Genomic DNA, 72,089 nt, shown 5'->3' on the forward strand with positions numbered 1-72,089 from the left:
CTGACTATGTCAAAGAACCACATAATCCATTGCAACATTCTGATTCTGAGCTAAATTTGGGAAATATTTCTTGAATGGTTCCTATTGACATTTTAGTTAAGCCCGGAATTATTGAAAACATTCATATAGGTGCTTCTTGTACGGATGATGAAATCCAAATTTATAAAGCCCTATTTCAAGAATTCTGTGACGTGTTTGCCTAGTCATATGAAGAAATGCCAGGAATCGATCCATCAATTGTTGTCCATGAAATTAAAACATACCCAGATGCTAAACCTGTCTGACAATGTTTATGTCAGATACATCCAAGAAAAGTTGCTGCTATTAAAGCTGAAGTTGAGAAATTACTTCATGCAGGTTTCATTTATCCAATTCCTTTAACAGATTGGGTATCAAATATTGTTCATGTTAACAAAAAACAAGGAACAATAAGAATATGTATCGACTATAGGGATATTAATCGAGCTTGTCCTAAAGACAATTATCCAACCCCCTATATCGATCAAATTATTGATGATTGTGCTGGTAGTGAAATGTTCTCCTTTATGGATGGTTTTTCCGGTTACAATCAAATCAACATACTCCCTACTGATCAACCTAAAACAGCTTTCATTTGTCCATGGGGGACATTTGCTTATTGCAAATTACCCTTTGGATTGAAGATCATTGGAGCAACTTTTCAAAGGGCTATATCCTATGCATTTCATGACATCAAGCACATTGTGCAGCCTTATCTCGATGATTTACCTACCCATTCATTACGTAGAGCTAATCATCTCACTCATTTACGAGCTATCTTTATGAGATGTAGGCATTATCGAATTAGGCTGAATCCACACAAATGTGTATTCTGTGTAGAAATGGGTCACTTACTAGGATTTGTCATTTCAAAAGCTAGCATTCGTGTCGATCCCTCGAAGGTTGAAGCTATTGTCAATCTACCTCCTCCTTCGACTCTTCACCAACTCCAAAGTTTGCAAGGGAAAGCAAACTTTTTACATCATTTCATTCCTAACTATGCCGAGATAACGAAAGGTTTTACCAAGTTGTTGAAACAAAATACTCCATTCTTTTGGGATGAGATTGCTGATAAATCTTTTGATACACTTAAACACGTGTTAACCCATGCACCGTTACTGCATCCTCCCAATTACAACCAAGATTACTTTTTGTACCTTGCCGCTTCTCATTCCACCATTGGGATGGTTTTAGTTCAGGAAGATGAATTCAACAATGAACGTGTGATTCACTATCTTATTCGCACTCTGCCTCTAACTAAGCTTAAATATTTGCATGTGGAGAAATTGGCCTTGGCAGTTGTTCTAGCTGTCCAAAGATTTCGTCACTACATCTTATTATGCAAAACCATGGTAATTTTTTACTGTAACCCTATGATGTATATCTTGACCAAACAATTGCTATGGGGTAAGTATTCCAAATGGATAGTTATCCTGTAGGAATTTGACTTAGAATTTGAAAAATCCAAGGCAAAGAAATCTTTGGTTTTTGCCGAATTGATGTGTGATTTCCCACATACTAATAATGAAACTGTGGCGGAAGAACCCATTGTTGATGAATCCTTGTTTCTTATCAGTACTCTTGATCCTTGGTATGGATATATTATTGTTTATCTCCAAACCCAATATTTTTGGCCTAAAATCTCACTATCTCAGCGACAGAAAATACGTTTCCAATCCCAACAATACAATATTATTGGTGATACACTTTATTGTCGTGGGGCAGATTTTATTTTCCGACATTGTCTAACTCATGAAGAAGCTAAAAAGGTTCTGAATGACTGTCACTCTAGAGCATGTTGCGGTCATATGTTTGGGAATGCCACAGCCCAAAAGATATTGCGCACTAGTTATTTCTGGCCATCCTTATTCAAAGATTGTATCTATGCAGTCCGGAAATGCCACAATTGTCAAATTTTTTATCGTAAGATGTGTGCTCCACCTACTCCTCTCCACCCTATAATTGTTGTCAGTCCTTTCGCAAAGTGGGGTATTGACTTTATTACATGTAACCCTCACTCGGCTGGGGGGCATGCATATATTATCCTAGCAATAGATTATTTTACTAAGTGGGCCGAGGCAATGCCTACATTTTCGGTAGATGGCAAAACTGCTGCAACTTTCATATTCAATCATATAATTGCTAGATTCGGTGTTCCTCAAGCTATTATTACTGATCATGGAAATCATTTTTGAAACATCATGATGACTGAACAGATCAACTTGGCCTACGCCACGATAGTTCTACTCTGTATTACCCACAAGCTAATGGTCTGGTTGAAGCTATCAATAAAGTTTTAGTCACTATGATCCAACGAATCATTGGTATTCATAAGTCGAATTGGCATACCATGCTAATTTCAACACTTTGGGCATATCAGACCTTAGTAAAAACATCAATGGGTTTCACTCCTTTTCAACTGATCTATGGTTTTGAATGTGAAATTCCATCATTACAATTAGCCATAGAATTACTCCCAGATACTTTTGAAGAGGAGAAACATTTTTTGTACTACCATGCTATTTTCAGCACTTTAGGCATATCGGACCTCATTAAAAACATCAACGGGTTTCACTCCTTTTCAACTGGTCTACGGTTTGGAAGGAGTGCTACCTATTGAATGTGAAATTCCGTCATTACAATTAGCCATAGAATTACTCCCAGCTATTTCTGAAGAGGAGAAACGTTTTTTGTACTTAGCTCAGCTAGATGAGAATCGACGCACTACTACAATAGCAAACAAGACTCATGTGAAACAAGTGAAAGCTCAGTACGATAGAATTGTTACACCTCGTAATTTTTCAGAAGGAGACCTAGTTTTACTATATGATCAAGCGAATGATAAGCTAGGGGCTAGAAAATTTGTACCTATGTGGCATGGTCCTTACATTGTTAAGCGAAAGCTAGAAAAAGGGGCTTATGAATTGATATATTTTGATGGTGTCGCTTTGGGTAAAACCAGAAATGGACTTTATCTGAAGAGATATTATGCTTAAATTCTGGGTGGAGATTTTTGGTTAGATTAGTTTCTTTATAGCTGGTGTGTTTTAGATTAGAAAAGTGTGCCTAGTTTAGAGAGTTCTCTTATCATTATTCTTGCTTATCTTGATTTTACTCTTGATATTGCAGATGTCGACGTCTCTTCAAACATACATTGGTTTTGCTAATGGCGCTTGTCATAGTACACGGAACATTTCTTCCGTAGCTTTGGTTATTTATTCACCCTCTAATGAGTTAGTATCTATGCATGGGTAAGCCTCAATCAAACAACGAATAACATTGCAGAGTACAGTGCAGTGATTGAGTTATTATATGAATCCATCTCATTTGGGATTCGGAGTTTGATTGTTAGGTTGGATTTTGAACTCGTTGTATTACAACTTAACAGGGTTTATGCCATTAGAAATCTAGTGTTATTAAGGTTATTTTTTAGAGTTCATCTCTTGGAACGTGAATTTGATTACATTGAATATCAGCATATTCCAAGACATTTAAATACATTATTAGATGTAGTTGCTTCTTGTATGATAAATAGACATTTGCAATAATCAACACAGTAAATTTAAGAACATTCAATAACATGTTACACGAGATAGCTGGTAATAATGATATATCATAGCATAGAAGTAGTGTTTCGAAATATACATCATCTTCGATCATAGGTTGAAAAACACCTTATGATTGGCAAAAATGATAATACAAAAGGACAAAAATGTCGTGTGAGTCTACAAAATTGATCATCCTATCCCTGGTGATGATCACGATAAGAAACTACTACTCGGGCCACCCTACATAGGAACCTCCTAAAAGGTCTTGGGACCCCAATCACATATCTCTGTAGCCTAAGTGGAATATCATCTATGCTAGTCTCTGGAATGTCTACTTTCAAGTGCTCTAGATGACGCTCCAAGTTGGTCAGGATATCTGTTGATTAGTCCTGTGGGGCTGGTACTACTACAACTGGGTGTCTCCTCTCATAAGGCTGGAGAGCGGCTGGTCATCGTGGACCCACATCTGCATTTAAAACTTTTGATTTTCAATTTTGGACGATTTAAAATAAAAGAAAATCATTAATTAAAACTTAGAAAGTGTTGAAATGTTTTTTACCTGAATCATCCCATTGCTCTCCTGGTGGAAGAGTCATGTCTAGGTCACCACGATAATCCATCTCGGCATATGCAAAATCCTGAATCACAAAAAGTTGGTTGTTCAACCAACGAAAATACTTAGGTGGAAATCGAACAACCTTGGTACCCTCCTCAGGGTGATGGGCCATCAAAGCAATCTAGCAAAGTATCCCAGGCTCTCGAGGAAGACCAGCATCAACAGGAATATGTTGCATGGCTAACATGGGGATCCTCTCTAGAGCAAAGCTGACCATGATAAATCCATATCCAAAGTTTTTCAGCTGTCCATTCTTTGCTTTAGTTAGTTGGCCTTTCACATTTGCCAACACAACCTTGCACTAGTTGAATATGGTGCCTCGAAAACAGTCTACAACCATCTGCATCTAGGATCCAGTAGCCATATGCAATGTTGCACTCCCGCATAGCCTAGTAACAGTGAATGCAATAACCTTAAGCTCAGGACGGTTGATAGTTTTAATATCAATCCATTTTTCCTTTGTTTGATCATCGCAAAACTCTAATTGGAGACTAGCGACAGACTGGCCACTTGGCCTAGTCCCGAAAAGAGATAATTGTTCACCCCTCTTGGACAAACCAGTCAAAAAGTATATATCCTCTAGCTCGATTTCGAGCCGGTGGCCACCAATCACGAAGCACTAGTCCTGCGTATTCCATTTGCCTACCAGCCATTGCAAGAGATCTACTTGGGCCCTCATGCCCAGTATGGCCCAGAACTTAAAATCTGCATGCTCTCAATGCCTGCAATGTGGGCATATGATTTATTGCAGCAAGATCTACATCCTTATGCTCGCGTTCTCACCAAATAAGCATTTTGAGTGTCCTACAATGGAAAAAAGACATATTAGAACAAGCTAGTTCAAAAAAATTTAGGCGAAAATGGAGAAATTTGATTTTTTAAAGTACATTGCATGGGGTCCGCACCCGCTGCTTACACACAGTGCGTTGGTCTACACAACTTGTGAGAAATAGTTGCAGACCCACAACTTTTTTCTTTATAGAAAAAATTCGGGGTCTGTAGGGACCGCATGTTGCACTTGCGAACCCCCACGAGTGACTTTCTAAACATATTTTTCCTTCAAAAACCAAATTTAAAGCCTAAAATCGAAATTTAAATGGATGAAATGCAAGTTAAGGAGGATGTCGATTACCTGGAGCTGATAGTTTTCGATTCCGACGGACGGATTTTCCAGAATCTTCACAGGAACTTTCTTACCCAAAAGCTCTCACTTCTCACTCTGAACTCAAATGGTAAAAATGAAGTTAGAAAAGCCCTTTTTATAAGTTTTTTCGAATAAATGAATTTTTAATTTATTTATTTTTCACTTTAAAAAGGTAAATTTTTAAATACATTTTTATTTATCTTAAACAGGTATGAGTAATGTTTTGAGTTTTTGTGCAGAATATTGGATTTTTCGGGAAAATTGATCATTTTTCAACAAAGAGCATACTTTTATCACTTTTTCAGACTCTTTCAAAAATTTACGAAAAAGTGAAACATTGGAGTCCTCTTTAAACTCTTTTCTAACTCGTAAAATATGAAAAGATTGCCGAGTTTTTTCCGTTTTTAACTTGTTAAACGGAATTGAAAGGGCAGTCCACTTACAACTCTTTTCTGACTGTATAAACGTGAAAAGATCGTCGGACTTTTGTCGTTTCAAGTTCGATACTGGTTATGAAATGACATGTCTTCGATCACTTTTTTACTTTTTTGGATTGGGGCCACTAATTATGAAAAGTACTCCTTGATCGTAATGGTCAAGCAGTTCTCTCGAGTATTATTTTATACTTTTTTGGGCTCGAGGGACACAAATTTATGAAAAAGGACCCCCATGGAGTTTTCTTAAGTTTTTCTTCTGACTCCCTAAAATTGAAAAACACCGAGTTTTTCCTATACTGGACTCGTTAAAATTTAACAGTAAAGGACCTGTTCAATTTTAAACAGGAACGAACCACTCCTTCTTAGGGTTCAAATTTTAAACTAAGTTGGACTCATCCGAAGGATGAGCTTATAAACAAGCAAATGTTATCCTCGTCAAGCTTGTCAAAAACAAAGAGGTACTTGCCATAAATGGTGGGGGAAAAGAGAGAAAAATGAACCTGTTTGTTACACTTTGTTTTTAGAAAAGTCGTTAACCACTCTTGAACACGACACTTTTCGTTCACTTAGGTTGGGAAATCCTTTGCCTAACAGTTAATCAAATCACATTGAAAGCCTTCAGCCGGTTTCTAGGTATTAGCTTTGGGTCAATTGTCACCAAACCATCTATAGTGTCATTATGTGTTCAAGAGATCAGTTCAAACAAACCATTCATCTGCAAAATATCTATCATCCATATTGACCATCCCTGAGTCAGTCCTTGCCGATATATTTATTCAAAACTTGATCTATGATTTCGTGTTGTGGGCTTGCCTACGACAGATCGCTTTCTATCGACATCAGCTCATTATCTAAGAATTTTATCTAGAAATCGTCAGTACCTTGAAATCTGCATGCCCTAATGGCAGGTTTCTCACCTTCAACGATAGGTTGCATCATTGACCTTTGATCAAAGGATTCTATGACATGTTCGACTTTGGCTCATTTATTCACATTTCGTGGATTGTACTGAGTACTTTGAGAGCCATTGAAATTACTAGTGGTTTCTCTCACACTTGTTAATAGTTCACATCATTGACTGGTAATCAAGTGGTTTCTACCATGTTTGACTTCGACACATTCATTCTCATGGATAGAATCATACTAGTTCGGGAAGCGGAAATCAAGACCCTAGATCTAGTTTCTACCATCCAGGATATGAGGAATTTTGTTATTCATTATACAGTGGACTATTCAAAAACAGATGGCTACGCCCATATTTTGTCTACACATGTTTATACTCTTGATGTATTACAAAATCATTCATGTATCAGAACAACTTAGTCAGTTTTGATCTGATTATGGGAATGCCTACCTCAGTGATGATATGTATGCATATATATATTTTTCATTGAATGTTTTTATAGATTCCAACTGGGGTATCCATAGGATGATCCTTGAAATGATAAAGTACTTCACTCTTCATAAATGACAAACTCTATCTTCATCTATTACAGACTTCGCACTTTAGGGGCAATCTGTTGCACTAAAAATTGTCACCTTGACATTCTACAATTTGTGTGAGTCCATTACCACTCATACTTTCCTCCTTTGCAAAGTCTTAAGCCTCAGTTCCTCATATCAAGCCTTGAAAATAAGAGAAAGCCCTCAAAAGTCTCTAAAACTCTAGTTCCGCACTTTCTCTTTACATTACCTACGGTCCTGCACCTAATGGTCATGTCTCCTACACACCTGACCGCTTTGTCTTTTTGTTATGGGTGCGGACCCCTGTAAAAGTTAAAAAGGTGCGAGTACATTCTAAAAACTCACTTTCAGTCATTTCTAGAAGCTTTTGGAAGGAATCTTGAGGTGGCAAGTTCGCTCTCTTAAGGTTCATGCATCCCATACCTTAAGGATCTTACCGCTTGATGTGAGGAGCTTATCCTTTTGAAGGAGGATTGTAATCCTTCATAGGTGGACCTGTAACCTCCTCCCCTGCACTATAAAAAGAAGCATTGGGCTGGTTACTGGGGAGGTTGGAAGCTGAATATTTTTTAGGTGAAATGCTGTTGGAACTTAGTCTTCTTAATTTAGTTTTTATGAGGAGAGATTACATACCTCTATGATCTCATTTGGAAGAGTGCAAGGCTTGTCAAAGTAAAGGAAATTCCTGTTTCAGACTCCAGGAAGAGCTTGTTCAAAATCAAGGTTGAAAAGGTTGTAAGGTTCTTCTACTTCAAAGTTAATACAAATAAATTTGTTCTTCTCAATAAGCTATTGATTCATGGTTTATTTTATGGATTCCTTGATCACCATAATAGACATGATTTATGATATTTGCTATGCAGGTATTATTTAATGTTTGCTTGTTTGTGATTGCAGGTCCTCAAAGGTAACTCTTTCGAATGATTGAAGGGTGGCTACTACGAACAAGCATTGGATCTAATGTAGGGTCTTAACACCTTTATAGTATTTATTTATAAATCGCATATGTCTAGAGAAAGATAGATTTGTTTGTCTGTTTGTTACTAGACTATCTTCTGATACTAGGGAGATTGGTCTTGTCAGCAAGATCGATTTATCCAGCCAACACCAAAGGACTTGGATGCTGTAAAAAATACGCTCCAGACCCCGCTTCTTTCGGATGAGATAAGGTTCAATGGTTTACCGTTGGGCTGAGTCCTAAGCATCAAGTTCGAAGATTTGGACCTTGCGGATAGCGACAAGTTCCCCGAATTGACCGAAGACAAACTACTACCGTAGAAGTGGTTACTAGGTGTGGAGAAGGCGAGATTACTCAATCTACGGTGGATATCCCACTATCACCATGCGGCCATCACCATTTTTGTTATCCGGAAGTTACTATGTGTGGTACATGATGGGTAGCTCTTGTTGGAGGATCTGATTCCTATCATAGCTAATTTAGTACACCGGATTACCCACTTGCCTGTCAAAGGGAATGACCCTACAAACATAGCCGGAATGAGTAGCAATGTGGGTCTTGCAAAAACAATGAATGCTAAATATAAGTTGGAGAATCGGAAGCGAGGGTATGTCATAGCAAGCATCAAAGACCAGGGGGTGCGAATCACCACCCAGCTACTAGCCAGTAAACTAATGAGGAAATGTTGCGCAGATGAGGTGCCAACTCCTGTCATTGCGCTTGTGGAGCAGTGCACAAAAGGGGTTCAGTTCAACTGGGCACCGTTTTTATGCGACAAATTTTTGAAAAATTATCAGGAAGCACAGGACAAAGGTAAGACATTTCATTATGTATGGTTGCTACTACCAATCCTTCTGGTTGCAGGAGAACTGCCGCAGGGTAGCCAGTTTCCCAGCATTGAGGACAACCAACTTGAAGCAGTACAGTATACTTCACTCTGGGCTACAAAGGATGCAACGAGGGTTTCTGAAATCAATATTTTTTGGACCTTCATGGAATGGAGTATCCAGACACGGATCACTCGCAGACCAGGAATGTCTCCAACGATCTACAACAATTTATAAAGCACAACTGAGTTCAAAGCGGTCATGCATAACTTATATATCTAGGTGCGGAAGGATCCAAAGCGAGCATAGGTCACACTTCCGTTCATTGCAACAGACAATGCCATTTACGGGGTATTGGCAGCATGGATTCCAGAGTGGCGCACCCCAGACAAGGACATCCTAGAAAAAATGGCAGCATAGCAGCGACTCACTCAATTGGCAGAAAAGACACGACAGGAGAAAAAGGCAACTTCATAGCAGGAGGCAACCAAGGAACCAATAGCTGAAGAGATCATGGCAGATCAGGAAATGGCCTTGGAACAGGACACGCAAAGGGAAAAGGAGACACAGGAACACATGAACCATCTTACAGAATCGACCCAAGTCAAGCGGCCGCACAGCAAGGAATCGCCGCACACACGCAAAAAGTCAAAAACAGCGAAGGCTTTGGAGAAAGAGTTTATTGACAACAGCAAGCTAGCGAGCAATGTCCCTACTGGTGCATTGGCAGAGCTGATCACAGAGCAGACAACTATGTTGGGGGAGATCTGAGCACAGTTGTAGGCATTACAGGTGTAACCCCTGGGCGGGGTCATCCTAAATCTAGCAGAGGACACAGCCACAGCCAAGCAGATGGTGCACACTCACACAATGAACACCTTAGCATTGCCAGCAGGCGCTATCCTAGCAGAAGTCGCAGGCGAAGAGCGTAGTTGGGGTTTGAATCTGGCCACCCTTCCAAGAGAAACACTATACCAACTACAAGATGGGGTAACTAATGAGCTTCATGCCAGGGATGGTCGTGCCTTTCAAACCTTAATGGAGCACAAGGCCAATCTGGACCAGTTCAGTCTCCAGCACGATGACTTGGTCGCACACAACCAGGATGTCGAACAGGCAGTGATGGAATATTATAGCAGGATACTGGAGCTAGCTATCCCAACCGAACTTCCAACAACGGACAAGATTCATCACATGGCTGCAGGATTCCGTACAGACCAAGAGGCAGCCGAGAAGGCTCAATGCGAATTGAATTTACAAATAGCAGAGCTAAGACTGAAGGCGCAGCCACCAACACCTCTGAAAGTTCGAGAGTGGCGCCACGACGAAATTCAAGTAGCACTGGGAATGATAAAGCGCGTTGTCCAAGATTACTCAAGCCTTTTATATCAGTCCCTCCTTACGCTCACCTCCCTCTAAGAAGACCAAACCATCCAATAAGTAGAAAGAGAAGCACTGGAGTTGCAGCAAGCTTACGACATGGCCCGGGGGATTGCACAGATGGTTGCTATCATGCAGTGGTTGGCTAAAATGAAGGAGGCCCAGGATCTCAAGGCACAAGTTGATGCCGCGTAGCAAAAGGAGGCAGTGCTTAAAGAACGCATCCAAGCATGGCTTGATGAAGCATTCATGGTCTCCAAAACCATCAAGGGAATGTTAGTGCACATGCAGGCAGTATATGATCCCAAACAAGCAACTGCAAGTGATATTGATGCATCCACGGCTCGCGTGGAACAGGTACAGAGGATAGCAGAAGAGTTTGTTGCAAGTACAAGTGATGTGCAGAAATTGTTTACCAACCTTCGTGTGAAGATAACCGCAGCAGCTGAGTGACTTGGGACGAGTCATGATGATTGTGTTGGGGTCCTGTTGGTTAGAAAAGGCCCCGCGTAAGCATTTTGGGGCTCAAAGCCTGCAATATTGGGTAAAGGTATGGTAAAAACTCTGTGAGATGTGTGGAGCGTGAAGTGGGATAAGTCAAGTCAAAGGGTTGTCCACCCAAAAATAATGTAAAATGTGTCAGCTTGCCCATGGTCAGTGGACCATGGAAATGTATAAATAGAGCAAGGCTCTATGATTAGAAGTTAGTTTTTGATATGCATTATTGATCTGAAATGTAATGGGTTTATGAGGCAAGAAGTTTTGGAGCGTATGTAAGTTTGAGTCAAGGGTGTTGGTGGGTAGATAGAGGCTCTGTAGCTGTGTGCGTAGAGGCCTAGTAGAGTCCATAGCTGTGTGCACGGACCCCTACAGCTGAGTGTGTAGGGCAGATCTGGTTGTATTGGCAAAAGAATTAAATAAAAGATAAGTGGGTTCTGAAATACTGTGTTGGTTCTGAATTATCGTGGATCTGGTTAATTTCCAGTCTATTTATCTGTTTGATCTATGTGTTTATGCTTATATTTTAAGTTTATGCAAATCTATAACATTTTTGAGTGTGTGCATTGGTTATCACTATTAAATGGTTGCTTAAAGACCGTAAGAAGTAGATCTGGTCTGTAACAAACTTAGTAATAATAAGTATTAAGGATTTTCTTGGTTTTGGATCTATGTGAAGCAGAGTGGTGTGAGGCCACAGAAGGTGCACCCAAACCTTCCAGACCACATCAAGACATCCCAAGGGTGCAGAAACCCGGTTCCAGCACCCTCCCCTGCTACCTTGAGTGAGACCTCAGTCTGCGCTTCGTGGGCTGGTAGCTGCGAGGTTTGTTTGGCTAAATAACTCTTCCAAACCTAGGTCAGGCCCCAATAGGCCAACACTATGCAGAAGATCTCTTCCAGAAGTAGGCCAGCTTACCAAAAATCACACCCTCCATCTGATCCATGCCCTACAGGTCTCCCAAATATCACTTCAATTCTGCCCTAGTTTCCTACATTTTTCATAGAACTTCTTCCTCTCTCCTTGAGCAAATCCAATCATCTTTCTCTCTCTTGGTGGTTCATGGTAGACCTTAGGCACCCTAACACCTCACCCCAACCTTCTTCCACCTTTTCCACCAACTCTCACACCCTCAAAATAGCGGAAATTGCTCTTTGCCTCCTCTTGTAGTTTCCCTATTTTCCTCTTGTAGTTTCCCTGTTTTCCTCCTATAGTTTCCCTGTGTCCTCCTGTAGTTTTTCATGTAGGATTTCTTTTGAAGGTTGAGTGTGGGTAAAGCCTCCAAAAGGCCACCTAATACCTCCTAGGACCCATCCACACCATCTTACATCCTCTCAAGCTCCAAAACCTCCCTCTAATGCCTTCTGTTCACTCCCACATTCACACACAATAAATTAGATGCATGATTAAATTCACATAAAAACACATAAAAATCCACAAAAATGTTTTTTGCTTATTTACTTCCAAAAATATCATGGTTAGATTTTGTTTACTTTCTTGAGTAGGTAATGGCATTCCTTTCATGGTTTTCATAGTGTTTTTGGCAAATGTAGAATTAGCTTGCTAATTAGGGTTTACTAGGTTTTGCTTTACATTCCAGTATTTTTCCTTTGTGCAATTGGAATAGCTTCTATAGAGTAATCTTTCTTTCATTTCATCACACATAGAGCTTCTTCTGAAATCTATAGAAGTTGGCTTGAGCTCCTAGTGATTTCACGCCGGCTAACCAAGTGACAACCTGTAGTGAGAACTAGTACTTGTGCATACAGCACCGATGCTTCCAAGTTTGTTACAAACTACCGGGTTGATGAAAGTAAAGTTGGCAGCCCAGGATTTGTAGCATTCTTGCTGCAATATTGGCCCTCAACACTTTTTTTGGTGTCATTGTCGAAGAAGTGTTAGAGTATTCTGTGATTATTGCTTTCTTCTATTTCTTCTTGCAACATTCTGCTAATAGTTTATTTCAGCAAAAGTAGACTAGTCATTTCTTTTCTTTCAAGTTCTGCATTTCCTTGCTTTCCTTTTCAATTCTGCAAATTTCATTTCGGCAAAAGTAGACTAGTCATTTCTTTTCTTTCAGTTCTGCATTTCCTTGCTTTCCTTTTCAATTTTGCAAATTTCCATTCAGCAAGTTCATTTCAGCTAGTTGCAATTTGTTCTATTCAATCACAATTTTAGTTTTTGCAGGTACTATCAGTGTGGGGAAAAAGAAACAAAAAAAAAACCAACCAAAAATATTTCCTTTCATGCCTCATAGGAATAGAGATAACTCAGGAAAATTTTTGCCCAACACCCCCACTGCTTCACACAACCAACCTTCTCTCTTCTTCGGTGGTTGCAATCAAGAAGAACCCTTAGGTGAACAACCAGACATATTTGAAGAACCTATAGGGGAAGAAGAAGAAGAAACCATTCCTCTAGAGCCAATGGCTGAAAACATAAATGCTAGGGGAAATGGAGAAAGAATTGAGGGTACCTTTCCCATTTAAGAGATCAATGGGGACACCAAAATGAAGAATATAAGTCCTTTAGCCCTACCTCACTTCCATGGTCTAACTACAGAAGATCCTGACACCTTCTTGTTTGAGTTTGCTGTCATCTGTCGAACTTATGACTATGAAAAAGACGAGCAAAAGTTGAAATTGTTCCCTTCTACTCTCAAGGATGCAGCATTGCACTGGTTCATGGGATTACCTAGCATTAGCATCACAACTTGGGCTCAAATGCAGAAAGACTTTAACAACAAGTATCAAGACTATTGTAGGTCAAAAGATATTAAAGAAGAAATCTTCTGAATGACCATGGGAAGTGATGAGTCCCTGGAAGACTACGAAGCGAGGTTCCAGCTCAATTACAAAAGGGTCGGGTGTACACTTGCCCCTGAGTCTCTGAAGCTGGTCTTGCTCAGGGGAATCCTGGAAGACCTTTTAGACACCCTCCATCTACTAGCCGGGGGAGACATCTACCAACTATCCTATGAGGACATAAAGATTGTTTTTAGAAACCATTCTAGAGCAACCAGAAAGAAAGGTAAGGGGAGTCAACCCGTAGCCAGTACCTATTCTTCCAATTCATCCATAAAAGGGGAAATTGGAAGCATGCTGGAAGATTTCAAGAGTGAGATGTTGTAGACTCTTGCCATGCAAATGGATACCTTACATATCAAAAGGAAACAAGAAGAAGCAGAGAGGGATTTGGCCATTTTCTTCCCTAGATGCACCAGGAGGCATCCTAGGAATGAGTGCCCATTGAACGCTATAGAGGTCTATTAAGTCTGTGAAGAAAATCATTCCACAGATAAGTGCCCTTCCTTGCCCAGACTTAAAGCTGTATACCAACGGGCTGAGGGAGGCACTGAGCATATCTATTACATAAACCAAATAAGGTTGCCTGGACCTAGACCATACTAGTAGGGGATGCAAGGGACATCTCAAGCACACTACAACCCCAACCAAGTCACCTCCATACTTTCTTGGGGTCCCCCTGCTCATCCTTCTTGGTCCACGCCTCCTCCTTGGTCCTTCACATCTCAATATCATGGCCAACCAGCCACTCATTCATTTCAACCCTATGCTTAGTCGCAACCTCAATGGAATGCATCTCATCAGGGGTGGAGGCCCCAATACAACTCTCTTCCTGCTCTTCTGCCTCCACCACTTGTCCAACCACAACTGTTACCTTCTGCTCCACCAAGGCAACCCCAAATGCCTGCCCAGCCAAATCAGAACCCAAACAACAGACAGGTTCAACAAGTGTATAGTGGGGAACCATAATGCCCAACTTATGCTATGGAGATTCAAGAAATCAACTTGTGATCTGGGAAAGTTCTCCCAGATAGCCATCCTCCACCCAAGGAGGTTGAGGAAGATAAAGAGGAAAGCGAACCTAAAGCAAATTCACTCTTTCCTGAGAGACTATCCATGACAATCCAGCCTACCCCAGAAGAGACTGAAATTCTAGGAGAATTGAAACATTTATGTGTGAAGATACCACTTCTTCAAACCATAAAATATGTGCCTATCTACAATAGGTTTATCAAAGAGAAGTGCTTTAGGCATCCAGGAAGGCGCAAGAGAGAAACCCCAACCATCAATGTCATATGACAACTATCCAACCTAATGTTGGGGTAGATAATCTGTCCAAAATATCTAGACCCTGGAAGCCCAGTAGTTGATGTTCACATCAATGGCAAAATGGTCCCACATACCTTGATTGATCTAGGAGCTGCCATTAATGTGATGACAAAGGTCACAATGCTCAAAGTTAACCTCTAGGGCTCCTTGAGGAAGACCACGACAATGCTGCAGCTAGTAGACGGTTCCACTGTGACCCTTGAGGGGATTGTGGAAGATGTGATGGTCTCCGTTGATTCTTGGGAGTAACCTGTTGATTTCTTAGTTCTCTAGCGAAAGGCAAAGCTCACTGGGTATCCTCTCATTCTGGGAAGACCCTGGTTGGCTACAGTCGATGCCTATATCAGTTGCCGAGCTAGGAGCATGACCATAAAGAATGAGAAAATGTCCAAGCAGTTAACCCTACATCCTCCTGCCCAACCCTTGCTAGAACATGATCTACCTCTTTGGTTGGAGGAGGAGGATGAGGATAAATTTTATTCTACGCCACTTTGTGCATTGGAAATCGCCATGGGAGGAAAACCACAATATGAGGATGATATGATTGAAAATTTTATTTAGAATCCATCTCCCAGTGCATCACCATTAGAAGACATAGTAAGAGAAACCCAAAATAGCCCCTCAACGGATCTTTGTGTGGCTGACCCCATTCCTCTCCATGTTAAAAATGTAGAGTTCGGCCCAAGAAAAACCTTGAAAATCAATCCATCCCTATCTACTTCCCAGGAGAGGGATCTACGCAGCATACTGAGAAAAAATCTAGATGCCTTTGCCTATAATTATAAGGAGATGAAGGGAGTGCACCCTTTAGTATGTACTCATCATATATACATCAAGGAAGATTGCAAACCAGTCAAGCAGCCTCAAAGGAGGATGAATCCAACACTTAAAGATATTTTTAAGGAAGAGCTGTAGAAATTGCTTGATGCAAGATTCATATATCCCATTTCTGACAGTGAATGGGTCTCTCCTTTGGTGCTAGTGCCAAAGAAAAATGGTAAGTGGAGAATCTATGTCAACTATCAAGAATTAAACAAAGCCACTAAAAAGGACCATTTTCCTTTACCTTTCATAGATCAAGTGTGAGACGATCTAGCAAGGAAAAAGTTTTTCTCTTTCCTAGATGGGTTTAGCGGGTACAATTAGATTCAAATCATCCCGGAAGACCAAGATAAGACCACTTTCACTTGTCCTTGGGGCACCTTGCATACCAGGTCCTTCCTTTTGATTTGTACAATGCTCTAGCCACTTTCCAAAGAGCGGTATTGAGTATATTTTCTCAACTGGTTCATGATGTAGTAGAAATATACATAGATGATTTTACTCCATATGGCTCTGACTTTCAAGAAGCTTTATCTAACCTAGGAAAAGTTCTAGATAAGTGTATTGAGATGAACCTGTCCCTCAATCTAGAACAATGTGAATTTTTGATGACTGAAGGGACCATGCTAGGTCATGCAATATCTCAACAAGGATTGCAGGTGGACCCCAACAAAATTGCCATCATCCAAAGGGTCCCAACTCCTCAAAAGGTGAGAGATGTCAAAAGTTTCCTAGGCTTAGCTGGATATTACAGGAGATTCATTAAAGACTTTAGCAAGATGGCCTCTCCTTTTTTTAGCCTCCTAGGCTAAGATGTTCAGTTCATATTGTCGGAAAACTGTCAAGAAGCCATAGATACCTTGAAGAGCAAGTTAGTGACTGCCCCAATTCTCAGAGGCCCAAACTGGGCCCTACCCTTTCACATTCATACAGATGCCTCGCACCAAGCAATAGGAGTAGCCTTAGGCAAAATTTATGGAAATTTACCTTATGCCATATACTTTATAAGAAAGAACTTGTTGAAGGTAGAGTTAAACTATACAGTGACCAAGAAGGAACTCCTAGATGTCGTGCATTCCTTAAACAAATTCAGACATTATATCACAGGTTATCAAACATTTATACGCATTGATCATGCTGCAATTAGATATTTAAAGAACAAACTAGATGTAAATGCTCGCATTATTAGATGGTTGCTTTTACTACAACAGTTTGATCTGACCATTATTGATAAGCCTGGTAAAGAGAATGTTGTTGTTGACTTTTTGTCTAGAGTAAATTTTCCTGCAGGTGAAGAAGGAATGGTGGATGACCAAATTCCATATGAACACCTATTTTCTATATCATTACTCTCTCCATGGTTTGTTGATATAGCAAACTACTTGGTTTCAGCACAGTTCCCACCACACCTATCCTCAAAAGAGAAGAGCAAGATAGTAAGGAAAAGCGCCCCTTTCACCTGGATTGGAGGCAATCTCTTCAAACTTGGCCCAGATTAGATCTTGAGAAGATGTGTTAGGGAGGAGGAAGTATTTGACATCCTCCTGACCTGTCATGATGGGCCTTGTGGAGGTCATTTTGCAGCAAAAAGAACCGCCTTCAAGATATTGCAAGTAGGCTACTACTGGCCCACTCTTCATCAGGATGTGAGGAGATACACGAGCCAGTGTGATCGGTGTTAGAGGATGGGGAAACCCACTCCAAAGGATGAAATTCCCATGCAACCTCAGGTGACCTTTGAGCCATTTTAGAAGTGGGGCATGGACTTTGTGGGGCCTATCAACCCCCCTTCAAAGCAGAAGCAGTACATCATTGTGTGCACCGACTACCTGACAAAATGGGCCGAGACAAAAGCAATCAAAGTAGCAGCAAAATAAAAAGTAACTGAGTTTTTGAGAGAAAGCATATTCTACAAGTTCAGGTATCTGAGAGAGTTGGTCATAGACCAAGGCATTCAGTTTACTTCCAGCCTGATTGAAGACCTTCTCACACATCATAAGATCAAGCACAGAACTTCCACCCCTTACCATCCACAAGCCAATGGGAAAGTGGAGGTCACTAACAGAGCATTGGAAGGGATCCTAACCAAGGTAGTGAGAAGCAGTAGAAAAGACTGGGTAGATAGATTAGTTGAGGCCACTTGGGCCTACAACACAACATGGAAGACCACCACTAGGTTCACACCCTATGAACTTGTCTATGGGAAGAAGGTTTTGTTGTTAATAGAGTTTGAATTCAATACCCTAAGGATAGTAGCCCATCTGGACCTAGACCTTAGCCATGCATAGAAGGAGAGATTACTTCAGCTCAATGGATTGGATGAATACAGATTGCAAGCCCTTCTCCATATAGATGTAGTTCAGCTTCAAAGAAAGATATGGCACGAAAGAAATATCAGGGAGAAGCAATTCCAAGAGGGAGATTGGGCACTAATCTATGATTCAAGATACAAAGATTTCCAAGGCAAGCTAAGGAGAAGATGATTGGGACCCTACACTGTGGAGAAATGCAATGACAATGGTTTAGTTCTGATTAGAACCATTGATGATGAAGCCATCCCCATGCTTGTTAATGGACATCGGTTGAAAGTGTACAATAAACCCCTCTCCAAACAAGAGTTTATTAAAGATTTGAATAAAACAGTGATGGTAGTGGAGCATGTCTTAGCTTCCACTTAACCCACTCACTGAAGAAAAAAAAGAAAAAATAAGGACTCAAGTGAAAATATCCATGAGGCGCTTGAGTCCCATCATTGGGTTGAAAACCTCTTCTGAGGCGGCCCAGTGATGTAAAAAAAAAAAAGGAAAAAGAATAAGATCCCTCAGTGAAAACCTCCCTTGGAGGCACCCAGGGCAGGCAATTAAGGTGAAAACCTCTCTGAGGTGCCCTAGTTGTTTTGAAAAAAAAAAGAGAGAGAAAAAAAGATGAATTTTTGTTGCATTGCAGGTTTTCAGGACTACAGGGAGTAGAAGAAGGTGACAAGGGAACCTTGACATTCACACCAACATCCATCTCACCTTCTCCACACCTTCCTCCATCATATTTGGCATCTCTTTCACCCCATTGTACTTTTTCTTCCAAAACTATGTTTTCTACAGGAGGCTCTTGTAGGAATTGTAGAGAGCCAAAAGCGTCTAAAGAAGGCAGTTTGAGGGACAAAAAGGCTTCATGAGGAACCTATAATCCCTCTTACCATCTCCAAACCTCCTTTCCATCATTTCCAAGCCTGCATCACACTCCAAGCATCATTATTTTTTTCCTTTCCAAGAAAAAAACACAGAAAAACAGTTTCTCAGTGTTGAAAAAAAACAAAAAAATAAGAGGAGAAAAAGGCACCATCAACTTCACCTGAAGCTTACCTACTATCCCTCCATCTTTATCTACACCTCTGGCATCATTCTCAAGCTCCAAGCACATGGAAAAGCTGAATTTTCTAGGGGAGAAGTAGCTACAAGAGCTCTTGTAGGAATTTCTGTAGCAGCTGATCCCATAGAAGTCTAGTACCAGCAGCAAAAGAGTGCACACATATAGGTTGAAAAGGCACATGTAGCTCAGCTCCAGCAAAAGAAGAACCTACACAAGCACACAACCACACATCAGCAAGCAGAGACAACATGCATAAAGGAAAATGAAAGGCATGTAGCAGAGAAAGCCACAGCACCTCACAGCAAATCCACTCCGATCACAAGTAAGTAACTAAGTCACTCCTCTATTTGAATTTGTGTAATTAGTAGTCATATGAAGGCAGTGAGATGTTTGATATTGAATGGGGGAAAGGTGTCCAGTTAACTTGGCCACCTTCATTTAGTTGACTCCACTCAACCGAGATGACACCCACACGTGCGCACAGTCAAGTCAAGCATAAGATGCCAAGGACAGGTAGTGGGAGGAAGAGTTAACTCTGACGCAGTTATGAGAGGATGATTATGAGGAGGACCATGATGACCAAGTAGGTGGGGACCAATGGTCCTAATCGGGCTAGCTACACCTTGCCAGCTCAGAACTCATAACCAAAAATAGGCATAAAAAGCAATGAGCACTCCTCCCCACGCATTATCACCACCGTTTCTTCATTTTCTCCTTGTAACTCAGCCACAACACTGTTCTTGTGCCCCCATAGCCTCATAACCACCATCCTCCATCGATTTCCTCCCTATCTTTGCTCTTGGTGTTTTCTACAAGAGCACATATAGGAAATCTACAGGAGCACAAATAGGAAATCTATAGGATGGATAGCGGGCTTCTACAGGAGGGGCAGTGAGTCATTTTTAAGGGAGAAACCACGATTTTTGGCACGAATTTCAGTCTAAAGAGGTAGGGTTCATGCATTCCCCCTATTGAACATCAATATATGAAAGAAGTGGTCTCAATTTGAGGATGAAATAAATCTTTAGGAGGGCCGAAAATACATAAAAATTTTCTGTTTATTTAAAAAAACACAATCTCCTCTATTTTTTATTTTTCCTCAAAACTCTTTGTCTCCACCTCCATATTTGGGTTTCAAAAAGGTACAGGCAGTATGATAGGAGGGTTTATGAGAAAGGACCCACTAACTCCATTAGGCCTCATGCACATCCTCAAGTGGTGGACATATTCAAAAGGGAAAACTGGATGAATTTCTTTGAGAAATTTAGAGGGTTAGATGATGAGATTGCCTAAGAATTTTCTCTCTCTCTTGTCCCTCACACAAGAACTCATGCTACTATAACCATTAGAGGCCTCCCCACTGAAATAACCCTTGAATTCATCAGTAGGGTCACTACCCTTTTTCTTGGGTTGCCTTGGAGTAAAGATGAGAAACCAATTGGTCAGGCTACCAAGAAGAAAATTTTCCAAAATAATGAAACCCCTGTTGAAGATAAAAATGGAATTAGAAGGGCTAGTATACCATATCCTTGGGATGAGGTTAGCTACCAAGTAATCAAATACATTTCCTGTGAGGGGAGGCACAACATTGTCTATGGATACCATTTCATAATCCTCCATGACTTGAGATATGGCATGGATACCCCAGCACCTCAAAAGCTCAGTATCCCTTACTTTCTCCTTCAGTCCCTCGTTGACTCTAGCACCAAGGTACAAGAAGGAAATTCACAACAGTTAGCTCACCATGGCTTAATCAAAATCCTAGTAGAGGAAGCCCTCCATATCTTTACACTCCCTATAGAATGGGAAGTTTCCTGAAATATGACAGCTGAGGATGACATAAAGGCATTAACCTATGATGTCAGTCCTACTATCAGTGAGGAGGAAGAACAACAAGGAGGAGAAGATGAAGCCAGTGGTGACACAATAGAGCAAGAAAGGAAGGAGGAAGGAATAGAAACGGAGGAGGGAAAAGTTGAAGAGACAGAAAAAGAGACAGAAGAGGAGAAAAGGAGACAGAAAAGGCAGAGCAAGGAGAAGAGTCCCCTTAGACTTTGAAAAGAGAAGCAACAGCTGCACTCACTACCCTTAGTACACTGGTCAAGCCAAAGAAAAAGAGGAAAATAAAGACCTCCATGTATTTCACGGCAAGAAAGAGCATAAGAATTAAAGAAGGAAAACCTCAACCCTCTTCAAAAGTTCCCATTACCATTGAAGATTCACCATCTGCCAAGATGAAAGAATCTCATTCCAAGACACCTATAACCTATGAAAGGGGGACTCCAAGAGCTTCTACATGGAAGGGAAAGGTAGTACTAAAGGACCCAAAACCAGACCTACAAGAGGCTTAGACAATCCTACAGGAGACACTGTCTAAACTATAGGAGACACAAATTCTTGAGAAAAAGATAGGAGGACAGCCAGAGGTCCCCCAGCCTAGTCTTGCCTCCTATTACAATCTACTTGAGGGAGGCAGGATAATCCCACATAAATTTTCAATTCCACTGTTTTTTGAATTGGAGAAAGAAAGAGTGAGAACACATAGGTTGATGCAGATAGTCAAATCCAAAGGAGTTGAGGATGTTGGCCATATGGAAAACAAACTCAAGGAAATGGGTAGAGAATTTAGTTCTCTCAAAGACAGAGAGGCCATTACAAGAAGCCACCTTGAAAATGAGAATGAAATAATAAGGAGGCGGCTGCAAGAGAAAGAGACTCAGCTGTCATACATGGCCAGCTTATAAATGGAAGCATTACAATGCAAAACACCAGCCAAATATTATGGCCTCTATCTGAAGGACCAATGGATTCAATTCCAAATAAAGACTTTGGTACAAAGAGGCACAATGCCTTTCCAAGACGACAAGCAGTTCATGGATTTGTGTGACCAAAGCACCTCAAAGGATAAGGCAAAGATGGAAAAGTTATACCTACACAACATGGCCCTCACAGACATGAATGTGTAGGACCCCAATGCCAAGCTAGGGGATCTGCAATTGATGGCCATGGCATCATGGATGAACCATGAAGAATTGAGGGAAGCAGAAATGAAAAGATTGCTAATAAAAGAGTAGAGTGAACCATTCATGATAAGAGCTGAGCCATTAGATCCTATGGCACTCATCATCACACACAACCTTCTTGCCAATGACCCTCAGATTTCCCCAACATATCTAGCCAATCAGGCACAAGCCATTGCACACTTTGAAGATATGCTTAGGTTACTTTGGGATGATTGTGTGCATGCATGCATGAGAAGATGGAACACCTTACCACACAGTTTGCAGATCAGGGAATACCATTCCCCCATGAGACTGAAGGAGGCATTAAAAGGAGTGAAAATGTACAAGCACTCCATGCAAAGGCTTAAGGTCAACTGGATTGGCCTCAAACTAAGTCCTCCACTCATATTAGGCATGCTGGAAGGCAGAAGAGAAGAAGAAGAGGAGGAGCAATGGAAGGACATCGACAGAAATGTAGGATTTTACAGATAACATAAGTAGACCATAGTAGAGGCCTGGGATGCTAGGGAGGCCACTAGGGCCATAAAAAATGAAGATATTGACTAGGTTGCTCAGAGGATGAGTAACACCTTCAATAGGGGGGTGATGCTGAGCCTCATAAATGGGTAATTATATGGGCTCATTTTACATCCTAACCTAGTCAAATCAACCATTCTCTTAGCTTATTGTATGATTTTATGATTATATTTATGCTTATAGGGTGAGTTGAGTTAGTTATTATGCCATGTGGTCTAACATGTATTTAATGCAGATTATTGATGGATTTCGAAGTCAAAGTCAAGGATCCAGTGGTCAAATTGCGGTAATAACTTGAAGTGGACAAAGGAGAGGACTTATAAGAGGGAATCCCCCTCATTTATTGCTCCTCACTTCGAATTACCCTTCATTCAGCTCAAAGTACAAGCAACCGAATCATGCACTAGAAGGCAACCGAGCAAGTGGAAGATGATTGAGAGTTATCTCAAGTTTTGGGAGCCAAGCCTCCCTGATTTTAAGGAAGTTGTTGGTAGCTTCAGATGTATAAGTAGAGAGGCCTAGGGCCTCACTAGGGTCAGATTTTTTTGCTTATGTAAACTCTGCTCAAATTTCGAGCTTATTATTTTGTGACAGTTTTATGTAATCTTGCTATTGTTTTGATAATGAAGATGGAATCCTTTTTGAGCTAGCACTGAGTTACCTCAGAGGGCTGAAGCTCTTGGGTTAGGGCCCAATCCAAGTAGCCAAGCTTCTCTTTACCTGTATTTGTACGCTTTACTTCAGTTTGTATATTAATTTGTTGTTAGATATATTTTCCTTACGGTTAAGAATAGGGTGCTTTTGATAAGTTAGTAGCTTGCTTCCATTTACGCTTTCTGTATTAGGTTCAACAGTAATCAGAAAAGATTCAAACGGCTAGTGATAGTGCCTTAGCCTCTCTTCCTCCCTCTAGGACCATGATTTGAGGCAAAGACTCTCTTGCTGCCCCAAAAACACAAATTTTCCTAATTCATAGGACTTCTAGTGTTTGCAGCTCTTTGGTAGGTTAATAGTCCAGTTTTGCTTTGCTTCAGATCTCCTTTATCATGTTCACTTCCTAAATTGCAATAGTCCTCTTTCATGCTTTCCTTTCTTCCAACATTTCTCAACATTTCCTCTCATACATTATAGTTTAGGCCATTTTAATGCAAAACTCTATTTTTTCAAGATGCACTCATTTCATTGTTTGCTTGATCTTCTTGGTTGACTGTCAGTTTCCCTGTTTTCCTCCCGTAGTTTCCATGTTTTCCTCCTATAGTTTCCCTATGTCCTCTTGTAGTTTTTCCTGTAGGCTTTCTTTTGAAGGCCGAGTGTGGGAAAAGCCTCCAGAAGGCCACCTAAGACCTCCTAGGACCCATCCACACCATCTTACATCCTCCCAAGTTCCAAAACGGCCCTCTAATGCCACCTGTTCGCTACCACACTCACACACAATAAATTAGATGCATGATTAAATTCACATAAAAACACATAAAAATCCACAAATATGTTTTTTGCTTATTTACTTCTAGAAATAGCATGGTTAGATGTTGTTTACTTTCTTGAGTAGGTAATGGCATTTATTTCATGGTTTTCATAGTGTTTTTGGCAAAAGTAGAATTAACTTGCTAATTAGGGTTTACTAGGTTTTACTTTACATTCCAGTCTTTTTCCTTTGTGCAATTGGAATAACTTCTGTAGAGTAATATTTATTTCCTTTCATCACACATATATCTTCTTCTGAAATCTATAGAACCTGGATTGAGCTCCTAGTGATCTCAAGCCCGCTGACTAAGTGACAACCTGCAGTGAGAACTAGTACTTGTGCATACAACATCGACGCTTCCAAGTTTGTTACAAACTACTGGGTTGATGAAAGTAAAGTTGGCATCCTAGGAGTTGCAGCATTCTTGCTGCAATACTGGCACTCACCAGTTTGGGGACATAGTTGGTCTTCAATATAACTTATCATCCAAAGATAGATGGACAAATAGACAAGGTTGATAGGGTTCTTGAGGACGTGTTCAAGGTGTACGTCATACATCAACTAAGGAAGTGGGAAGAGTATATTTCACTGGTAAAGTTTACATATAATAATGGGCATCAGGAGTCCTTGAATATGAGTTCGTTTGAGGCACTTTATGGGCAGAGTTCTAATACTCCTATTATTCGGTGTGATCCAGCGAATAGGGTAGGGTATTGATTGGACCAGACATGTTGGTGAATATGTAACAGGAAATGCATGTTAATAAGAGGATTTGAGGGTAGCACAGGACAAGAAAAAGCACTATGCAGATCAACATAGGGCATCTAAGGAATTTTAGGTTGGGGAGCATGTGTATTTGTGCATCAAGCCCAAGTGGTGCTCCTTAAGGATTGGATTGTGTGCTAAGTTGGCACATTAGTATTGTGGGTCTTTCGAGATCCTTGAGAGGATTGGACCAGTGGCCTATAGACTTGCACTACCTCCAACAATGAAAATTCATGATGTTTTCCACATTTCATTTTTTAAGAAGTATGTCTAGGATGTTGATCATATGACTGATTGGTCTGCATTGCAGGTGGATCCATAGGGAGAATCATATCCAAAGCCTCAGTGCATATTGCAGCGAAAACAACTCATGCTCTGAAACCAAGCAATCGAGCAAGTTAAAGTGCAGTGGAAGCACTTTAGACCTGATGAAGCTACATGGGAGATGGTTGATCAAATGTGGGATTTATATCCTTCATTAGTTTTTGGGTCAAGAAAATGAGCTTTGGTATATGTATGTCTATATATGTATTTGGTTGTAGATACCACATTGAGATGTATTATAAAGCTCCAATAAGTTGTATGATTGTCATGTTTGTCATGGTTTGCAGTAGTTGTTCATTGTAAATATTGCATCGAGCTCTGTTATAAAGCTCCATGGGAATATTGTTTTGTTTTTAGTGGTTTGCTAGTTATTGGTGTCATATAACACCAAGGATGGTGTTCCCCTAAAGGGGAGGGGTTTGTAACATGCCAAGGTTAAAATTTCAATAAATAAAAGGTTATTAAAGGAAAAATAAGACCAAGGTCACGGGACACGTATTCCAAACTGAACGTTGAGAAAAGCACATAGTGGGTATCATTTTTGGTTTATTACTGGCTAAGGAAATTGACAAAGGCAAAGAGACAATATTTGGAATTTAATTATGAGAAATAAAGGAAAAATAAGAGAAAAATAAGGTGAAGAGACATATATTTGTATGAGAGGGAAATTAATGGAAAAATGAAGGAAAATGAAGAAAATAGAGGCCTCAATGATAAAAAGGCTTCTCAGGATCAGTTCACAACTTATTTTGGTTTTAGATTTTGTTGGTTTAACTTTTTGTCAGTTTTAGCTTGGATCAAGGGAGAAAGAAGGATATGAGCACCAAGAGGAGAAAGAAAGAAAACAAGAAAAGGGAGGAAAAGGGAAAGCAAAAAGTAAAGGAAGGAGAAGGAAAGCAAGGAGAAGGTTGGATCAATAGCTTCAACAAGAGGATTTTGCAGGTAATAGGTTACATGTATGATTTCCTAGCTGGGGTGTGAATGCATGGTACATGCATTTTTTCATTTGGTTCGTTTGTTGTCATTGGCATGGGTTTTTTCTGGTTTAGTAGTGGTTTTAGCCTTGCCTTACCATTTCCTGGATAGTTAGGGTAAATATAAGACAAATAGTTACTATGATCTGACCCAACCTCATAGCTCCAAATAAGGAATTGGGGCCTACAACCGACCACTGAATGACAACTCACAATATTCCCTTAGGGCTATAGGACACTCAAGGGCCAAGGAACCACCCCAGGCAACCAAACTCTGAGTTAGGTCTCCTTTTCACACAGCTTAAATCCAAACCACATACACAATCCTGCAAGGGTATGGTTGAAGTCCTCCAACTACACACACAAGACTGCCTGAGTTTGGTTGTGACCCAAAATGTCTAGTTCAAAGGGTGTGGTCCCAAGATCTCAAGCATGATTCCAATTCAACCTCCAAACCACTTCCCAAAAATTTATGAGACTTCTCAGAATCATAAATAACACAATGAAAATGGTAAGCATACAAATTTGAAGGAAGAACTTGACCTAGACTGCCTAGAACATAACATACATTTCATCAAACACATGGAAAACATGTAAGCTACAGGTCATGAATGCATATCTAATCATAAAAGTATGAGATTCATCTAAGAATCACTAAGAAGGCCCTATTCATTCTTCACAAAGCCTCAACAATAGTTATTAGTCAATACATTCATCAACCGATAAATAAGTAAATTGTTCAAGACAAGAGTCATCGATGCTACACATCATATAACCAACATTTAACTAGAAAATAACCATCATAGAAACTGTGGAAACTCAGCCATAATATCTCCAACATAATAAATACCAATATACACGAATCACAATAGAAAAATAACTCTTATTAACATATGAAAATACCAACCAAGTCAGGGACTTCCACGTACCACCCGACCATAGATTGGGCATAAACAAATATCTCTTTCATCTGATCACCCTCACACCATATTCCAAGCATGAATGTGGGATCTTATGGAATAAACCAAAATAAAATTATATAGGGCTTCCAGAGGCCAAACCACCTCAACCCTCAACCAGTGATTCCACCACATGGTCAAACATCACTAACACCAACCAGATCGGTCTCTACCCAAGCTATCCAGGGTTCCAGGAACTAGTATCTCAACCCACATCCTTCCATTGCTCTAGAGCGTTTATCCAACTTGATTATAGGGACTAGTAACTCAAACCACCAACGGCTCTAGGGTGTTTGTCCCAACCTAGGCTCCAAGACTAGTAACTCAACCCAAATTGTTCCACAGCTTCCAGAGCGTTTGTTCCAACCCATAACCATAAGGAATTATGAGCACCAATCAGAAACAATCAAGTTGAAAATCCCATAACACCCATTAGGGGAATTTTGAGGTCTAAAATGGGCCTCCTAAGAAAAATGTACAACCAAAATAAACTTCATAAGAACCAATAGGATTCAAGATGATGATATCAACCATGGGGGATGATTCACCATTTTTTGAGTAAAAAAGTAAAAAGATTAAAAATAATAAAATAATAAAACTATTTTTTCAACTCTTATTTTAAACTTATATCCTTAAGGTTTTACTTAAATTTTGGGTAGGAGCACTTGTTAGATGCAAAACTTAATTCCTCATCCAAGGAGTACCCATGTTGCATACTTTTGATGGACCCTGCTACATGAAAAATGAGAAATACATGAAAAAACATGATTGCAATCACATTTTTCATGTATTTCTCATTTTTAATATTGCAAGATCCATTGAAAGTATGGATGAAGAATCAAATTTTGCATCCAACAAGCATTGTCACTCGAAATTTGAGTAAACCCATAGCGAGATAAGCTGAAAATACAAGTTCAAAATACAAGTTGAAAAAATAGTTTTTCCTTTTTTCCCTCTATAATTTGATGATTTAATCTAATCTTATTTTATCATTTCCACTATTATTTTATAATTTCCTTAGGAGGCCCATTTTAGACCTAAAAACTCCCCTAATGATGACTAACCCAGAAATGGCAAGGTAAGGCTAAAACCATTGCCAGCCCAGGAAAATCTCCATGCGAATGACAATTCATAACCAAATAATCACATTCATATATCATGCATCCAGAAATCAAGAAGGAAATCACACGTGCAACATGTTACCTATAAATAAATACAATTGTAGTCATTGATCCACTTGTTCCCTTGCACTTTCCTACTTTTCCTTTGCCTTCTTTCTCCAAATACAATGTATGCCAAAGTGCTCCAAGAATACTCTAAGTGTGCGAGAGTGTGAGAGAATGAAAGAATAGAAGAGAGCTCCACCCAAAAATTGACAAAATATTGTCAACTAATCCTCATAATCCTTATTATCATTGATGCCTCAATTTTCTTCATTTTCCTTCAATTTCCCTCTCATGCAAATATGTGACCCTTCATCTCCATTTTCTCAAATTTTCCTTTTTTTCATAAATAAAATGCCAATTAATGCGTCTATTCCTTTTCCAATGCCTTTGCTAATTTCCATATCCATTTATTAATCACCAGTGATACCCCATTACTATGTTTTTCCCAACATTTAGCTTCCAATAGTATCCCATGACCTTGGTCTTATTTTATTTACATAGAAAATCAATCAGGAGTTGTTAGACCCAACACATATTATACATTTATTTGGAAAAATAATTCATTATGGTATAAAGATAGCTTATATCTATGTGAATAATCCCAACTCAAACAAAATATTCTTTTGGAATTGCACACCTCTCCTTTAGAAGGGCATCAAGATTTTTAAAAACTTATCACAGGGTCAAGAGGGAATTTTTTTGGGATGGCCTTAAATACGATATTCAAAAGTTTGTCACAGAATGTTTAGTATGCCGACAAAAATAAATTCAGACAATTAAGACCCTAGGTTTGTTACAAACTTTAGCCATTCCAAGTTAGCGTTGGGAGGAGGTATCTATGGATTTTATCACAAGTTTCCCCAAGTTCGAAGGAAAGAGTGTCATCATGGTGGTATTTGTTAGACTTACCAAGTATGCACACTTTTGTGCACTATATCATCCTTTCAAAGCTAGTATAATTGCTATTGCATTTATGGAAATAGTTCAAAATATACATGGAAACCAAAAGATTATTGCAAGTGATAAAGATCCCATTTTCACTGGAATTGTTTGGAAAAAAATATTTTCTTGTCATGGTACTCATAGTAGCTCATAGCTCATCTTATCATCCTCAATATGACAGGAAAACTAAGATAGTGAACAAATGTTTGTATGATTATTTTTTTTGCTTTGTATCTGATAAACAAAAAAAATGGGTCAAGTGGTTACCTATGGAAGAATGGTCGTATAACACTTCCTTCCATACTGAAACAAAAATAACCCCATTTATGGGACTTTATGGATATCATCCACCATCCATCACATCATCTTTAAGAGAAAATTATAAGTTTCAAGCACTAGCAGATCACATCAAGCATCAACAACAAGTTCTCCAACTCTTAAAGGATAACCTGATTCTAGTGCATATGTTAACGAAACAACATACATATCAACATTGTAGTGAAATAAATTTTGATGTAGGCGATTGGGTAATTTTATGGCTACAAACAAACAAAGAAATGTCCCTCAAGCAAATTAAGAAGGATAAAAAATTATAACCCAAGTATTATAGTCCTTACAAGGTGTTGCAAAAGATTGGTAATATGGAAAACAAATTGGAGCTTCCTTCATCTTCTTGAGTACACCCAGTTTTCCATGCTTCATGCTTAAAGAAGGTTATAGGTGACAAGGTCCTAGTTCTAACAATATTGCTAGAACTTGACGAGGAAGGAAAAAACATACTAGAGCCTCAAGAAGTCACTAAAACAAGAACCCAAAAACTGTGAAAACAATCAATTTCAAAGTATCTCATTAAGTGGAAGAACTGTTGGAAATTGGATAAACCAACTCTCCAAATGTGTTTTGTGACATGTGCTTAACCGCCTCTCATGGATTAGTTAACTCTGGCGATGCTTTTGTTTACTAACACTTGTGGGTTTTGGCTTAATGACAATTGTGAATCCAACAAGTGGTATTAGAGCAGGTTCCTTTGGCATAAGCCTAACATCTTGAAGGTAGATTTGGTTGATTCATAGACTATCAAAATGTATCTATGCTTAGTATATCAAACTTTCATGAATGGAGGTATAAGGTGAAACTGAACTGATAGCTTATGGACCTAGCGTATGGTGGCTTGTATGTGATGATTACTGTAAATACTCTCCCTTTGTGTACGAAAAATAGTAGAATGCTAAGGAAAAATGTGTTATGTATAACAATATTCATAATAAGGATCTTGACATAGGAATATGTTTAACTTTTTCAAAATAAATTTGGGATAGATTACAGCTAATGCATGAAGGAAATACTAGTGTCAACAGTATTGAAAAATAGAAGGGTAAAAGGATGAAGAAAAAGCCTCATCAAAAGGAAAGTATTAAGTCAAATGAGACCTATATATGTTTGAATGAACCTGGAAAAGTGTTAGTTGAAGAACAAGTCAATCTTGATTTAGACCTAACTGAAATAGAAATACTAAGGAATGAAAAAAATATTTGAATAAATTGCTGCAAATATGTGATGAAAGAGAGCAGGAAGACAAAGAGGAAATCATTAGCCTAAGGACACAACTTGAAGAAGAAAGAAGAATAGAGGAGGTAATGAGCAGATGATTGAAGGATAAAGAAGAACAATGTGAAAGTTTAGAGGTTGAGACTAATTCAGCCATAAGTGAGTTAGAAGAAAAAAACAGATTGTGTAAACAACTAAAAGAGGAGAATGTCGTCATGAAAATCTCATAAAAATTATCCATTGATGATGATGATGATGATGATAGTGGTTAACATCCACTGAGACCAAATTGGTCTATCGGACCTATAATTTTCTTAGTTTTTATTTGTCTAGCTCCTCGTCTTTCTTGGCAAGATTGGCGTTGTAGGTCTTCCAACTTCCTTTATCTTGCATCTCCTTCAGCTCTTCTAGTTCTTGGGACATTAGTGTCTTAGCTTCGCAATCTGTTATGTTCGTCCTTTTGAAGATAGTTGGAGAAGAAGTTTGGTCTAAGAGATCTGCTTCACTATTAAATGAAGATTTATTTTGTGCGATATTCGAATCCTTATATCTGTTGATGCTTGAGGGGCTGTCGAGTTCACTTTTTTGTTGTTGGGCGGGGCTTTGTCCCTGCTTGTCTTGAGAGTTGTTTCTTTCTTGCCCGATTTCTTGTGATTCAGAGTCTTCTCTAGAGTATTCTTCTTTGATGACAGTGTAGTGTTCTTTTTGTGTTCCTTCCCACCATGTAGATCTATGGTGGTTTTTTCTAGCAGAATTTTTCTGGGAGGCTTTTGGGCAATTTTTGACTAGATGGCCTATCTCAAAGCAGGATCGACATTGGAAGAGGACACTTTCATAATCGAGTTTCTGGTTCCACACATAGTCTTTACTTTTTAGGTTTATTTTAGTTGGGAATCTAGCGTTGAAGTCCATTTCCACACAGATGCGTGCATAGGTGGTTCTAGAATATTCCTCTGTTTCTGGGCACCTGCAATAAAATTTCCCAATTGCATTTCCAATGGCTTTTAGCGAGGAGAGGTTCCAGAGATGTAAGGGTAGGCTTGGCAATCTCACCCAAACTGGTGTTGAGATTATGACTGCTGTTGAGGGATTGAATGATGGGTTCCATGGCTTCATGAATAGGCCTGAGTTTTCCCAAAACCAAGGGCCGGAATCTAGAATACATTGTCTGCTTTCAAGATTTTGAAATCTACTATAAAGAAACCCCTAACACAAGGGTATATATTAATTTCATCAGAAATGACAGGCTTCCATACCTCTGAGATCCAGTTGTGGATAGTTGTCAACTGCGGCAAAAAACCATTGAACTCGCAGATTAGGGCACTTTAAGAAAACTTCAAAGCCTCATCGAGTGAGGCCTGAACCACCTGAACAGTGGGAGCTGGGGCTTCACAGATGATATGGGCAGGATCTTGCCCTCCAGAAGTTGAAGGAACTAAGCCAGCAACTATTTTCGTGAAGCTGGGAGCCATATTTTACTTGCCCATAGAACCCCGCCACAGAGAAATAAGGCAGAAGATTAGATCTAGATCTAGCTACAAAAGATTGAACAGAATATTAGATCTAGAACCCAGCCATAGAGACAACAACCTTGAAAAGACTTATAGGAGAAGGGAAAATTAACATGATTAACAAGGAAACAAATAAAGGAAAGAAGCATAATCAAAATGAAAATAATGAGTCGAAGAAAATGTTCTTCAAAAAAAGGCCATTTGCTCCTAGAGATGAATTGAGAAAACTCGGAAGATCTCAAAGGAGATTCTTTTCTCCTATGAAAAATATCACATCTTTTTCTTGTCATGAACCTGGACATGTTGTAGCAGAACGTAAGACAAAGCAATTCAAAACTAATCAACAACAGATGCAACAAATAAGAAGACTCGCTCAAGCAAGAAAACATAAAAGGAAATTATCAACTAGGTACAAAAATAATTTCTATGGTTACTATTATCTTTGTAATGAGTTTGGTCATAAGATTGTTGAATGCAAAATGTATGTAAAGAAGAGAAAAAGTGACTCAAGAAAATTCAAATCAATTTCACCATTTCTTGGTCATATAAAGTGCTAATTGTGTGATAACTTTGGCCACAAAGCCAAAAATTGCAAGCTACCATATACTCTAAAGGAATTTAAACAGAAGACGAAAAAAACCCCAAGTAGAACAAACAGTGAGCCAAAACGAAATGTATACAATAGAAGGCATCCAACTAAAGTGTGGAAGAGAAAGAAAAATCACGAGCCTTTAATGACAAGTTAAAGCCATCTTGGCCTCAGGGGGAGTCTGTCAATGAAATGAGGGTAGTTATTGAGTTAGTGATAAAAGGGAAACAACTTCAAAGAGGGAGAGCAGTCCAATAATGTTTTGATAGTACAATACAGATGTTGAGGTGATTTTAAAAAATAAAAAATAAATAGAATAGAATAAAATTTTGGAATAGTAAAAGTTTCTTCATACATCAGTTGTCCTATATCTATCACATAGAAAGAAGTTTATGCAAATAGAAAACACTTCTTCAATATTCAATAATCAGACACTCTTGTGCATTGATATGGTTCCAAATGCAATGGATACTGTTCTTGGTAAGTTTCATAAGGCATATATCTTTACTATTTCACAATATGTTCCATATTCCAAGATCGTTTTGGGATGGTACCAATGGATGCATACTATAAGAAAGTTGGATAGTGAAAAGACAATGGAAAGGTCGAAAGTAAAGATAATTATCTAGCCTGAATGAAGGCATATGTGACTCTATGTACAACAATCATTCAGATACACATAACTAACATTCACAATCTTCATGGTGAAAAATATGGATAAAATTTGATAGCTCGACTTTTAAATAAACAGGTTTATTAACATTTTAGCTTTTTAGAAAAAAATTCTAAAGGCTGATGTTTAGCTCTAGCTATCTCGGTGGTGTGGTATTTTGTTGAATCTACTAAGTCTCAAACCTTGTCATTACTTGAGCAAGAAACAATGTAGGTCATCGACCATTTAGGGCAAAAGATGGAACGTTTGTTGGAACAACAACTTATAAAAAGAGGAAGACAACAAGAAGTTCAAAGGTTGTGCAAATAGAAGAAAATTGTACGATGGATTATATGGACACCAATGTGATTATGTACTAGATATTGAAAGTTCAGGAGCTGAAAAGCACGCAGACGCTGACATTTCTGTTAAATTCACATTTACCATCTCCAATTATTCAAATCTCACAATGAAATTCCAAATAAATTGAAGGGAATATAAGATAAGATGACAGGAGTCATGGAAAGGATAACGTGAGGATAATTTTTGAACAAGTGCACCCAAAGATGATAGGAATGAGGAGGAGAATGTGGCTCCAACTTATGCATTATAAAAGGATGGAAACATTTCCATACGCTAATCAAATCAATTACAAATCATAAGTGGTATTAGAGCCAAATGTCTCGAGTTCGAATCACACATGGCTCGTGTTGGGGGGAGATTATTGGACATTGAATAAAGCAACACTTCCCGTGTTTTTTGTGACATATTATTAACCACATATCGTGGATTCATTAACTCTGGTGATGCATCTATTTACTAACACCTGTAGGTTTTGGTGTAAGAACAATCATGTTTCGAACAAGAACTTACTCGCTGAAGATTCCACATGAGAGGACGCGAATTTTATACAGGCACATCCAAAACTACTCAAGCATTGAGGATAATTTTTTTTGAAGGAAAGGGGCATGTTAGATCCCTATAATACCATGTAGCCCCCATATTGTTATTGTTGTACTCCATATAAGCCCAATATTGCTATAGGTGAGCCCCTACATTATTATTGTTATGCATGGCCTAATTATATTGTGACCCTTAAGACTCCTATATATACCAAGGAGGTCTTGTCATTTGTATCATCCAATAATTGTTCATTTATATAATGTAAAGGAGGTTGCCCCCTCGAACATGCCTATTTTCAAGTTTTGGATCTATTTTTGTTTTGTTTTGTGATCTAGTTACATAACAAATATAGACCCTACATATCTGAAGATTAATCAATCATATGACTAGATGACAATGTCCATATGATCAATAGAGAGTGACTTTGTTGAAAGCCAAGGATTTTAGCATTTAACCTAATGTGACTATGTCCTTAGGGGTCCATGGTCATCTTCATGATGTTATTGCGCCATGTGGTAGCTTGTGATGGGTGCCACAAGTCAGCCTTTTTCAACCCTTTCACTAATCAAAGTGCACCAAATATGCCTTCGAAGTGGAAACCTCTAGATTTTCCATTTCATCATGCTAACAATATCATATTACGTGTCACAACATGTTTTACACATAACCACATCATGTCCTCTAACTTTCTTCCAAGTGTTCAATCTTCCATATGATTATGTCGAGCCAATCAGCACGCCCCAAATGTCAATCTACCATGTCATTGCATCAAGTCAATCGAAACTCTATTAGGTCCCTATAATACTAGTGTATTCCCCTTATCATTATTGCTAGTGTAACCCCCTACTATTATTGTTGTTCCCATATATCCCACATGTTGTTATTTTTGTGCCCCACAGAAGTCCACTATTGTTATTTTTGTGCCTTTACATTATTTTTGTTGTTGGGCCTCAGTTTTGTCTCATTTTTCACTCAAACCCTCTCAGGCTACTGTTTCATTAAATGATTATTGTTGCAAGTATTTGTTACTTCTTTTGTTTTAACGGGATTAAAATACCATTAATGGAAGTTTAATAAAGGTTTGTATGTTGCAGGTTAAAGCCGATTTGATCATATTTTGAACCTAAAATTACTTTCCTACACTGTGCAACAGATTCCTACACCAATTTAGTTCTTACAGCGTGCTTGCACCAGTGCAGTTAGCGTGCCTGCACCAGTGCAAGTTTTACAGCGTGCCTCCACCAATTTGGGGCTTGATACATTGACACATTTATGGGAGACTCTGAAAGAGGTTTATGATCAAAATGTCATTTGAACATTTCCACATAAGCCAAGACACACCCAGGTCATACAGATTTATATTTAGACAATAATTAATGCTACAGCCCCAAATTCGCAGCAGTTTCCAAACTGCCAACTTCTACCTTGTTTTTCGTGCACATGAAGGCGAATGAAAAAATTATAGAACATGGGTTTTGGTCCCAATACAACAAATTGATAAAGCCTCAAATCGATTTCTAAAATTCGTAATGTTATAAAAGTTACATAGCAGTCTTTGAGGCAGTTTTCTAAAAATAAACTGTTTTTCCGGAATTTTAGCATCTCAAATTTCAAACAGTCATTTTCAAGCACGATTTTTGAGGCAATGGATCTGAACCAAAAAATCTAAGAGAGGTTATTGTTGAAAATATAACAAGCTAGATTGCCTCGAAATTTTTTTCCAACATTCGTAATGGTTAAGGAGATACGAAGGGGGCTTTGAAGGAAGTTTGTTAAAAATACCAACTATTCCATAATTCTAGACAATGCCCAGATTTGAGAAATTCGTGGTAAATCTCCATTATTTCAGTAGGGAAATGGTTGTACTAATATTCTATTAATGATAATTAGTTGGGATTCAATCCCCATGATGTTTGCAAAGGATTGGCTTGTTTTATGCCAAGTTTGGAATGTAAAAAGATTATTAAAGAAGAGTTATGGCTCCAAGCCTAGCTAATCAATTTTAGTCAATCAATTAAGCAGAGGCAAGAAGCACGCATAGGCAGGAACAATGCAGAAGGGAGGAGGAGTTGTTCCAATGTAGCAGCACGTGGATTTTAGTGTGGAATGCTTCTCCTACTTGCTGGGATTAAGCGATGTCTGCATTATGTAAAAGACTGTGTTTTTTTAATTAATTGAAGCAATTTTAATTCATGCTTTGTTTATTCACCCATTGCATCTTAATGAATCTAATTGTTGTGTGAATCAGGTTAACCGAGGGTGTGAGCTGGCTGGGTTGGCCGCCAGACCAGCTCGACGCCGCTCTCATCTTTTAGATCCAATAGCATTTAGATTATTAATTGCTATGTGTATTTTACAGTTTATTTCTGCCTTTAATTTCTAGTTCTAGAACTAATTTGATTTGCTGCAAATTTTTCCTTTATAAACTATTTCATTTGCTGCATCACTAATTACATTTGCACCTGAAATATTTTAAACAAACATCGTGTCCTTCCAAAATCCACAAGATCGGCTCTGCCTTTATGAGCTCTAACTCGAATTCTATAAATTAATCCAAATCTATTAATTTATATCTAAAGCTATGATTTTTACATTTGTTGAGCCGATATTCGTAAATAAGAAAACTACACTATGTTGAATCGATAAATGCTTAATTAATACTATGGTTTCCTTTAACTTCTGGATCATTCTTACACATAATTAAGTGCAAGCATATTTTCTTCTTGCACCAGTGCAAGCAGAATGTTACACAGAATTTGTGCATGCAGATTGTTACACAAAATTAGTGCAAGTAGAATTAGTATAGGCAGAATTAGTGCAAGCATAATAGTTTGAATTACTTTTGAATTTATTCCAGCATTTACAGTCTTTTCGTTATTGTGTCAGCATTTCTTGATTTCCAGTTCTAATTTCCCTTCTGTTTACTTGCAATATTGCTCTTACTTTCCCACATGCTTTTAATTGTTTGGATTGATGTTTCTCGCACTAGTGTAGGATTACATTTATTTTCCAGATTAACCGCAAGATAGACTAGAATTTGTTTTGCAGGTTACCAGGGACTCTCTCTGGCATTTCCAGTGTTGCGTCTCGAAGTTCACGAACTCTTTGGATTGGCAAATTAAATGTTGGTACATTTATAGACCCTATACTGCACCCAACATTTTGGTGCCATTGCCGGGGAGGCGCTTAGGGGATTGACCTTGGTGACCTATTGCATTTGGTTTCTATTCCTTCACCTAGTTTCCCTTACAATTTTATGTTCTTTGAATTTATTTATTTCCTGCGTTTTTTCTTTAAGGTTTCTCATTTTTGTTGTAAGAACCCCCCACCCACCCTACACACACACACACACATATATATATATACACTAGTCATGTGCTAACAAATGTACCGGTGGTCCTGTTAAATACAGAGAAATGGTATTTCGAGGCATTCTTGAATGAAGAATTTTGAGGCTAATATCAATCATTCAATACACCTATTTCACTGATTAGTTTCCAGGAACATCCAAAAAATGAGTCTTGAAGTAGTACATGGAGAACCTCTTTTAGTTTTGTAAGAAATGGAAAACATTGTTACTTTTGAATTTCTTATCAAAGATCTAGGAGTGGCTGAAATGCATAATATTTCCCCATCTGCACTACCAAATTTTCATGGTTTGGAAACTGAAGACCCGAATACATTCTTATTTGAGTTTGAAATACTTTGTAGAGGATATGGTTATTGTACTAATTCTCAAACATTGCAAGTGTTTCCTCTTACTCTTAAAGGAGGAGCTCTCCAATGGTTCATGAGCCTTGGTGGGAACTACGTTCAAACATGGGAAGACATGAAGAATGTATTTTTTGGAGAAATATCAAAACTATTGCTAGGCTAGTGAATATATTTTTGGGATAACACAAGGGGAAAATGAAAGCTTGGAGGATTATGTTGAGCGATTTAGATACAACCTCCAAAAATCAAAATATAAGAATTTGGTAAAAGATAATTTGAAAACACTCCTACTCAAAGGATTCCAAGATGAATTTTTAGAACCTTTAAATCTTATAGGAGCAGGTGATGTTTCTCACTTACCATATGATGATGTTTGTAAATTGTGCATTAGTAATTCAAGAGGAATCTCCAAGATCGGTAAGAATTCTCAAGAAAATTCTTCTGAATTTTTGGAATCTATCACAAAAATAGGAGCTACAAAATCATTTCTAAATTTACAATTGGATGATTTGCAGGAAGAATGGAAGAAGTGTAAGGAGAATCATTCAACAAGTTATTTTCCATCATTGTCAGTCTTTCAATAGGTATTTAAGGAATCAAGTAAGGAAATGAATTGATTGTTGGGTATAACTCCAAACTCATCATCATTTAATACTTGGAGTAATATTTATTGTCCCCAGTGTTAGAGTCGGTCTAGTTATCCCTCCGTCAGAGATCAAAGCTCTTTTTTGCATTTCATGTTTAGGTGTCGCATCAGTTTCGATTAGTTGCATTTCGTTAGGCATGCCATAACTCTGACTTAATGGTTGTGTTACTCGTTCCCCTCTTGCTTGGCACTGCTGGTTCAGGTCTATTCATAAAAACAAGTCTTCAAAGGTCATGTACAGTCCAGTTTCAAATTTTTGGGTCATAACAATGGTTCTTGGTCATTAGGTCTTGGGTTTGAGTCAGTCTTGTTTTTCATAGTCTAAGAAGACCAGCAGGCCAGGGGGATGTCCTCGATAGGTGGTTACTTCAATAATTTTTATCATTATACAGATAAATTAGGACTTTTCTTCAAAACTTTGTTTTGAAGATAAGTCGTCATCTCATTTTTGTAAAAATCTTCAAAAATTTCAGTTCTTGAAACGTCCAAGCGCAGCCTTGGTCTCCTTTGCCAAAGCATATCACAGCTATCCCTGCAAAAAATTGCAAAGAAAATCATCATTTCAATCAAATTTAAGGAGGAAACCAAAAAGGTCAGAAGTCTATTAATCCTGAAAAAGTGTCAACGACAAAACATTACAAAATGGGTCATGGACCAAGCAAAAATCAAAAGGGAGTCTTTATAAAGATATTTCATGACATTTTCAACTCATTTTGCATGCCAAGAGTGAAGAGCATCGTTCCAAAGCGAAGTTGTGAATTTGTAAGGAAGTTGGAGCAGTTTCAGGGGTGCGCGACGCGTTGGATTAGGCGCGCGACGCATCAGGAGCGCGCGGCGCATCAGGCAAGAAATTGCAGTGCAAAAATACAAGCGCGCGGCGCATCAGAGGCGCGCGACGCGTTGGGTTAGGCGCGCGGCGCACTGGGGTTTTGAGCCCAAAATTTGGTTAGAAGTGCATGAACTCGCCTCCTCTCCGCACAAAATTGCAGGTAGGCTTACATCCATCACTTGTTCTTGGTTTTTGAAAGATAAATGTAATGTTTCATGATATGTTTGCCTTTGAAATCCAAGTGGAGAGCCCTCCTTGTCAATGAAATTGTTGTAGGGTTTAGTGTAAAAATTGTTGTAAGGGTTTCAAAAATAGAATGTAACCAAGGTTGTCATTAATTCTCCCTTTCCCTTTATTTCCCATTCCCAAATTCACCTTTATTCTCCCTATTAATTCCCTCCTTCATCCTACACTATAATCCCTCAAAATCCTAGTCCCTCACCTCTATTACAAAACACATTATCCTTATCATTTCCCTTCCCTTTTCTAAGTCCCTTGTTTTTATTTCCAAATTCCTAATTCCCTAATGCTTCCCCTGTCCTAATATTCCCTTGTGCATTTGTGTCCCCTTGGTCACAGCATTCTTAGAGCAAAAGAACAGTTTACAAGCAATTGTACACACAGTTTATACATCAGCATATATATTCCAGCTATCTTGTTTTCAAAGACATGTCAGAGACTGAGTCAGCTTATGAGCAAGATTATGATAGTGATTCTACACCGGAGGTAAATGTGCCAAGGAGGTATCACAAAGGTGGCAAAAGTGGTCAGCATGTCAGGGAGGAGCCTACTTCTTTGGCTCAATTGCAAGCTTGTCCACTTGCAATGGATTGTTTTCGGTATCAATCATGTTTTGAATACTGTGAGCTGATCTCACGAATCCAGCATCATCGGGAACTAGTCCGTTTATTTGTTCTACATTTGCAGGATGGTCATGTAAAACTTGCCAGAGTGAATTTCACCTTGTCACCCGAGACTATTGCTCAGGCCACTGGGATACCAAATGTAGGGGAGGAATGGAGTAAACGCCAGTAGTTAGACAGATTCTACTATGAGCGATATATCAAGCCCGGGTATATAAGACATTTGAGTGCAATTTTTCCTTTCAGATTCCTAAGGGATGAGTATGCACCATTGATGAAACTCATCATCTGATATTTCAGTTGCAAGGGCAGATTCTCACGTCTATATGCATACCATGTTCATTTGTTGATGCATTTCACAAGGGTACGTATGATGAACATTCCGTTTTCCATGTGTCGCAACATAGAGAGGATGGTGCCTTTAGTACAAAGGAAGAGCCCAGCACATCAGCATAAGAGCATCTATCATTATGCATTGATTAAAATCGTAGTGATGCATCAGTTGGCACAGCAGGGCATTACTTGGGAAGATTTCATCTCCCGTGATTACTTTGTAGCATTACAGCCACCTCCCAAGATAGTTCATGATGAAGGAGCACCTTCACACCAACCAGGCATTCCCGAGACTGAGCATATAAGTGCTCCTCCATATGTGACATACCAGCGAGGTCACAGGGCATTATTTGCATCTACACGACGAGTACTATCTCCACCTGGGGTGGAAGGGGTATCGTTGACTTCATCAGCACAGTGAGTGTTATCTCCACCTCGTGTGGAAGGGGCCTTACTTTCGACAGCAGCACTGCAGGTACAGGATAAGGGCAAGAAGCCCAAGCATGAGGAGAGGCCTTCAGGTGAGCCATCAGGTTTTGTTACTATTCATGATGATGAGACAGCTTCAGAATTAGAGAAGACCCAATATATCAGGTATCTAGAGCAGCGGAATAAACAGCTTGAGGACCAGCACGTGATCATAGAGCTACAGAACATCCGTGAGAATCGCCAAGCTGCCCAACATAGAGAAATTGAGTTCACCTCTCTAGAGCAACAGGTAAATGAGGATCGAGAGGCTAATCTCGAGAGGGTCAACATCTACTTGGAGGAACGGCTGAAAAAGGCCAATAGAGACAATGCATTATTGAAACACATGGCTATGCATTACAAGGTCCGGAACCTAGTTTGCAAGGCGCGAATTAGGAGTCTTAAGGCAAAATTGAAGAAAGCGGTCAAGAAGCAAAAAAGACAAAAGGAGCTTGATCGTCTTCGGATTTTGGCCGAAGCCTCTTTGGCTGAGCATGGTACTTGATTGGGGACCCCCAGCCCAAATTTCAAGGAATTTGGAGAAAATTTTGTCAATTTTGAATTTTTGGCTCTAAAAACAGGTTTTTTGGCTCAACGCGTAGCGCGCAGCGCGCGACCCATAAGATTGGGAGGTCCAAATCACAAATGGTTTGCATTTTTGGATTTTTCATGATGAAATATACATGCTCAGCTATTTCCAAGGCATTTCATCAAGGTTTGGGTCCCCAAAAGCCCAAAAAACATGCAAAAAATGACCTCACTGCCCCTTTTTGAACACACAGGAAGCAGTCTTGGGAGAATGAACTTTTGGAGGGGCAAATGGACACCAAATTGGAAAATTCCACTTGGGTTAGAAATTAGACATCTAGGGCTTTCCAAAACGCCAACCTGAGCTTAATTTGGATGCCGGGAAGTGCCCCAAAACCAGGTGGAAAGGCGCACGGCGCATCAGATTTTTTGGCACAATTTTCATCTTCGGCTCAGGAAACGAAGCCAATTTGACCAGTTTTGACTTGTGATGTTATTTTTCACTCTTCTTGATGTAATTAATGAAACATAATGTAATTTTGACACTTTATTACTTGTTCTAGAAGATTCATTCATTAAAAAGTGAAAATTAAATGAATGAATCAGTTTCCTACCTTATAGAGGCAAGTTGTTTTGACTGCCTAGATTGTAGTGCTTTGTTTAGAATTGATTGAAACAGCTCCTAGGATGATGAGCTCGACCCATAGAGGCAAGGGAATGAGTTATCTTGCCTATATTATGTATTTTCTTAATCATTTTCAGGGTTGGACTCTTTGGGAAGAGGCTTTGAGACTCTATTGTACATTTTACTTCATCATTTTGGCAAAGGAAAGACCAGGGTTTTGCAGCACTGTTTGGAATTCTTGTGGCTTTATGTCTTGATGGTGTGCTTCTTTCAGTACTTGTAAGTCATTATGTGTATCATTTTCCCTCTCTCATCTTCTGTAATTGAACAAATGAAGTGTTAAGGTAGAATTCATAATCTGTAATGCTCTGCCTTTAAGTTTGTTTGATATTCTATGTTTTCATCTGTTTAAGGAGAACTCTTGAGGTTTTCTTGCTCTCCTTAGCTCCTCACCTATCTGATCTACCCACCTCATTAGCTTTTAAGGCATCAAGCAATTGCCTACCTTGCTCCAATAAGACCTCTGCAGAAACTGTGTCTCATCTCCGCACCCAAAATTACCTTTCCCTTTGATTCAACAAAAACCCCAAAAACTCACCTTTAAACTTCTACACTTAATACCTAGCCTAAGATTAGTTACAATTTCAGTCATCTCGAGCCTCATTGATTATATTTTTCCGAGATTTACCCAGAGAGAGCCCTCTCCTATCCTCATAGGGCCAGCTACGAGGCTGAGCGTGGTTTGATGTTGCCTTGAGTTTTTCCTTCCTCAGCCTGAGGCAAATTCGAGCGTTAACACCCAGCAGGTTCCTCAACACATCTACAACCCCACAGTTCCATGGAAGACTTATAATCCTCCTTTGATTCAATACCACACCTTATGGCCGCAATGGCCCTCATCCTCGAGCCAAATATCTCCATGGCCTCAAGAATTGTTTGGATCTTTTTCTCTAGGGAAATCTCCCATGCAAATTCAATCATATGAGCACCAACAACAATCACAATTTCTTTCCAATACACCATTATGTTATCCTCCTCCATGTTCCCAGTTGCATGTGCAACCTTATCTTAACCCTAGTCCATACCCTCATCCATATCCTAACCTTAATCCATACCCTCATCCATACCCTAACCCTAGTCCATGCTCCCATCCATACCCTAACCGTAATCCCAATCCAAACCCTAATCCAAACCATCAAGTTGCACAACAATTTGAACCTCCTATTCTTTCTTTTGATTCCCATATTGAACAAGATGTTACACCTTCCATATTGGGAAAGGGAATGAATTTGGAAACTTCCCCCATTATTGCAAAACATTACACCAGGAAGATATAATTCAAAGACCACCTGAGGATCAATATTTCATTGGAACTTGTTCTGAAAATGTTGTTGAAACTCAAAGCCCTAGAATCTCTCTCAACATTTCTTGTGAATCTAAAAATCAAATATTTGAGCATGAACTTGAGGGATTTATCTTTTGTCTTTCACCAGATTTTTTGTGCTTACAGGAGAATGACTATCAAACTGTGGAAGACTTGCATCAGTTGGAGAATCATAAACACGTGGATTCCATTGAATCCTAGTTTTGAGCAGCCATCAACCCATCTTATTTCTTCATCATTCAAAAAATCTTGGTACCATGTCAATTAAAGAAACTGGTTTCTCACGCTTTGTCTGTATTGAAGTTTATTCTTTAAAACTAAGTGTGAGTATAATCAGCATTTTGTTACGCACATGGCTTCATTTGAAGTACGCCTACACTTAAAGTTGATAGTTCTCTCTTTAGAAGTAGGGTATGGTAATGAATAAAGATGAATAACAACACTCTTGAACTTGTGATTCCATAAAAGCACAGCGTTTGAAATTTTTATTGTTACGCATTCTCATGGTAAAACTCGTCAAAAGTACTTTACACTTAACGCTTCATATTTTTGAAGTGACTTTGATTGTGGATCAATATGTATCGTTATAAGTTACATGTAATACGTTTCTCTTATTCTAACAAACTATCATCAAGAAAATATTTTCAAATTCCTCTTTGAAGAGACCAGTGAAAAACATCCTATGGCGGAGCACTCCTACAAAAATCTAATAAGCTTTCATAAAGAACCCTAGCATGACAAACTCAAGGAATTTTTTTGGTCATTATCTGAGATGTTTTTTTACTATGTTCTTAGGGTAGCATGACCAACCAGTAAAGAATAGTAATTAAAAACTTTTCACGCCATCCTGCACTCTTAAGGAGTAGATTTGCTTCCCCACCTATTAAGTAATCCATCTGAGGTTAATCATAATCAGAGTTTTTTTCTAAAAACATAAATGAATTAATTGAGGGATAGGAGGTCTCATTGTGAGCCGACCTACTATGATCATGGGTCCTAAGGAAAATGACATTACCGCACTAGTCACCAAGCTAGGGTAATGGCTTTCAGTTGGAACACAATAAGATGAGAGGTTTGATCGCAAGCCAACTCATTCATTCTTGTTAGTCCTCATGAAAGGCATTGTCATTAGCTGGTTACCAAGCCAGGACAACATCCTTCAATTAACTTATAAAAAGAGAAAAATTAAATGCTCATAAATAACTCTGAATCTATATCTAATAGGTGGGACACAAGCATTTCGTAAGGTTAAAAGGTATCCCTATCGAGGCTATGGACGCCTGCTAGCAGCAGGGCCATGCCTATGGTATTAAAGTTAACTCTACACTATAATTTACTTGGTTGATTTTGCTTTCCGTGAACTCACTATCAATCTCTTTGAGAATGGCTTTAAAATCCTTTTGTTGTTATACCTTGGAGTTCTATCTTTTTGGAATGATTTTTTATGGACATGGGGACCCTTAGTGCAAGTAATTCACTATGCTCGGATAAGAGGAGCTTTAACTATACATGGATAATGGTAAAATAATCATTATGAGAAGGTATTACTATGTCTACATGTAACATCATATCTTTTAAATCATGTCACTCATATTTATAATGAGGATGTTAAAGTGAAACTTTTGATCACGGGTGCCTCCGAGATATTATTTTTGAAAATTTTAGAAGTTGTCTATTTTTCTCAAATAATACCACCATCCTTGCTATTTAGTTTTTCTATGGTAGTTTTCATTTTAGGATTTCTTGAAATCAGTTTAAGTAAATAATGATTGTAGCAGACACTCTTTTTTTAAGAGCAAGCTTTATCAAGTGCAGGAAATGTAATCATGCAGAATTGCAGGAACATCATTATGAATGTTTATACATGTTTCTAATTTTGTTTTTGCAAAGAAGTAATAGTACCGGATTTTCTTGCATGAGGACATGCAAGATGGTCAACATGGGGGGATGTTGGGCCTCAGTTTTGTCTCATTTTTCACTCAAACCCTCTCATGCTACTGTTTCATTAAATGATTATTGTTGCAAGTATTTGTTACTTCTTTTGTTTTAACGGGATTAAAATACCATTAATGGAAGTTTAATAAAGGTTTGTATGTTGCAGGTTAAAGTTGATTTATCATATTTTGAACCTACAATTACTTGCATGCATTGTGCAACAGATTCTTGCACCAGTTTAGTTCTTACAACGTGCTTGCACCAATGTAGTTAGCATGCCTGCACTAGTGCAAGTTTTATAGCGTGCCTCCACCAATTTGGGGCTTTGATACATTGACACATTTCTGGGAGAATTTGAAAGAGGTTTATGATCAAAATGTCATTTGAACACTTCCACATAATCCAAGACACACCCAGGTCATACAGATTTATATTTAGACAATAATTAATGCTACAACGCAAAATTCGCAGCAGTTTCCAAAATGCCAACATCTACCTCATTTTCCATGCACGTGAAGGCGAATGAAGAAATTCTAGAACATGGGTTTTTGTCCCAGTATAGCAAATTGATAAAGCCTCAAACTGATTTCTAAAATTCGTAATGGTCTAAAAGTTACATAACAGTCTTTGAGGCAGTTTTCTAAAAATAAACTGTTTTTCCAGAATTTTAGCATCTCAGATTTCAAACAGTCATTTTCAGGCACGATTTTTGAGGCAATGGATCTGAACCAGAAAATTCTGAGAGAGGTTATTGTTGAAAATATAACAAGCTAGATTGCCTCCAAACAGTTTTCCAAAATTCGTAATGGTTAAGGAGATATGAAGGGGGCTTTGGAGGAAGTTTGTTAAAAATACCAACTTTTCCAGAATTCTAGAAAATGCCCAGATTTGGGAAATTCGTGGTAAATCTCCATTATTTCAGTAGGGAAATGGTTGTACTAATATTCTATTAATGATAATTAGTTGGGATTCAATCCCCATGATGTTTGCAAAGGATTGGCTTGTTTTATGCCAAGTTTGTAATGTAAAAAAATTATTAAAGAAGAGTTATGGCTCCGAGCCTAGCTAATCAATTTTAGTCACTCAATTAAGCATAGGTGAGAAGAACGCATAGGCAGGAACAACACAAAAGGGAGGAGGAGTTGTTCCAATGTAGAAGCACGTGGATTTTATTGTGGAATGCTTCTCCGACTTGCTGGGATTAAGAGATGTCTGCATCATGTAAAACACTGTTTTTTTAATTAATTGAAGCAATTTTAATTCATGCTTTGTTTATTCACCCATTGCATCTTAATGAATCTAATTGTTGTTCGAATTAGGTTAACTAAGGGTGTGAGCTGGCTAGGTTGGCCACCAGACCAGCTCGACACCACTCTCATCTTTTAGATCCAATAGAATTTAGATTATTAATTGTTGTGTGTATTTTACAGTTTATTTCTGCCTTTAATTTATAGTTCTAGAATTAATTTGATTTGCTGCAAATTGTTCCTTTATAAACTATTTCATTTGCTGCATCACTAATTACATTTGCACCTGAAATATTTTAAACAAACATCGTGTCCCTCTAGAATCCACAAGATCGGCTCTACCTTTATGAGCTCCAACTCGAATTCTATAAATTAATCCAGATCTATTAATTTATATCTAAAGCTGTGATTTTTATATTTGCTGAGTCGATATTCGTAAATAAGGAAACTACACTATGTTGAATCAATAAATGCTTAATTAATACTATGGTTTCCTTTAACTTCTAGATTGTTCTTACACATAATTAAGTGCAAGCAGAATGTTACGCAGAATTTGTGCATGCAGATTGTTACACAGAATTAGTGCAAGAAGAATTAGTACAGGCAGAATAAGTGCAAGCAGAATAGTTTGAATTGCTTTTGAATTTATTCCAGCATTTAGAGTATTTTTGTTATTGTGCCGGCACCGCTCGATTTCTAGTTCGGATTTCCCTTTTGTTTACTTGCAATTAGAATTTCCTTTTGCATTGACTGCTTCTACTTTCCCGCATGCTTTTAATTGTTTGGATTGAAGTTTCTCACACTAGTGCAGGATTACATTTATTTTCCAGATTAACCGCAAGATAGACTAGAATTTGTTTTGCAGGTTACCAGAGACTCTCTCTGGCATTTCCAGTGTTGTGTATGTTCACGAAATGTCTAGATTGACAAATTAAATGTTGGTACATTTATAGACCCTATACTACACCCAACAATTGCTATGTAGGCTCTGATTAAATTGTGACCCCTTAGAATCTTATATATACCAAGGAGGTCTTATCATTTGTATCGTCCAAGAATTGTTCATTTATGTAATTTAAAGTAGGTTTCCCCTTCGAAGAGGATAATTTGTAATTTGTTGATCTATATTTTATGTGAGCTCGTTGCATAAAATTTAGTATCAGAGCTATAGATTCTAGGGTTTTGCTTCTTCAAACAGGCCATCTTGGTATTTTCGATATACATTTTTTTGTAAAAAGTTTCAGAAGATGAAATTGTAACCACACGGAGCCGAAATATTTTTGAACCTTGTGTACGAATTTCATATCTTGGTTCACAATATTTTCAGAGATATGATATGAGGAATTTAGGTTTTTTGCAGCCTCTAGAATTCCATCTCAAATAGGTGATCTAAGGAAAATCGTCATCTCAAACAGGTGACCTAACTTTCTCTCCGAGCATTGGATTTGAATTTCATAAAAAATGACTGAAATTGGATGGGTGTTAATGTTTTGGGTATTATTTTTAGGGTCGAAGGTTGAAACAGTGACACGTGGAACTCTGTACAAGTTCACTTTACTAAACTAGTCTATAATCAAGTCATCATGGGAGATTGAGCATAAATCCTTCTTGAAGAATCTAATATTGGTTTGGCTTGTGGCGTTGTAAATAAGAGGAAAAGGGCTACGACAGGATGAAATTTTATATCTTAGGGATACGAAATTATAGAGATACAACAATTTCAATATCGAGCTCCTAGAAAGCAAGAAAAATGTGTGTATTTTTTTTAAATGTTACATAACTTTTGTTTGAAAAGTCATTTTGAAGTGATTCAAAGGGAATATTGAATCATATATATCATTTTTTGATTCCAAAATTCCTCGAAATAAAAAAATGGACACACCTAGTAAGCAACCATAATGCTCTTCTATGACACATGAAGAAGAGGAAGAAATGCAACATGATATATCAAAATTACGAGACCAAGTGCAACAAACTTTTCTCTCGCAAAAAGTAACAAAAATGAATTGGAATCCATGATGAGCGTTAAGATAGATGGTCCAAAAATGGACATGGGAGATTTGAATGATGGTTTAAAAGCATACGTGGAAGCAATGATGAATTTAAAGATAGATGGGTTTAAGGAAGGGTTGGAAAAGTTGCTAGAATAAAGTCTTCCCAGTGGTGACAATGTAATCCATGAAAATCATGATGAGGAAAAAAAGAATATGAAATATGATTTTAGAGACACCAATGTTTGGTTTGAGAACCACAACATTCCAAAGATCGATATGAGGAAGTTTGATGGCAAGGATTCAGTAACATGGATACTACAGATGGAGAAATAGTTTGATCTCTATGATGTGCAACACTCAGAAAAGGTATGCATTACAACTTTATATTTAGAACCCAATAAGTTTGTGTGGTATCGATGGATTTTTTCTTGTAAACCACTTATCACTTGGTCAATATGAAGGAAATGATAGCACATTATGAGGATACAAAGAGCAACACCTTCTTTATCCAATTGAGAAATATCAAACAAAAGGGTTCAATGACGAAGCACATTGAGGACTTCGTAAAATTGAATATCAAGGTAAGTGATATTCCAGAGGATCATAGGCTTTATGTCTTCATATGTAGTTTTAAGGATAATATCCAACATGAGGTTCATCTTTTGGAACCTGATTCATTGGAGAAGTTATTCAGGGTGACAAGAAAAGTTGAAAGAAAAATTATGGCAACGAGGAAGTCTACCACTCACAACTATAAAGATGGAAGTTTTGTTTCTCCTAGCCTTCCACAACCTACAAGGTTGATGCCACAACAATTGGAGGAAAAAAAATCAAAAGGGTTTTGTTACAGTTGTGATAGAAAATACACTAAAGGTCATAAGTGTGCTAAGAAGAAATTATTCTGCATAGATTGTGAAGAGGAGGAAGAAAAGGAACAAGAAACATCAAAAGAGGAGCATATACACCAGGAACAATCCCATAAGAAAGAAGAAATGAATTCGACCATATTCAATAAGGCATTGGCAAGAATTACCACTCCCCAAACTCTCAAGATAGAAGGATATATCAAGAAGGAAAAGGTGATAGCGTTGATTTATTCAAGTAATACTCATAATTTTATTCATTGTAATATATACAAGGAATTGAATTACTTCCTATATCCAACACTAGAATGTCAAGTGGTGGTTGCAAATGGAGGAACTATAAATATCTCTAGAAAGTGCCATAATATCAATCTAACGATGGGGGAATTTGTATTGAATATTCCAATGCTTTCCATTCCAATGGGTGGTGTTGATGTTGTACTAGGAGTCCAATGGTTACAATATTTGGGGACAATAACTTTTAATTTTCAAGACATTTTATTGAATATTTTTTTGGAAGGAAAGGAAGTTGAATTAAAGGGTATCACAGGGAAAACAGGAAAGATAATCAACTCTAATGGCATGACAAAACTTCTGAAGAAAGAACAACAGGGCCATAATTGTATAATTATGCTCACTAGAGTTTCAAACATCAAAATCATCTATTTCTCTAGATCTCCAAAAAGTATTAGACAATCATTACAAGGTATTTGAGACTCCCAAAGGCCTCCCACCTATTTGTGATCATGATGATGTTATTCATTTGATTCCAGGAAGTGTTCCTCCAAACATAAGACCTTACAGATATATTTATGCCCAAAAGAGTGAAATTGAACATATGGCTACATAAATGCTAGAGGTTGGTATAATTAAAGCTAATCAAAGTTATTTCTCTGCTCCAGTAGTATTGGTGCATAAGAAGGATGGATCATGTTGTATTTGTTTAGATTATAGGGAGTTAAACAAGCTCACTATTTAAGATAAATTTCCCATTCCTGTCATTGATTAATTGTTGGATGAATTATATGGAGCAATTTACTTCACCAAGCTGGATCTTCATTTAGGATGTCATCAAACTAGAATGGAGATTGAAGATATTCCGAAAACAACATTCAGAACTCATGAAGGTCGTTACGAATTTTTGGTCATTCCTTTTGGCTTTAATAATGCACCTTCGACATTTCAAGGTTTGATGAATTCCATTTTCAAACCCTTCTTTAGAAAATTTGTGTTAGTATTTTTGATGATATACTAATCTACAACAAGTCTTGGAAGGATCGTGTTCAACATGTTGACAGGGTGCTCAAACTATTGGAGGAGAAACAATTATATGCAAAAATCTCTATTGGGATGGGGTCCCTTGGGTCAAGTTTTGGGGCAAAAGCCCAAGTTTTGTGTATAAAGATGCAAAGTCTCCACAAATTGTGGTCGCGGAGCACATAGATAGTTAAAGAGTCATAAAGGGTTTTACCCTTCTTTATGTAAGTGAAGTCATCTTTTGAAGATATACCCATGGTCCGCGGACCATGGGATTGTATAAATATGTGTGTCTGAGGTATGTCTAAGGCAAGTAATGAAGTTTTGTCTATGGGATAAATTTAGGAAATTAGCGTAGGAGAGTAAGAAGGAAGGCTCTACAGCTGTGAGCGCAGAGGCCTAGAGTAGAGTCCACAGCCTAGTGCGTGGAGCCCTGTAGTTTAGTGCATAGGGAAGACTTTAGTGTGTAAGCTGAACTAAATATTAATAGAGAAGATTATTACAAAAATTCCTGTATTTTACCTATTTACTTTGGTTATGTTTGAATGCGCTTTATGATGTGATGAATAATGGTTGTATGTAATAATGATGTATTGATGCGTGACTTTACTTGATCTATATTGTCATATGAACACATTTGAGGTTAAGTGTTTACGCCGAGATTATATCGTTGCATGTTAAAGTTATCGAACACTTAAGCAGATCTGGGTAAATATTGGGTTAAGAATAATATTTGATGCATGTAGGTAGTTGATTAGCCTGTTTAGGGCCTCCAAAATCCAGTTGTAGACCTTTACAGAGGTCTAGAGGCTAATTAGAGGAAGTTACATCGATAAGCCATAAGGGCTTATCGATCTGCACAAAGGCATATTTAGGATATAAAACAACATCATGCAAATCTCTGGGTGCGGAAACTTGGTTTTAGCGTCCCCCCATACTACTTTGGGTGAGACTTCAGTCCGCGCTCTGCAGATTGATGCCGAAAGGGCCAGTAGTGTAGGGGTTTGTTTGGCACAACTAACTCTGAACCTTGGTCACGACCCACTAAGCCAATAAATGGTTCCATTGTTGGGACCAGGATTTGCAAAAAGGGATGTGTGATGTCACAACACTGGAATCCAACAAAGAAAGAAATTGAGAAGTGGTTGGATAGAGAGATTCATGAATTAACGGCGCAAGAAAACACAAATTTGTGCCTGACAAAAGAATAGTGGTTGGACAGACATTTGTACACAGAAATACATGAGATCTTCTTCTGCACCTTCACGATCGAACTATATGAGTGGATCGCTAAATTGGCAGATAGCCAAGGAAGGTGGAGGCTTGATGGTCCAGTAGTGTGGACCCCAGAGCTAGTGTGAAGGTTGGAAGCTTCTTAATATAAGATGGCACGCATTATTGATCACTGGCTTGATCGAGTCATAGGAGGGTTTGTGACAGAATTTGTGGTCAATACCTCAGTCAGCTACAGTGAAACAGAGCGACATTTCTTCAAGGGACCACGAGGTAAGTATTTAAGATCCTTGAATACTTGGATTAAAATGTTCTTGTGTGAAAAGCAGGTTATGCCACTACCTTGATGTTTGGATCTATGCGAAGTGGATGAATCTTTAGAAATCAAGAAAGAGAAGGTCTTGAATATAGCCTATTGATAGATCCTCCTTCGAGTGACGACGAGGGAGTGGTACAAGCCTCACCACAAAGCATTGTACAGTTGATAAAGCAAGGTTTTCCGTGGATACCTCATCCTCCCACACCACCTCCACCTTCACCTCCACAACGTACACCTTCTCCCACACCACCACCACCTTTGTCGTCGTTCAACATGTCAAATACAATGAAGTTTCCTATTTTCAAGGGCTTGGGAAGTGAGGACCCATATCAGTTTTCGTTCGTTGCAAAGGTTGTGTGGACAACCCAACAGATTACAGATGATCATATAAAGAAGGCGCAATTGGTTACTACCCTACAAGATCATGGGCTGATGTGGTACATCAATTACTGCACTAATAATACATTGGCATCGTTAGCAGATACTCAGACCGCTCTGAACAAGGAATTTGGTAAGCCTAAATTTGAGTTGCGATCAGTAGTTGGGTTCAAATAAATTGCGATGAGGGTTGGAAAAACACCTTAGGAACTAGATCAAAGATTTAAGTGCCAGAACTACGAAGCTAATATGAATCTCACAGATAGTCAGCGCTGTGATTGGTTTATAGCCGCACTCTTGCCCCATTTGAGGATTGCATTATCACAACAAAGGATAGGAACTCAGGCGGAAGCTCTGGAGATCGCGATGATATTGAATGAGATACTTATCCAGGATGCCTCCTTGGGAGTGTAATAGATTCATGCAGAGTTGCAGAGCCTCTACTTGGAGTTTCAAAGTTTGAATAAGGAAAAAGTAGCTCAGTTGTAGGTGCACGAAGAAGTTTGGTGCCTCAATTGTGAAAGCCAAAGGCACGATAAGGATCACTGCCCTATTTTCGCAAATTATATGGCAAGAGGAGGGCCAATGCCCCTGAGGCAAGAGGCTCTACCAGGACCAAGTATAGGGCCCGCACTATGGTATGCTATCTGTCAAGTAGCTGTAAAACATGTAACAGACAATTGTCACTTACTGCAGAATTTTGTGCAGACACCGCAACATTTATTCTACGATTTTTGTAAATCAGTGGGCCATGATGAGCATAAATTTCGTAGCTATGAATTGATGATGGACAAGACACTTGTATATCAAATGCAAACAGAAACTCGTCCTCCAAATCATGGCGCTGGGGGAGAGCGCCAAGGATATCAGGGCTGTGGACGAAGCCGAGGAGGACGAGGACCTAATAGAGTTCGAGGACAATTTATTTGTTATAATTGTGGGGTGCCAAGACACTACGCAGAGAGTGTACGATCCAGACATGACCATCATGCCGATACTACACTCAATTTGACCATACAATAGAAGAATTCCCTATATTGATGGCTAACATGAAGGAGAAGAAGGCGCAACCTTAATAGCCTACCCAGAATTTATAGATGATGAGGGTCAAGCCCCACGAAGAGGATCCAAATGTGAATATTATGCTATTAAGCGGAATGATGACGGGTGATGATAAAAGAAAGCAACTTGAAGAAAGCAAGTGGGTTTGCAAGGCTCCAAAGAAGGATAAGTTGTCTATAGAGGTTGACCCCTCTGTGATTACCACCTTTTTGGAGACTTATATGAAGCTGTTGCACGATATCAAGGCCGTGAAAGGGTTACAAGAATTGATAAACAAATGTGTTGATAAGGAAACTTCTCCTGAAGGGCACCGCGCTGTCATAAAGATAGGAAAACACAAGACAAGGACAAGATGTGACATGAGACTCACCACACATATAGGAGACTACACGATGGACCAGGTTATTTTGGATCTGGGGTCGATGCGAATGTTTTGCCTAAATGGACATGGGAAAGAATGGGGAGATCGACGCTGCAGTGGTCTCCAATTCAATTAAGCATGGCAAATCAACAGAAGAGTATCCCTATGGGGCAATTGCATGGGGTGATTGTAGCTATAGAAGGAGCGAGCGCACTAGCCAATTTTGAAGTGATAAAGATTGTTGATGATAGAAATCTGTACCCCGCGCTCCTAGGAATTGATTGGGCCATTGACATGAATGGGGTAATTAATTTGAAGAAGCAGACAATGTCATTTGAAAGGAAATCACTCCTTGTAGTAGTACCATTGGACCATGCAGAAGGATCGCGCTATACTGAACCAGTCTGCGACTACGAGGAAAACAATGATAATTTGGACTAGATATATAAAATAAAAATGCGAGACCAAGATTGGGTTAATCCGATAGCTAATGGATGAATTGCATGGGATTGCGAAATATCTTGTACCTTAGATTTAGATGAAGAGTTGGAGCACTGGCATAATAGGTTGCATGAAGTATCCACGCTGCGTTGTAGTATGATGACTAAATCGTTGTGTTGTGTGTCATCAGGGGTAAGAAATTTACCTTATTATGATGGTCTAACTGGTGTAGATAAGTTTTTGGATGCATTTGAAAGGGAAGTGCCTGAGAAGCATAGCTTTCAAGCCTTGGATTTGGTGCTACGCCCACATGGTGGTGGGGTACACATAAAGATAGTTTTGATGAATGGCGTGAGAACAAAAGAATGACGAGATTACAGTTTGGTCACTTGAAGATTCAGCGAACTGAAAAATATGATGGGAAAATGATTCGCGCGATCATTTAGCAAAGTGGACTAAGGTTTATGGAATAGAGCCGTAACCAGAGTTGGTGCATATATTTTGTCACACTTTGGACATCATTCCTATGAATTGGTACCTAGAGACGGAGCTCTGCAACAGCACCGCAGAGTGGGATATCTTAAGGGAAGGATTTTTGATGACCTTTGGCTTTGAGGATGGGTTCGAAAGCATCGATGAGGTGCTGCAGGAGGTTAAGGCAACAATCTTCATAATACCATAGGATCCTTTGGAATCGATTCAACCAAATTGGAGCACCTAGTTGCGCCATGTGTCGGAATGCTATAGTATGATTGCCAAAGGAGAGGATGAGGATACTATAAATATTAACATCCCAGAAGAAGAAGATCACCGTGAAGTTGAGGGACCATAGATAGAGAATCTAGATATCACTGCGCCACTAAAAACTAAGCAAGTGAACATCGACATAGAAGCAGAACTGAAGTTTGCGAAGATTGAGGATTACTGGGATGATGCCACAATAGATAAGGTCACTGCGTTGCTCCGTGACTACCAGGATAATTTTCCTACAGAGTTTTCAGACCTAAAAGGTATCATAAGAGACTTGGGCATGATGAAGATTACCTTGAATTTGGACGCGAAGCTGATTAAGCGGAGGACATATCGCCTTAATCCCAAGTATAAAAAAGAGGTCTACTTGGAGCTAGATAAGATGCTTGAGGCAGGAATTATTGAACTAGTGGGGGAGTCTAACTCGGTGAGCCCAATGGTAGTTTAGGAAAAGAAACAAAAGTGAGGGATACGAATTTGTGTAGATCTCAGGAAGCTCAATGATGCTTGCATTCATGATCATTTTTCAATGCCATTTACAGATGAAGTAGTAGATAATGTTGGAGGGCAGGAGGCCTATTCATTCACTGATGGGTTCTCTAGATACCACCCAATTAAGATCGCGCCAAAAGACAAGAGTAAGACCACTTTGACGATGGAAATGGGGATGTTTCCAGTATATAGTGATGCCTTTTGGACTTAGAATGCGCCGATGATATTCTCACGCTTAGTCATCACAATGTTCAAAGAGTTCATTCACAAATTTTTGGAGGTATATTTTGATTATTGGACAATGTTTCGACTGGTAAAGCACCATGTATCCATATTGCACTTGATGTTGGATACATTCTGAAGGTATCAGATCGTGTTGAAATTGAAGAAATGCTTGTTTGGCATCCCTTTAGGCATCTTGTTGGGTCATGTGGTGTGCAAGCAAGGATTAATGGTGGACCCTGCTAAGATCGCGGTCATAGTCAATTTGGAGGAGCCAAGAAGTGTCAAATAACTGTGCACAATGCTGGGCCATATGGGTTACCATGGAAAATTCATCAAGAGTTATGCACAAATTACCACACCTATTTAAAAGTTGCTGAAAAAGGATGCAACATTTTGTTGGGATGAAGAATGTCAGAACAACCTGGACGTATTGAAGGAAAAAATGGTCACTGTGCTGATCCTAGTCTTCTCGGATTGGAAGAAGGAATTCCACATGCATGTCGATGCTTCGTGTATTGCAGTAGGAGCAGTCTTGACACAGATTGGAGAAGGGGAGATGGATTACCCTATAGCATTTGCATGTAAGAAGTTGTCAAAGGTTGAAAATAATTATTCAATGACAAAGCACGAAGGGTTGGCCATGGTGTACAGGTTCTAGAAGTTCAGACATTACCTTCTTAGTGGACATTTTAAGATGTACACAAACCATTATACATTAAAGTATCTAGTCAACAAGCCTGTGTTGGGGGGGAAACATGCAGGTGGTTGTTGTTGTTTCAAGAATATGATTTTGAAGTAATTGTGAAGCCAGGAAGGTTGAACACAGCACCTGACCATCTATCACTCATTGAAACAGGAGAAGAGCCTAATAATTTGGAGGAAGGGTTTCTTCATGTAGCTCTTGATAGTGTGCATAGCGAATAATTACTTTGCAGACATTATCCACTTCCTGACTACAACAACGACTCTAGAGGGATACACTAATCAATAGAAGAAATAATTGGTGGTGCACGCAACAGATTTCTTTGTAATTGCATGGAATTTGTATAAAATGGGATCAGATGACATACTTTGACGTTATGTGTCTAATTTTGAATGAGATAGTATCCTTGCAGAAGCTCATAGAGGAGCTGTGAGAGAGCATTATGTAGGGAAAGCACCAATGCAAAAGATTTTACGCACTGGGTTGTGGTGGTCAACGTTGCATAAGGATTCTAAGGAATATTGTATGGCATGAGATGCATGTCAAAGAACGAGCAGACCATTGTGAAGGGATGAGCTACCTCTAAATCCAGAAGTGTCATTGCAACCATTTGAGAAATGGGCAATTGATTTTGTAGGACCGATTCATCCTCTAGGAAAAAAGACAGGTGCGCGATATATCATCACCATGACAAAGTATTTGATTAGATGGGTGGAGGCATAACCTATGAAGGACTGTACAAGGGCAACATCAACGAAATTTTTGGGGAGTATGTGTTGACCAGGTTTGATTGCCAAAAGATATTGATGTGTGATCATGGTACACATTTTCTCAATGAAACAATTAGTGCAGTGATAGAAGAGTTCTAGGTTTACCATCAGAAGAGCACGCCATATCATCCTTAGGACAATGGAATAGTTGAATATTTTAATAAGATATTGGAGAATGCGTTGACAAAGGTTTGCAACACACAACGGAATGATTGGGACATGCATGTACCTACAGTGTTATGGGCATATAGAACTACTTGCAAAAAGCTCACAGGTCAGACACCTTTTAGGTTGGTCTATGGCATAGAAGCTATGATGCCTATGGAGTATATTGTGCCTAGTCTATGCATAGTGACTTTCATAGGAATTGCGGACCATGGAACCTTAGAAGAGTGGCTCATGTAGCTAGTGGAGCTCAAGGAAGATAGGTTTCTGGCTGGATTCTATTAGCAAGTTCAGAAGGAATGTGAAAAATCTTGGCATGATCAGCACATCAAGTTGCGCACCTTCAAGGTAAACGACTTGGTTTTGTTATATGACAGTAAGTTCACCAAGTTCCTAGGGAAGTTTCAAATGCACTGGCTGGGGCCATATGTCATCAAAGAAATTACATATGGTGGCGCAGTTCAGCTCGTGAAGCTTAATGGAGAACCATTTCTAGGAAGGGTAAATGGCAGTCGATTGAAGCCATACATAGGGGATCTAGCACAATGGCTACATGACGATAGCACAGTCTTAACACTCCAAGCAGTTGCGAGGGAGCATGGGAGTATAAACTACACTGCCTGGTCTATAGAGCTACGTGACAAGGGGAATGCGCGAAAAGGGGTGGCGTCATAGTATCAGTAGAGGCACGAAGGGAACTGTGCTATAGGGGGAGAGACCTCGCAACACAGCCAGAAAATGACCGTTACAGTCACTGTTCATGATTTGACAGTGAGGAGATAGTTAAGAGGAAAAGGGGGGTGACATTTAAGGATGTATTTAAGAGTGAAATATTTTGAAATCTGTTGCCGAATCAACATTTATGGATGGATTTTGGGGAGAGCGGTCGAATTTGAATTCAAATTTGCCTATAAATTACGCATGGTCGTCCAATGGAAAACACTTTGCACCCTTAGAATTTTGTGTTGTGTTGTCCATTTCGCATGAACCGTGAGTTCTTTGGGGATGTGATCGCAAGCCCTATGTTTGATAAATTTCCCAAGTCAGACAGAAAAATCATTCACAAAATCATGTTAGGACCCGGCCTCGTATAAATTGCAAGCACTGGAGGAACTATTGCATCTGAGGGAGTTTCTCCATAGGTTGTGAGCATGGAGGCTCCAACTGCTCTACCTACGAAGCTGAGGTCACCTAGGACGAAGCCTACACCAGTGAGAGAAGTCCCCAAACCCAAGAAAGACAAGAAAGAATCTAATGACGGTGTGCAAGTCACCGAGGAAGCATGCTGCTACCCATGCTCAAAAGAAAGAAAAAAAGTCGACAAAGGATAAGGGGAAAGTGGTGGATTTGGAGGCCAAAGAGGGCGTAGAGGATATAGACACCAAGGGGATGGATCCTATCTCCAAATTTCCATATTATATCCCTCTATGCAAGGGAAAAGTGAAGATTACGAAGGATCCAGACACAGAGAAATTTTAGATCCATACACCCTTGTTACCCGAGAGCATCACATTTGAAGGTTTGTGCTTGGAGCGAGTTCCCCATTTAAAACCAGAGGACTGGGATTTGGCATACCACGAGAGGTTCCCCCACCTTGCGATGGAGAACTATATGAAGAGGAAATTTTACATGGAATCAAGTGTCACCACGTTGGAGCCTGTGGAGTGGATTCGTAGAGTGAATTAGTCGAGGTTGTTGAACATGTTGTGGGTGCCCCACTACCACCACTCTAACATCAACCTCATTTTTATCAAGCAATTGTTGACCCTGGTGCATGACGAATGTTTATGGATGAGCACACTAATCCGAATCACTGATATCACACTATTACTACACTCAGGGTTGAATTCAGCCAAGGAGTTTGGTGGAAAGACGAGTGCAACCTCGCAGAGAAGATCAAGTAAAAATTCAAGCTAGTGAAGAAGCCACATGGGTACTCCATCACCTCTATCATTGACCCTATGGTGAAAATAGCAACACAAATATTAGCTGGAAAAGTTATGAGAAAATGCCACATGGAGGAGTTTCCGGCATCAATGATTTCAATAGCTGCATAGTGCGCGGAGGGTGTGCAGTTCAATTGGTCTTGCTACCTCTATAGCGAGTTCCTTGTGAACTATCGTGAGGCGTAGGATGAGAGAAAAACATTCCACTATGCATGGTTGTTGCTCTCCATTGTGCTCGTAGCTTGGAAGCTACGCATGACAGTTAGTTTACTCACATGGACATGGGATTGCAAGAGGCCACATAGCTTGCATCCCTGTGGGCCACAAAGGATACCACACAGGTCATGGAGACCAAAGTCTTCTAGGTTTTGACGGAGGCCAGTATGCACATGGCCATCAACCAGAAGCCACAATTTTCACCAACTGCGTTTGAGCAGTTATCGGAGTATGTGAAGTTTAAAGCTGACTTCCACCATCTATATATCAGGGCGCAGAAGGATCAACAACAGAAATGGTTCGATTTTCCATAGTTGGCCACGGATGACATCATTCAAGAAACTATCAAGCACTAGCCGACAGATTGGCATTCTCCATTCAGTTTGGCCATAGGCACCAGCAAGTCCACGAAGAAGAAAAAGAAGGAAACAGTGAAGTAGGCAATTGAGAATTTGGGCTGAGGAGAAGACCCGGATAGAAAAGGAGCGCACTGTAAAGCACCAGGCTAAACAAGAAGAGCGCGACTCCGAGCGAAGTGGTAAGGCCCCTTCACCCTAGATAGAGGAAGAGGGGTGGTGGCGATTAGGAGGAACAGAGCACTCCCTTCCGAATAAAATGATACAGGGACCAATAGAAGGAGGGGCCCTGAAAAAAATTGAAAGCAAAAAAGCACTCGCTGGATCCAATCACTGTAACAGAAGGTGACCTTGACGAGATTACAGATAAGGTGGGTGATACCACAATGAAAATGTTCCAAAAATTCGAGCAACAACACTAGCAAGCAAAAATTACCATGTAGAAGGATCTGCGCAAGTTTCAAATTCAGACCAGTAGGATCCAAGTGAGCACAGGGCAGGTAAGTGCTCCACAGACAAGCTTGGCTCCGGGGACCAGTCAGGTAGCAAAGATGGTTAGGTCACTTGATCTCCAAGCATTCGCGCTGCCAAAAGGATCCTTGAGCATGGAGGCAGCCGATGAGAAGGTCATTGTAAGTTCTTTGAAGAACATCGGACTCAAACTAGACGTGCTCCCCAATGAGTATCTCCACACGTTGCAAGAAGGTGTGACAACAAAGTTCAGATCACGGGAGCAGTGCATGCTCAGATTAATTAGTGAATATCACATGAACAATGAGTAGATGTTCACTAAAAATATGGAGGCTCTGAAAAAAAAAGAAACAATCCAGGCACAGAGCACTTAGATAGTGGTCGCGGTGACAGAAGCATGCAGGACCGTGCCAAAACTACATATCCTGGAGGAGGCACCACTAGAGGTGAAGGTCAGAAAACTTGTTGTGGACGTGCGTGATGCCAAGGCAGTGGTGGCCAGAGTTCAGTTCATGCTGAACATGAAGATAATAGAACTGGAACTGAAGTCATAGCCTTCCACCCTGCCGAAGGTTAGGGAACAATGCGAAGCCATTTTTAAGGATGGAGTCGCAATGGTGGATGCCATGGTGGTGGATTGCACCGTGCTGTTCGAGCAGGCTATGGAATTAGTGACGACCCTACAGGAAGATCCCACTCTACAGGTCTTAAATACAGAAGTACATGAGCTCCAGCAGAAATACAATGAAGTGAGGGCGACGACGGACACCATAGCTACTGCGCAACACCCCACCAAGCTACAAGAGGCTAAGCAGTTTCTTACATAGGTGGAAGCAGTGTATACAAAAGAGGCAGTCCTTAGGGCTAGATTGGGGCCTTGGTTAGATGAGGCCTACATAGCCTCCACCAATATTCAGGAAAAAATGGTGAACTTGCAGGGGATGCAGCAAAATATTAAGCAGGATAGTGCATGACCAGCCACAGAGCAGCTAGTAGAATAGATAAAAAAGGTAGCCATGGAGAGCGCGACTAAAGTAACAGTTGCACAAGTAGAGTTGGGGGATCTTCGCATCAAGATCTCCTTGCCAGCTGAGTGACTCGAGGGTGAGTCATGATCTTTGTGTTGGGGGCCTGCTGGGATGGGGTCCCCTGGGTCAAGTTTTGGGGAAAAAGCCCAAGTTTTTTGTATAAAGATGTAAAGTCTCTACAAATTGTGGTCATGGAGCGCATAGGTAGTTAAAGAATCATAAAGGGTATTACCCTTCTTTATGTAAGTTAAGTCGGCTTTTGAAGATCTACGCATGGTCTGGGAACCATGGGATTGTATAAATAGTTGTGTCTTAGGGATGTCTAAGGCAAGTAATGAAGTTTTGTCTATGGGAGAAATCTAGGAAGTTAGTGCTAGAAAGTAAGAAGGAAGGCTCTGTAACTGTGTGTGCATAGGCCTAAAGTAGAGTCTGCAGCTGAGCGCGCGAACCCCTGCAGCTAAGTTCACAGGGAAGTCTTGAGTTTGTAAGCTGAACTGAATATTAATAAAGAAGATTATTACAGAAATTCCCATGCTTTACCTATTTAATTCGGTTATGTATGAATGAGCTTTATGCTGTGATGAATAATGGTTGTATGAAATAATGATGTATTGATGCATGACTTTACTTGATTTATATTGTCATCTGAATGCATTTTCTGTTAAGTGTTTACGCGAAGATTATATCATTGCATGTTAAAGTTATCGAACACTTAAGAAGATCTGGGTAATTACTAGGTTAAGAATAATCTTTGATGCACGTAGGTAGCTTATTAGCCTGTTCAGGGTCCGAAAAAGCTAGTCGTAGACCTTCGTGGAGGTCTAGAGGCTGATTAGAGGAAGTTACATCGATAAGCCATAAGGGCTTATAGATCTGCGTGAAGGAATATTTAGGATATAAAACGACATCACGTTGATCTCTAGGTGCAGAAACTTGGTTCCAACATCCCCCCATACTGCTTTGGGTAAGACTTCAGTCTGCACTGTGCAGATTGATGTCGAAAGGGCCAGTAGTGTAGGGATTTGTTTGGCGCAACTAACTCTGAAGATGGGTGGGGTCCCACTAAGCCAACAACCTCCAAATGTTTCTTTGGGGTACAGGAGGTGGAATATTTGGGTCATATTGTATCTCACAAGGGTGTTAATGCAAACCCTAACAAAATTAAATCCATTAAGGAATGGAAAATCCCCATGACAATAAAGCATCTTCGAGGATTTCTCAAGTTGACAGAGTATTATCACAAGTTTGTTGAGAATTATGGGAGAATAGTAGTGCCTCTAACAAAATTACTGAGTAAAGATGCATTTTCTTGGACTCCATAAGAAACTAAAGCCTTTGAACATCTTAAAGAGGCAATGTGATGTCTCAAGAAATGGAATTGGTGTTGTTTTAATGCAAGAAGGAAGACCCATTTATTTTGAAATTCATCCAATCAAAGGAAAGTATTTACACAAACCTATTTATGAGAAGGAAATGTTGGCAATACTACATGCACTAAAGCAATGGAGACCTTACCTAATGGGAAGACACTTCAAGGTAAAAACAAATCATGATAGTCTTAAATAATTTTTGGAACAAATATTATCTTCATAAGAGCAACAAAAATGGGTCACAAAGATGTTGGGTTATGAATTTGAAATCATCTACAAAAAGGGAAGAAAAATTTTGTTGCAGATGCACTCTCAAGAAAGGAGGAGGATGTGGAAGTATTGATTTGTGCCATTTATATTAACGAACTTGATTGGATAACTGAAGCAACGAATTAATGGAAGAATGACGAAGAGGTGTTGACACTCATTCAAAATTTCATCAAGATCTCAGTACATATGATACATTTAGTTGGAAAAATGATTCACTATGGTATAAACATGTTTTATATATTTGTAAGAATCCCCAACTCAAGCAAAAGATTTTTTTGTAATTTCACACCTCCCCCTTAGGAGGGCACTCAGAATTTTTAAAAAATTACCACAGGGTTAATAAGGAATTTTTTTGGGATGGCCTTAAATCTGGTAATCAGAAACTTGTGGCAGAATGCTTCATTTGCCAACAAAATAAGGTTGAGACAATTAAGACCTTGGTTTTTTCAAAACCTTTAGCCATTCCAAGTCAGCATTGGGAGGAGGTCTCAATGGATTTTATCACTAGTTTACCCAAGTCTAAAGGAAATAGTGTCATCATGGTGGTATTTTATAGACTTGCCAAGTATGCACAATTTTGTGCATTATCTCATCCTTTTAAAGCCAGTACAATTGCTACTAAATTTATGGAAACAACTCAAAATATGTATGGAAATCCAAAGATTATTGTAAGTGACAAAAATCCCATTTTCATTGGAAATTTTTGGATGAAATTATTTTCTTGTCTTGGTACTCAATTAGCTCATAGCTCATCTTATCATCCTCAATCTGACGAGCAAATTGAGACAATGAACAAATGTTTGGACGGATATCTTCGTTTCTCTATATCTGATAAACAAGCACAATGTGTTAAGTGGTTAACTCTAGCTAAATGGTGATATAACACTTCCTTCCATACTACAACATAAATGACCCTATTTATGGCACTTTATGGATATCATCCACCATCCACCACATCATATTTAAGAGAAAATTCTAAGGTTCAAGCAGTGGAATATCACATTGAGCATTAACAACAAATTCACAACTCTTAAAGGATAACATCATCCTGGTGCAGAATCGAATGAAACAATAGGAAAATAAACGTCGCAGTGAAAGAAGTTTTTATGTAGGTGGATAACTATTTTTACGGCTACAACCATACAAACAAATGTCCCTTAAGCAAGCAAAGAAGGATAATAAATTATAACCTAAGTACTATGGTCCTTACAAGGTGTTGCAAAAGATTGGTACTATGGCATACAAATTGGAGTTGCCTGCATATTCCTGAGTACACCCAGTTTTCCATGTTTCATGCTTAAAGAAGGTTATTGGTGACAAGCTCCCAGTTCAAACAGTGTTGCTAGAACTTGACGAAGAAGGAAAAATCATATTTGAGCCTAAAGAAATCACAAAAACAAGAACTTGACAGCTACGAAATCAATTAATTTCAAAGTATCTCATTAAGTGGAAGAACTTACCTACTGAAGACTCCACATGGGAGGATGAGAATTTTATACAGAAGCATCTGGAACTACTCAAGCATTGAGGAAAACACTTTTTTGAAGGAGAGGGGCATGTTAGGTCCCTATAATACTAGTGTATTCCCCTTATTGTTATTTTTAGTGTAGCCCCCTATTGTTATTTTTATGCCCATGTATCCCCCATGTTGTTATTGTTATGCCCCATAGAAGTCCACTATTGTTATTGTTGTACCCTTAAATTATTATTGTTATGTACGTTCTAATTATATTGTGACCCCTTAGACTCCTATGTATACCAAGGAGGTCTTATCATTTGTATCATCCAAGAATTGTTCATTTATGTAATGTAAAGGAGGTTCCCCCTTGAAGAGGATAATTTTTAAGTTGTTGATCTATCTTTTTTGTGAGCTAGTTGCATATCAAACTCACTAAATGTTAATCCCTTCGTATACCATGTGTCTTGAAACTTTTCTTGGATTCGCCACACGTGCCTTCAATGAATGACTGCCACAAGTCGTCACTTTATTGAGTTGGTGAGACTGGTTAAGTTTCGGGAAAATCTTGACATTATCCACCATTCGCTTTCTCATTTGGTTCCTAGAGTCGTTTGATCGAAGAAAACATGCTCAAACTTTAATGATTTTATTGAACTTCATGCATGTTGGGCCACCATCTACCTTAGATTTTCCTAAAGATGCTCATTGTTTAAAAAATAAATGTTGGTTTTTCTTCGTTATAGTTTGGGACCTCAATTAATGTTGGTTTTCAAATGGCTATAACTTCTCATCCAAGGGAGTTTTTCAGAGCAAGATATACCAGTGGCCTGCCATATGAGAGCCCATGGATTACATGTAATAAAGCCTTTATAAGGCTTTGGAATTCTCTAATATAACATTCCTATGTTAAGTGGAGGGCTCAATTGACTGGGCCAAGAGGTTGGTTAACTTGATTACTTTAACATCAAGGCATGATTGTTTTTAAGCTACGAGATAATAATATATTTCTTATTGGATGTTTTTTTTCCAATTAAAATTTTCCATTGTAAATAATGATATCCATGATTTATGTGTATTATGTATAGATTTTCTCATTATTTCTCTCATATTATTTTTATCTATAACACCGAGCCATTTTAAAACACCATAAAATCAACCATGCATCTCATAAAAAATCTAATAACATTAGCATGAACTAAAGACATGCTTAATTCGTAGTGTAATGTCTTAATATCTATGTCTATAGAATACAATAATTGACCCTCATAAAAATGCACTTTAGCTCAATTGGAAACATCGTATAAGAAGGAAGCATACACTCTTTACCTCCATACACTAGGTAACATGAAAAATAATGAAGTTTTTTCCTCTCCACTCACTAAAAAAACATAGTATGTATATAAAGGATAAATTCTACACAAGTTCTTAAAGAAATCACTTTTTATCTTTTTAGTGATATATGAAAGAGACACGAAGCATATTTAACACATTTAGTTATTTAATAATTTAACATTCTCTATGTTATTGTATTTGAAATAATTATTGTTTTATATGATTGCAATAAGAAAGGAAAGTTATAAGAGGATTTAATAGAATATTATTATATATTTTTTTTCATTTTAGGATAGTTTTGTATATTTGATGGTCAAATTTTGAGAGTTTGATTTCTTATAATTGTGTATTTGAGAGATCAAGAAGAATTTAAACTAAATTTATCTTTTCTTTTTTTACAAGATTTTTAGTGGGTCAATATCAAGTCTCTAAAAGGTGTTCATTGTAGGTTTTAACCTGATACAGAAATTACCTGCATAGGAATTCTAAAACACAGAAAATAAAAAACGCGAGAGCATAACACATAAAACACATATATACAGAGATTTTCCCCTGGATCCCAAAACCGGGACTATCAACTTGATTTTTCATTATGTTCCTTTCAATTTTACAATACATATTTATACATGTCAAAGCATCCAATACCATGGACCGAAAACCATCACATCCAAAACTATGGACCAAAAACCATCGCGTCCAAAACTATGTGCAAAAAATCATACACAAAACCATAGGTAGGTCTACCCAACCTAATATAGGGTCCAAAAACAAAATTTTCTGAGGCACTGCCCTGGAACCCATAGAGTGGGGTTACCTGCACCCCTCAAACCCCCTGTGACCCTCCCCGCTATGCAATCAATGCAACGAAGGGGGGGCTTCGCCCCCCTTCTAACCCCCCAGTTAACTACGTCAGCTAGTCATGGAAAGAATATAACACAACCCAACATTCTCCCACTTGTTGTTTTCTTTCCACAAGGGGCCATAGGAGAGCTTAGTCATCTAACCAGCCCTGGAGTGCCCATTGTTTCTCTACACCAAGAGAACTTCTCGGAGCTCAAAGATTTTGTCAATGCATCTACAGTATTCTTCAAAGTATCCACCTTTACCAGCAACACCTTTTTGTCTTCTATCATATCCCTCACAAAGTGATACTAAACATCAATGTGCTTTATCTTTGAATGATATGTAGCATTTTTTGCGAAGAAAATTGCACTTTGGTTGTCACAATCTATCCTTATAACTCCCTATACTAACCCCATACTTGAACACAATCTCTACAACCAAACTGCTTCCTTGCTTACATGAGTGGTTGCCATGTATTCTGCCTCTGTAGTTGATAGTGCCACTACAAATTGTTTCTTACTCATCCAACTGACTGCACCTCTAAATAGGTTAAAAACATACCCACTTGTAGATCTTCTTTGATCCAGATCTCCAGCCCAGTCTGCATCAACAAAGCCACGAATATCCAACACTCTGTCCAATCCTGGTCTTCCTTGGTGCACAAACCATAATCACTAGTGCCATGTAAATACCTGAAAACCCGCTTCACTGCCGTCTAGTGCACCTTCCCTAGTTCTGACATAAACCTGCTCAATACTCCCACTGCGTGTGCAATGTCTGGTCTAGTACAGACCATTGCATACATCAGGCTACTGACTGCACTTGTATATGGAACACAGGACATGTCCTCTTCCTCTTCTTATGTCTTGGGACACTGTTTAGCAGATAACCTCACACGTATAGGAACAGGAACCTTCACTGATATAGTATCCTGAATATTCAACCTCTACAGTATTGTCTCAACATACTTCCTCTGGTTTAACCAGAGCTTCCTCTTCGCCCAATCTCTTTTAATTTCCATGCCCAAAATATAGTTTGCAGCACCAAGATCTTTCATGTCGAATTTGGAGGACAATTGGGTCTTCAAATCCTGGATAATTTCTTTGTCATTTCCAACCAGCAACATATCATCCATACATAATACTAAATAAATAACATGGTCACTAATGAATTTAAAATACACATAGGGATCTGCTTTGCTTCTGGTGAAGCCAAGTCCCCATATAAATGTATCAAATTTATGATACCACATCCTTGGTGACTATTTTAACCCATATAGAGACTTCTTGAACTTGCATACCAGTTCTTTCTTACCCTTCATCGCAAAACCTTCAGGTTGCTTCATGTAGATATCCTCTTCCAGATCCCCGTGAAGAAATGTTGTCTTCACATCCATCTGTTCTACCTCAAAATCAAAAGCAACAACAACAGATAAAAGTAATCTAATAGAAGTTACCTTGGCAACAGGAGAAAAAATATCACCAAAATCAATTCCCAGCACCTGGGAATAACCTTTTGCTACCAACCGAGCTTTGTATTTCTCCACCTTTCCTTCTGCATTTGTGTTCTTCTTGAACACCCATTTGCTGCCAATGGGTTTCCTTCCAACTGACAACTCCACCAGATCCCAAGCCTCATTTTTGTGCAAAGATGCCATTTCATCAACCATGGCCTCTTTCCAGAGTTTTCCATCCTCTGAACCTACTGCTTCCTTCACAGTTCTGGGATCATCATTACTAGTAGATAAAGCAAAATTTCAACAGAAAGCAAATGGTCTATACCCTTTTGGCTGCCTTCTTTCTCAAACTGACCTTCTCACACCTGGAGTTTGTGGCTCTTCATCTTCTGATTCCTCCTCTACTGTAGAGTTTGATTCTTATTCCTTTAGCTCAAACTCTATCTTCTCAAGTTCCTTTGGTTGGACTTCATGTTTAATAACATCTTTCACTTCTCTAAACACCACATCTCGGCTGTACACAACCTACCTTGTTACTAGGTTCCAAATCTTATAACCCTTTAACCATCCTAAAACCCAATAAAGATGCACTTTTCAGATTTACTATCCAACTTGGTTCGTTTCTCCTTTGGAACATGTACATATGCATCACATCCAAATACCCTCAGATGTGAAAGAGAGGGTTTCTTACTAGTCCATACCTCTTGTGGAGTCTTATCCTCCAATGCTAATGAAGGTGATCTATTGACCAGGTAACACGTTGTCTCCACCGCCTCTGCCCAGAATTCATATCCTAACCCAGCACCACTAAGCATGCTTCTTGCCCTTTCAATCAATGTCTTATTCATTCTTTTGCAACTCCATTTTGCTGAGGTGTATATGGAGTAGTTTTCTGCTGTGCTATACCATAGTTCTTACAGAATTCTTCAAATTCCTTACTTCAAAACTCTCCACCGTTATCTATCCTCAACACCTTTATCTTCTTCTTTGTCTCATTTTCCACCAGAGCCTTAAATTATTTAAACCTATCAAAGACTTCAGATTTCTTCTTAAGGAAATATATCCATGTATTCCTTGAGAAGTCATCTATAAATGATACATAGTACACAGACTTACCCAGTGATGGAACCTTCACAGGTCCAAACACATCACTATGCACAAGCTCTAATATTTGTTTTGCCCTCTTACCACCAGAGGGGAAGCACACTCGATTCTACTTCCCATATACACAATTTTCACAGAAACCAAAATCTAGAGAGCTATTACTCATACCTTCTACCATACCTTTACCATGAAGTATTCAAAGGCCCTTCTCTCCAATATGTCCAAGCCTTTGATGCCACAACATGGTCTTCTCTCCAGAGACCACTAGATTTTTTGCTCCACTTTCAGGAACCACAGAACTATTGCACCCATCAACAACAGTGCTACCTTGCAGCTTGTATAAAGTTCCAACTCGAACTCCCTGCATCAATACCAGTGCCCCCCGAACCATCTTACAGGTATCCTTCTCGAACGCTGTTTTTACACCTACATCATCCAGCTTTCTTACAGAAATTAGATTTTTGGCTAATGCAAGAATATGAAGAACACCTAGAAGTGTTCTAACTCTTCCACCCTGCAACTTCAACTTTAACTTTCCACGACCAACGATTCTAGCCTTCCTGTCATCCCCCAAGAAGACATCACCACCATCATATTTATCATACTTGCAAAACCACTCTCTACGAGGAGTGAAGTGAAAGGATGCACCTGAGTCAGTCAACCATGCCTCATGATCTACATGTGTACTTGAAGAATCCAAGTACACATCCCCATCTTCATCTGAGGTGGTTTTCGCCTCTGCAGAAGGAGCATCATAAGATCCCTTTCCTTTATCAGGAGATTTAGATTTACAGTCCCTTTTGTAGTGCCCTTCCTTTCCGCATTTCTAGCACACCACCTCTACAGGTTTTCCTGGAGATTTAGATCTCCCTCTAGATTTATATCTCCCACTCGATGACTTATTTTTGTTTCTATTCTAGGACCACCCTTGTACAGACAAGGCATCACCATTCTGGCTATCCATATTTTTCCGTCTCATCTTCTCCATCAGCAAGGATGAGACTATTTCATCATATTGCAAGGTAGTTGTATTGCTACCTATTGCAATAACCAGACTCTCCCATGAATCTGGTAGAGAACACAACAAACTGATGCACTTATCTTCATCTGAAATTTTAATATCAACAGATAATAACTGACTTACCACAGTATTAAATGCATTCAGATGCTCTGTCATTGAGTCTCCATCTTTCATCCTTAGTTGATACAGCTTTTTCTGCAGGAACAGTTTATTCACCAGAGACTTAGATTAGTACAAAGTCCCTAAATTGTCCCACAAATCCTTAGCCATAGCATCCCTTGATACATTCAGCAATACTGAATTTGAGACACACAATTGTATTGTGCTCTTTTCCTTCCGATCTAACTTCTTCCATTCTTCATCGAACACTCTCGTTGGTTTAGTACCCGAATCTACCACAATCCACTGATCTTTATCCACTAACAGATCCTCCATCTTGAGTTTCCATAATTCAAAACTCTGACCATTAAATTTTTTGATCTTTATCTTTCTTCTGCTCACCATCTTCTTTCACCACCAAAATTGATCCCGCAGATCTCCCACTGAACAGGGTCCACCATAGGCCCAAGCGAAACCCCTTAGCAACAAAGGTGTCCCCTTGAAGCCAAAACAACTCTGATACCAAATGTAGGTTTTAACCCCTTACAAAAATTACCTGTATACAAATTCTAAAACATAGAAAATAAAGAATGCGAGAGCATAACACATAAAACACATATACACAGAGATTTTCCCCTAGATCCCAAAACCGAGACTACCAGCTTGATTTTTCATTATGTTCCTTTTAATGTTACAATACATATTTATACATTCCGAAGCATCCAATACCATGGACCGAAAACCATCACGTCCAAAACCATGTGCGAAAAATCATGCACAAAACCATAGGTAGGTCCGCCCAACCTAAATAGGGTCCAAAAACAAAATTTCCCAGGGTGGTGCCCTAGAACCCATAGAGTGGGGTTACCTGCACCCCTCAAACCCCCTGTGACCCCCCCTACTACGCAATCGGTGCAATGAAGGGGATGCTTCGCCCCCCTTCTAACCCCCTAGTTAACTACGTCAGCTAGTCGTGGAAATAAT

This window comes from Pinus tabuliformis, chromosome 6 (genome assembly GCF_031772625.1).
Source record: "Pinus tabuliformis cultivar Carrire ecotype Pingquan chromosome 6, CPIR1, whole genome shotgun sequence".
NCBI lineage: Eukaryota > Viridiplantae > Streptophyta > Pinopsida > Pinales > Pinaceae > Pinus > Pinus tabuliformis.